This window comes from Mytilus californianus, unplaced genomic scaffold (genome assembly GCF_021869535.1).
Source record: "Mytilus californianus isolate M0D057914Y unplaced genomic scaffold, xbMytCali1.0.p SCAF_43, whole genome shotgun sequence".
Classification (NCBI taxonomy): Eukaryota; Metazoa; Mollusca; class Bivalvia; order Mytilida; family Mytilidae; genus Mytilus; species Mytilus californianus.
The window spans coordinates 1,570,863-1,642,951 of NW_026262694.1; the positions used below are offsets into that span (position 1 = coordinate 1,570,863).

The following is a 72,089-nucleotide window of genomic DNA, read 5'->3' on the forward strand; positions in this document are numbered from 1 at the left end:
TAAACCAGTATCAACCAAATGATAATGAGCCTATCAGAACAAAATGATGAAGAACACCATCCTTTATGGATCAATTGTCACAGATCGTATCTCAAAAAGACACCAAACTAATAATATCAGACAGTACATGTATTGAAGATGATACCAACAATCTAGCCAAAGAAAACGAATGTGTATATGTTGTTGAGACTATTGCTAATGTTATGATTGAAAAAAAGTATTACAGTGTAGACAATGCACCTGAGCCTGTATTACTATTGCACTGACAGATATAAATAATTCGTTCTGCAAAGCAGAAAAGACAAGCGAAAGAGAACAGAGGTACATTAAAACTAAAGAAAATAAACTGACAACGCCACGGCTAAAAAAAAACAAAAAAAAACCAACAGACAAACAGTACACAAAACACTACATAGAAAACTGAAGACAGAAACGCTCTAAGAATATTGTATATACATGTCTATAGTGGATGAAACTCACAGTATAAAAGCCCTACCATAAACGAACAACTTAAGTTTCCTCTTCAAACACAGATGAATCTCAGTCTCAGAATACACCGGTTTGAAAGAAGATGAAGCAGTTTTACCTGGAATAAACAGGAAACATTTAATAGTTTCTCAGACTTTCAGACATGGTATCTATCTAATTACAGATTCAACAGTGAACGATGATCGTCCAAAATTCCAAGAGTATAAGTTTTTTTTAACTTGAATCTGAACAATTTAAATAATATCAAATTTTGAAATAAGTTATACAAATCTGTTCAAAAATAAAAATCATGTCTCTGGTATAAGTAATAAGGTCGGACATGTATTTATTATTGGCAGGGATCTGACACATATGAAGTGAAACATGTAAGTTTAAATATATGAAACTGAATACGAGGTAATTGGGTTTGCAAAAATCTAAAAAATGTCATAATTAGTAAAAATCAAGTACCATTAGTATAGCAAACAATTGCATATCTTTTTTTTTTCATTTGAACTGAAATGTTTTAAGTGAGAGCAAATTCCGGAATTGGAGAACAATTCAACGTCGGTATGTTACGGAGAATTGAAAAACAACGCTAAGGAATGAAACACATGTCATATTCTGAAACGTTTGATATTCTTTAAACTGTCTAGAATTATGCAATTATTTGATTGATTATCTGTCTATGTGTATAATTCTAATAACATTATTTACCAGACAGTGCACAATACTTGACAATTGTTTATTTAACTTCATGAGATCAAGCTTTTCAAAATGATAATACTGGCAAATATAAGCGAAATAAATTTTTAGTTGACATTTCTATAATACAATGTGGCTGATAAAACACTGTGAGTTATGAATTATGAACGTGTTAAAGTATATTTAAGCGATTTGTTATGGTTTTGTTTGAAAGGTAAGTTGAAATTGGCAAAGCAAAATGTGTACTACTACGAGTGACTAAAAAAATAAGTAGGAACAAATGAGCACTTAGGTAATCCCACATACAAAAACATCTTTTTACAATGAGAAAATATTGACGAATCATAAGTTTTTCGTTGCTTCAATGAACATTGAATTATACAGCATATCTGAATCCTTACCTTGTTTGTATTGTATACATAAGCTTCACTTTATGTCAAACTTTATACAAACAACAGTACATTACCGGCTCATCTGCATGTTCTATAAAGGTATTGTCCGTAAGATTGACAAAAAATCTGTCCGCAATGAAAGAAGGTCTTCAGAAATACTGTGAAAGTGTTAACTCGCGTAGTAGGGGCCTCGGTCGGCTAGTAGTCTAATTAGTCCAACTACTGTATCACTAGCCAGTCAACACTGATGTTGTGAGCTCGAATCCCGCACAGGGCAGGTGCACTCGACTCAAATCTTAATTGGCTAGAATTGTCAGTTTTCCTACCAAAGGTTGGTGGTTCTCTCCGGGCACTCCGGCTCCCTCCACCAATAAAATACTGACCGCCACGATATAGCACAATAGTGTTGAAAGTGGCGTTCAACACAAATCAATCAATCAATCAATTTACTCGCATAGTGGCCTGCAGACTTTATAAAACGTCCCCAGTGTTTGCGCAAAAAGTTCTCCCTGTATATTCGGCACATAATGGAAAATTGCATTTCAATTCTTCGAGAATAAATTAAGAACTGTCCAACAAATGCTTTTTAAATTCAAATAGGTTGTTACCAATGACAACATTAAATTTGATATGCGGTATACTACTGTTGCCTTTATATATGAAGACCTTTGTCATGCAGGATTTCTGTACCTTCATTGCTTCAACAATGCCATTTACAAATGTAAATACTTCCGGTTTTTCTGTCGTGTTAAAAGAGTACTGTTTCCCTGCAATTGAAGAACCAATATTACCAAGTATTTAAAAGTATAACATCTAAAATCTTTTGGAAAGGTGACGAATATACCATGTAGTTTAGAAATATAACCGAGAAACTGCAAAAATCAAGTAACCGAAATCTCTTTAATTTAAATAGTCTATTTACTGGAATAATGTAAATAATTATTGTCAAGTAGGTCTTTTCAAATACCCATAAACCTAATATAGATGAACGACGCGTGGTAGACTATCATTAACTTATAAGTAACTTATAATGCATATTTACAATAAATGCAGTTTTAACAGAATTTCACTGGCTAAGCCGCTGTAGATATAAGAACTTTAAGGTGGGCCAGTGTTTGAAGTTTAGACTGTCCCTTTTGAACAGTTAATTTAAGATCAGACTTTAAAGTAATGCATTAAGAGGGCCAGGTTTATTTCAACAATGGAAAATACTCGTTTCAACTGGCACTATTAGCCAGCCTGTTGTCAGTTATTATGTAAATGATAAAAGCCTCTAACAGTCCATTCTGTAAAATATTAGACAGGTCTTCGGCTTGCGGCCTCAGACCTGTCCAATATTTTACAGAATGGACTGTTAGAGGCTTTTATCTTACTTTAAACATTGTTAAACATGTCAAAAAGGTGAAAAAAGGAAACAAATACAAACTTTTGTTACAATTTGTTTTCATCAAGTGTGTAAATTGTTTTGTGGATAAAATTTACATTATCCTACATGTTGGCCCCTTTAAACAGTAGCTCAACTTAAACAATAGACAAAAATCAAGTACAGTTGAAGGTAAACATAATGTATTGCTACATGTTGATGAAGACAAAGTGTATGCGTATCATGCGTTTCGCGTGAGCTGGAACTACTTTATATATTTTTCGTGAAAACTTCACATGTGTTTGGTGTCTCAAAATAGATAAAGACGATGAAAGTATATTCTTAATTAAAAAAAAAACGAAGAAAGTGATGTCGTAATTAGGGATTATGTTGTTTCAAACTTTGGATTAAAATCAAATGTGTATTCAGATGTATTCGATTTCAGTGCGGACAACGAAAAGGATATAGGTATCGCTATAGCAGCTAATAATGGCAAGTTTTATATAAATATTTTAAAATGTAATCCTCTCCTATTATTTCCTTTTTTTCTGTGGTTTAATTTAATATTAGGTAAATGAGAAAAAAAAAAAAACATGTGAAGACAGGTTCACGTTGAAGAAAAAGGTTCAACCATATCGAGTGCACCGCAGTCGATTTTATTTCAAATATAACACTATAAGATATAATGAATGAGCACAAATGAAGCGATAGCCAGCGTGCAATCAATTTAAATTCGTTTTTTGTTTATCGGAAATTCCCCATCTTATATTATTTCAATGATTTGTATCCAAATATTAAATCTTTTATTTGAAGAAAAGAATTAAAATAGTAATAATATCTAAATTCATCTCCATGAAATGTCCGGCGATCAATACATCAATCAGACCTATTCACCTTTTTTTTAAATTTGTTATTGATCTTTTTGGTGTTCAAACTACAGTGCATACATACATTGTTACAAGACATTAGTCAATTAAATTTTTGGCATTGTTATAATTGTATTTATGCGACTAAGAAATAATAAAAATTTAAAAGTCTACGATGTGAATACACAGTATATGATACATCTTAAGAATACTTTGGAGTTCATTAAATATATAATCATAGTCAACATAAATTAAATAAATTCCATTAATCCCCCAATCTGTCGACAAATGACTCGTGCTTGTCTTTAGAAGGATATAAATATTCTAAAATTTCAAAACGTCTTTTCAAAAATTTATGGAAAGTTTCCAAAGATATTAACAGTCTTTCTAATTGTGTGATCTTTACGTAATTGATGTGATACTTTGCCTGTAGAATACAATAATTTAAAACAAAGTTATCAAAATGCAAAACACCAAAAATGACACTGTCTTTATTCAAAAATATTCTTACTCCAAAAATAAAATACCAGCAATTAAAAAATTCTCTACAAAATTGTTTTATTTCTGTACATTCACAAAATGTATCCTCTATAGCTTCTATCTCTTTACAACTGGCACATTCATTAGTTTCAGAAAAAGTTTATATTTTTCAAGAAGATAATTATTGAGACTATTCTATGAAGAATTTTATATTGAAAAGCTTGTAGTTTGCTTTCTATAGTACATTTAAAAGCCAGTGAATAAATATTTTTCCATTTTTCATCACTAATTTCTGTATTAAAACTTTCTTTCCACCTTTGTGGTGAAATAGGAGAAACATTTCCCTGATCGATAAAAAGTGAATAAACATCTTTAGCAAATAATTTACTGATAGGCATTTTTGTATTCTCATGCTCAAAAACGAATCCATATGAGTTGCTGTTAGGTGACGTGTGTTGCTCTATTAACAATTTTTTTCAGTCACGCGGTTTAGCAAATTTAATGGATAGAATATCTACAAAAGTAACATTTAGGTTATTTTTTTGGTTAATAGCGTCATGAGACAAAAATTCGCCATTGCCATTTACAATATCATTGATGAACCTTATGCCTTTCATGTACCAAGATCTGTAAAACATACTCGTTCTGTCAACTTTGATATAAGAATTGAACCAAATATATTCTTTTCTCATATGAAATGCACCTAATGGATTGAATCCCCTTGAAACGTTTCCATGCAGATAACACTTCTTTATAAAAAAGAGATGCTTTTAGATTTAAAAAATTCGAATTCACATCTGCTCATAAATAAATCCTGTAAATAAAAAAAAAGGGAAGAATGCTTTGGAAACTTGTTTCCATTTGGAGTCATGTTCTTACAAAAACCTTTTTACCCACATAATACGAAAGGATAACAGCTGTAATTCAAAATTTGGAGCTTTCAGTCCCCCCTCGCTAGCAGACGTTTGAATTATTTCCGATTTGACTTTTTGAGTACCACCATTCCATAGAAAACTGTTAATATCACGTTGTATTTTAGTTACCTAAGATTTTGGTACATGAGTAGATGAAATAACATAAATAAGCTTCGATATTGCAAGTGATTTAAGAATAACAATTTTACCGATCAAGGGTTCTGATCTTCCACATTTTAATTATTGATTCCATTTTTTCTATGCATGTAACTAAGTTAGAACTAACCATTTCTTCAAAAGCATTACATTTTAAACCTAAAGTTTTTAAAACCACCTGTCCATTAAATGGGAAGGGAACCTTCTTTGTTAAATGTATTTCTTCCGATCCATGTTGCTTCGGTTTTAGACAAATTAATATTAAACCCTGAACACTTCTAAAAATCGTAAAAGGAATCCAATAAAATTTGCGCAGAAAAAACATCTTTTAGAAAACAAGTGGTGTCATCAGCCAGCTGTACAATTTTTATTTCAGTGTCTCCAATTTGTATACCAGATATCTGATTATTCTTTCGAATACTTTTTGCCATCAGTTCCACGGCCAAAATAGATTTAAAAAAAAGGAGACAAAGACACCCTTGTCGAAGACCTCTCTCAATTTTGAATGGAATAGAACTAAATCCATTATTAACGACAAGACTAGATATATTTGAGTATAAAGTTAAGATCCATTTCCGGAACTTGTTATCAAAATTAAAACAAACCAATGCTCTTTGGATAAATTTCCATTCTAGCGTATCAAACGCCTTTTCAAAATCGACTGGATAATTCGTTAATGTGGTAAACAATATAAAATCAGCAATGAGTCGTAGATTTTCACCAATGTATCTACCACCCACATATCCCGTCTGATCTGGATCTATTAGTTTTGGAAGAAGTAATTTCATTCTTTCCGCAATAACTTTGGCTAATAATTTGTAATCAAAATTTAAGAGAGAAAAGGACACCAGTTCGACAAGAGTGTCCTTACTTTATCTTTCTTTGGGATAAGAGTCAGAATACCCCGTCTTTGATCTATTGAGAAGGTTCAGGTCTCAAAGGAATATTCATAGCTTTCTAAAACATATTTTTTTTTATGTCAATCCAGAAAAATTTGTAAAACTCAGCAGTTAGCCCGTCTGTTCCAGGGCTTATATTATTTTCAAATGTTTGCAAAGCTTTAACGCACTCAGATTCTGAAATATCTGCATCGCATATATCTTTTTCAACATCTGTAAGCTTAGAAATAAAATTCAAATTAAAAAAATTAGAATCACCCGAATATTTATCAGGGTCTTCTTTTAATGAGTATAGTTTTTCATAGACATTTCTCTCTTCTTTTAGAATTTTGTCTTGTGACATAATTTCAATGTTGTGTTGATATATTTATTTTTATAATTGCGTTTTTCTAATGACAATAAAAGAAATATATGTTGAATTTCTTTCATTGCCTTTGCAGTGCTCGGCATGTGATCTTATAATAGCCCCCCCTTGTTTGATTGTTTACTATTTGCTCTAAATCCTCTTTAACAATATCTAATTCAATCACCAGTGTATTCATATCTTTATCTAAATATGTACGAGAAAGGATTTTCTGAATTTCGTCTTGTCGTTTTTTTTTAAATTGGACTCACGTTCCCGTAATTTCATGTTTTTATACTTGGAATATTTGACGGTTGCGCCTCTTATTTCACTTCTATGGTATTCCATTTCAATTTTTTATTTTCTAAATTTTGATATTTATTACCACATTCTGATAAAGTATTTTTAACTATTTCCACATAATCTTTATCTGTCAGTAAACCCGTTAAATTTCCAGAAACTGGGACCTCTCTCACTACAGTGTTCGCTAACAGTGTCAATTTAATGAGACTATGATCAGTTTTTATAGATGGGGTAATTGAAGTTTTGTTTACACTGCTTGACAAGAAATTCGATATCAACCAAAAATCTAAGCGACATTGTATAAGAGGGTTTCTTTGACGCCAAGTGTATAATCTAGAATCAACATTTTTTTTGTCCTCCAAATATCACATAACTCAAGTTCTTTTATAAAATCTTCTAATTTACTCGTATATTTGGCAGGTGTATTATATTTTGAACCACCCATTTTATCTTACGATGGCTTTAGTATCGTATTAAAATCTCCGTCCAAAACAAGATTTTGATCTAACTTTTCATTTTAATAAAATCTTGATTTTTTCAATATAATAAATTTGTTCATTTTCAAACTTTTTGGTGGGCGCATAATAATTTACAAAAACAAAACCTGTGTTATCAATTTCAACAGTTAGAATGAGATACCTTCCGTTTTTGTATCTGCTATTTTTTTCCTTTAATTTATAGTCTGTTAAGCTGTTAAACAAAATAGCAACACCTCTAGAATTAGTTTCCCCGTGCAAAAAATAAATATCTCCAACCCATTCCTTTTTCCATATAGTTTCATAGGATTCAATGCTGTGTGTTTCTTGTAAGAAAATAATGTCGCTTTGAAATTTTTTCAACCAAAGAAACATGGATTTACGTTTAAAATCGTTCCAAAAGCCATTTACATTAAGAAAAGTTAATTTGATACAATAATAAGCCATTATCTAGTTTTGGCGTTACAGTCTTATTAATTCCATATGCAATACACTTAACGTAGTTGAACATTATATAACTAAGTAGAAAAAAAAAACACAGAAAAAACATATACACAAATGAAAAAATACAAAAAGAGAGGATTCTCGCTTTTCGGTCTGCCTGACCAAAACCATATATTTAATGTTACTGTTTAATCTTCATTGTACATTCTCAATAAAACACATGTAACTTTGATTTATCAATAACAACAATACAATTTACAACCTTTACTATAAATGACCCAATTACGGGTTAAACTACGCGTGTACAGGTACGCAGACATTCTTTTTGTAAATTTTGTTTACCATTTCTTGTGGACGTACGAATATGGGACACAGTTATGTAATGGCAAATATGTATCGATGTTTAATAGAAGAATGGATTACATTTGTTATCACTGGATTTATAAATAGATAGTTTTTTTTGCATATACGGTTGGATTTTTATAGATGTGCAATGTGTGCAAAACGTACAAAATTGCACTGATTATTGTCAAAGAATTGATATATACATTTTTGATCACCAACATTTGCTGGGAACAAGTAGTTGTACTTTCCAAAAAAGAAAATGAGGAGGATTCATTTTATAGAATACCAGATGTATACATGTTTATTCTCAAGTGTGTATGTGCAATTTATGTACATATAGTGTCAACAAAGAAAACTGGGGGATTATAGTAATACACAAGGAAGTTGGTTACACTCATGAGGTCTGCGCACCGGTACCATAAGTAAATTATGTTATACAAAAGTAAACTCACAATATACCATGCATGTATTTTATAGACTTCTTTTTTAATTCATGGTGACATTATCCAAAATATAGTATCGGATATAGTTCTATGTAAATTTGGAATTCATATAATGTAGTTTTATCTACAAATTACCGAAATAATTTTTATTTGAAGTTTGTGAATTTATAAATCGCTAGCACTTTATAGTTAGTAGTGAAATTAATAAATAATATTTAAACTCTTTGAAAATAGTTAATAGACTTTGAAAAGTGAATACATGAAACTAAATATATATTATCTAACAAATTGTAAACATGAAAGAAAAAAAATAGCATTCAGCATGACTTACTACATGTTTATTACCTAACAAAATGAGTTCAGACAACAGTTAATTGGTATAAAGTTTTATTTTCTACATTTTGCGGAGAACCGACTTCCTCCCTCCAAGATAATATTCACCTATTATACCTGAAAAAAAATGTATTCACAATTTTCCGTATGACAGTATGATGCAGGCCCCATTTCCTTCGTCGCTACTTGCATTATATTCCTATACAGGCAAATATCAGATTAAAAAAAAACCTAGTAAATCAACACCGACACCTCAAAATTATAAAATCTAGTTTACATGTAGTCCCCTTTTTCATGAAGCAAGTTCTCAATTTGCACTGTGTATACAGTGTGAGGTTTGGGTTGCTAATCAAATTCTTGATAGGCTATTTTGTCCAAGGAACAATATGTGGCTTGCGCATCAACACTTGGTAAAACATTTACTTCAGTAGAACGATTTTCTCTTGATAGTGATAATACAATTAATTTATTTATGGTCCTTGTATTGCGGCATAATCAAGCGTTAGAAGCATTATTTTATTTATTTTCCTTTTAATTGTAGCTGAAAATGATGTAAGGGAGAATGAGAGCAACACCAGAGTTCGTTGTGTATATCCAAAGACGGACGAGGATAAATCTTTAGCAAAACGAAATGCCAAAAGCAAAAACAACAAAACATACAACGAGCATTATCAACCAAATATGTGTTAAAGGAGAAAATCCAAAACATGATAAAAATGGCTGTGAAAAAAGTATTGGCAGTGTTAAGAGCTTGTCTCACAGAAAACCATGCAAAATTTGAAAAATCGTCCAGGAGGGTGGTTAAAACTTTTCCAGCTAATGAAGTTTTTTTATATCTTAGGTTCAATGGAAAACAGAAAATATATTTAAGACTTCTCTGAATTGTGTCTATTTTTAGTAACAAGCTAATTTGCATAATTGAATAAAATTAGCTAAAAAATCCTTCAAATATATGTTTAGTTGAAAGTACTTTAAAAGTCACCAAATTAGTTCTATTGGGTTTCTAGTCATTTATATTGTGGAAATATATATAAAGATCATAAATTATGCATTTATAAAGCATTTTCTATTTTTTTACACACTTAAAGGGTGCTCCCTTTAATGCCTTATTTTGTATATGTCATTTACTAGCTAAGTTCAAGTCACTGGTTTTCGAAAAGGTGAGCACATAAATACATGAAATAAATTTCTTTACACACCTTTTTATTGGATTAAAAAATATAAAAAATCCAGCCATGGCAAATTAGTAGAAATAGCCTTATTTTTAACTCTAAAACCCCACCTCAAGCCTTTTCCCACATTTTTTACTCAACCAATTTTGGGTATATATCAAACAAAATATGATGTTATTATCATTTTAAATGTTCAATTTTGAACATTTCAAAGATCTTTATTCAGATAAGATACTTTGCAAATGTATAACATCTGAATAAATAAGATATTGTAACTTTAACTAAATAATTGTTATCAAGAGTTATCTCCCTTTAAATTGTTCTCCATAAGACTATAACGAAGGTAACTGCTTAGATGCAGACTTCCCTGACACTAGCAACTAAGCCTTCTTGTGTTAGTAGGACCTTACCTAAGCTCTTTAAGTGGCATGAAGATACATCACACTTTGTATTGATTTCAATGTTGCAATATGAAGAGAAAAGTCATGAGTTTTCTCACATTTTGTCAGCTTAGTGCTTCTGCACAAAAATGTCCTGTCACTGAGTGTCAGATATTACAGAAACGTAGAGCTGATACAGAGAGATTATGTTGAGGTTAAGTGAAGAAGGAATTTAGTTTACTGTTGCTATTATGACCACAACGAACGTCAAGTTTAAAGCAGGTCTTGGACTTCCGTACAGAAAACTGAACAGACACATACAGCATGTAATATAACAAATGAATCATTGTCTGCATATATAATATTAAGCACTAAAGAAGGGTCTGCCAATACACACCTATCATAGCCAGGGGGGTTCGAGGGATTAGTATGAAGCACCCCCTCCCCCCGTAAAACAAATAAGCACTGTGTAAGTCGATGTTCTATTATGATTGTATTGTGAGTCCCCCCCCCTTTGGAAATTCCTGGCTACAGGATGGGGCCTGTGATACAATATCTATAGTTTTAAGGAAATTTAACCGCAGCTGTTATCCTTTTACAGTTTAGGATTCCAAGTCCACAGTCTCTGACGAGCCCAATGAAGAAAATCTCTCCGGGGGTTGGGGTGGATTTCCCGGGTAACAGTCACCAGGGACAGTCTATACTTTGTTAGTATAGAAAGTCCCTGCAGTCACTTTTTTTGTGACAAATACATATATCCATCATGTATACATGTACATAAATATTAATGTCATGAATGTAATTTTGGCAATATATAATAATACATGTATTTACATATATTTCCAATAGGCAATACTTTTTTATATGCCCGTTTATGGGACTTATTATGGTATAACTTTGTCTGTAAATCCATCCGTCCATCTGATATGGCATTGAGAAGTTATTGAACTTTTATTTTTGTAACAGCAACAGGCGCTCATGGCGAAGCTGTTCATTTGTCTCTTACATTGCAAACATACATGACATATGTACCAAAACCCAATATTTGGCATTACATTTCAGTATAATTTTCGATCAATAATGTTGCAAGATTTTTTGTGAAAAGAGCCCAAGTTGTTTACAATTATCAAATGATTAAATACATAAAATAAATGAAAGGGTTAATAAAGTTAGCAATCTAATGACAAAAGTTTCCGAAATCAAAATCATTGGTGATATATATATCCTTCGTATGTATTATCTATCAACATGCAGATTACAATAACAGGTGTAGTACATGTTTCATCAATGTCAAGCTCTAAATTGTTCGTTATCTTTCATATGAACTGGGAATTAATTTAACAGAAACAGTGGTTGTCGTTGGTTCTTGTCTGTCATATATATATGGGTTTTTCGTATATTGTTTTGATATGAAAACATGCTGTTAGTTTTTTCAGTTGACATCCTTCCATGTCGAGGACTTATAACCAGCGATTCTGTATGAGTATGGGTTTTTCTCATTGTTGAAGGCCAAATGGTTGCCTCTTATTGCTTACATGCATGCACTTCATTTGAACTTTGGTGGATAGTTGTCTCATTGGCAATCATACCACGTCTCCTTATTATTTTTATAACAATCTGCTAATAATCCCTCGTTTTCAATTGTCAAAATTTACACTTTTTGTTTAAAACAATTCTCCATCATTATACAACATAAATGTGGATTGTGTCCACATGTGGACACAGATGATGCCCCCGCTTGCATATCATATAGTTATAAAGGGACATAACTGAAGAACGGTAAAAGTGACGCTACCCAAATTTGAACGTGATCTGAGATTTGTGGTAATAAGCATTGTGTAAGTCTCATAACATTTGGTTGAGGCTAACTTAAGTAGAGAACGGAAATGAAAAATTCAGCACTTTTTCTATTTGTAAACATGCATAACTCTAGAACGGTTGTGTATAAGTTTTATAACATTTGGTTGAGACAAACTAAAGTTAGAGAACGGAAACGAAAAATTCAGCAATTTTTATGTTTATAAAGTGACATGACTCAAGAATGGTAAAAGTGACGCCACTGAATTTCGTACTTAATCTGTTTTATGTAGTAATAAGCATTGTGTATAAGTTTCATAACATTTGGTTGAGGCAAACTAAAGTTAGAGAACGGAAACAATATTTGTACTTGATCTTAGTTTTGTGGTAATGAGTATTGTGTATAGGTTTCATAATGTTTGGTTGGGGCAAACTTAAGTTACAGAATGGAAACTAAAAATTTTGCAATTTTTCGATTTATAAAGGGGCATAACTCAATAATGATTGAAGTGACACTACCCAAATTCAACTTGATCTGTGTTTTATCAGTGGAAGGCAAAATTAAACATTGCATTGTATAAAGCATTGATTGTAGTTAATTTAACTATAATCATGGACAAAGGAAGATAACTCCAATTTTAAAAATTACTTGAATAATGACATTGATATTTTTCCATTTGTAAAGGGGCATAACTCTAGAACAGTAAAAGTGAAGCCCCCAAAATTCAAACTTGATCTGTGTATTGTGTTATTAAGCATTGTGTATAAGTTTCATAACATTTGGATGAAGCAAACTTAAGTTAGAGAACGGAAATGAAAAATTTTGCAATTTTTCAATTTATAAAGGGACATAACTCTAGAACGGTTTAAGTGACGCAACCAAAATTCAAACTTGATCTGTGTTTTGTGGTAATAAGCATTGTGTATAAGTTTGATAACATTTGGTTGAGGAAAACCTAAGTTAGAGAACGAAAATCAATTTTGGTACGTACATATGTACGTACGGACGGACAAGGGTAAAACTAAATGCCCCCTCCGCTTCGGCGGTTATAGATTGAGTATAGCATTTTGCTCCAGTATAATGAAATTTTAACCGGTAGGGGACTATGTATTGCCATGCATAATACTATACTCTCTCACTCTCATAATTATTGTCATGATTGAAATTCGTCATTTTAAAAATGAGTAAAAGTAAGTCAAAATTTAAATTAACCAATTCTGTTTACATTAAATGTTAACCATGCAGGCGAAATCGAAATTGTTCTCAGGGCCGGAATACATGTATTTTTAAGGTCGGGATTTAGAAATCGAATTTAAAGTTATCATATTAGTATGTACATACATGTACATGTATAGTTACATCAGTTTTTTGCACAAATCATGCACATGAGTAAAAGGAGATGTGGATTATATGTCAATGGGACAGCAACCCAACATCATTGTCGATTGTATTAAAATTGTTTTTTATTATATATAAGATGTTGTTTCTTTCTGTCATAATTTGGTTTCTGTTCAAAAGGGTTATATTTGTATATCTAACAATGAAATTTTCATGTTTCAGGTCGTCCAGGCTATTCAGTGAGCACATACTTCCGAAGCTATTCATTGCTAGAGCAGTATAACTTATATGTACAATGTACAAGAAAACAAGCCTATGAATAAAATTTCAACAGTCAAAGCTACTTTCTGTTTAGCATGATGCACATGTTAATTTTTTTCTGTTCATGTCCTGATCTGCATAAATCATGAAAGAAGTTGTGGAGAAATGTCATACTTGAAAAAACATGTACAAAATGTTCCAAAGGGGTAGAAATTATAGTACATGTTCAATAGGATAGGACAAGACTGAATTTCCAGGCTTCAAAATGCAAGTATTCATGTGTGGATATGGTCGATATATTGAACTTAGCATTTACGTAAGATACTGAATAAAATGTCAGCAGATATTCAGAAAATGGAGTTGGAAAGGCTACATCGCAGTAAGAGAAAAGTATTAAGATTCACACTGCAAGTCCAAAACTACTGATACATGTATCTGTGAAGCTGGTGTAGAACTGGAAAAATTCCATATTTTATGTAATCATGCATGGTATTTAGTCATAATCATGATAATGAAGCTCCAAATTACATAAACTACAACAGTTGCCTAAGTTGGATAATTTGTTAAAAAGGAAACCGATTAACAACTTAACAAACTAAAAGAATCAATGCATACTTTCTGTACGAATAATCAGAGACCTCAACCACCAAACAGTTAGTTTCTGAAAATGAAAGAGAATAAGTGACGATAGAGAGAACCTACCCAAAATAAGAATTATGCTATTCATGGTAGATATTAAATGTGTTGATCTTGTTTTTGTGAATATACAATGAGAATTATAAGCCAGAATGGAAGTGACAATTCATGGAATAGTACAAAGACAATGATATGGCTACTTTTGCTGTAAACTGAAAGTTGATCAGTTTTTGCCAAGTCAGCTGGCATCAATGATTTGATGAACTATAAATTCTATAATCATGATAATGATTAATCATTTGAATGTCATTATGGGCTATTAAAAAGAAATGTAAAGGATTCAGTATCTTATTGTATAAAAACAAACAAAAAAAGCTAAAATTGTGTGTTATTTACAAAAAATATTCTGTCATCACCTTTCAAACCTGACCTACATGTTACCAAGCTCTTTTCATTTTGACTAATGTTAGGATTTGAGTTTTTCTAATTTTACAGCCTCCATATCAGGTACTATTGGACCAAAATATTGAATAACGGGCATAATTACACACAAATTAATGTTCATGAGTAGGATGGAAAATTTCCAACATTACATTTGAATAAATATGCGGATCAAGCACATTTCTGTGCTTATATTTCATTATAATTATTAAAGTACATATAAAAGCAGGTGCCAGATATACTCAAGGAAACAGGCTAAAGACAAAACATGCAATTAGCAGTTTCAAATTGGAGAAACTGTATTTTGAATCTAACCGTCTTTTTTTTTCATTTGTAAAAAAGAGCTTTCCATGAGAGCATTTAGTACTTTGATTATCGTTTTCACTATGATTTTGCTTTGAATTAATACGAAACAGCAGTTGAAGTATAAAATCACTCATTTTGATAAGAATTGCACCCTAATTTGTGACTTTGTGTTAAGAAAAATATTTTGTTACATGAAATTTTTTATAAAAATACTATAAAAAATAGCCGTACAGTGATATATTATAAATATATATCTAAATATTTGCCGTTGGTGGATTTTTTATATTTCTTTCAGCTATCATATTAGTTCATTTTGATATATTCATCTTTTAATTATAGCTTCACCTTTTCTATATTTGAGCATTTCTTCAGGTCCTAAATTTGGTAAAATAGCCAAATCCTCAAACACCTGTTTAATAAATATAGAGGCCCTACTAAAAAAAATCAAATATATATTTATTACTTACATAATTTTATTTCCTTAATAATGCTTTATCACATGCATTGGGCAAAAGAGATATTTATCATGGCTAGAACTGATTATTTGTTGGATTAAAATCATTAAAAAAACCTGGAATTGGGAAATTTTCCCGTAAAAAAAGGGTGAAAATAGATGGCGCTGTAAAACTCTGCTATCCGATAAAATTTAAGCAAAAAATTTTGCAAGTGATATTGGCATGGCCTAAGTGTTGTGTGTACCAAATTTCAAGAGATTCCGCAAAATTCACACCTGGACATTTTTGCATGGTTTTCTGTGAGACAAGCTCTTAAAATACATTTGATTTTTCTCTCTCAAGAAACCGTCTTGATGAGTGACAACACTACTGTATTATAAGGTGTCTTTATTAAAATGTCTTTGTGTAATTGTCATTTGTTTTTTCGTTGTATTTTTTTTACATGAGGAAAACGATTGTTGGAATTGTTTTTTTTTTCAGTTCTTGAACTATCATTTACCTATTAATGTTGATATCATGCTAACTTCAGCTGTCCAATATTTTGAAGTAAGAGGAGGGTTATTCTTAAAATTATTGGACAGTTAAAGGTAACATAATGGTTTTTTTTTTAAAGGGAAATGATAGTCCAATCACTGATATAAAGAAAGGATACAACAATAGAATGACGTCACAACAATGTTTTAAGGGATATGTAGCTATGCGTTTACTTTTACCTTAGAATAGGGACAGCGGCTATTATGTAGAGAATATGAAACTCTAAATAGTGATTGCGTATGATGTAGGGACAATGTGGGATTCTGACATTAACGGCGTTATTTATGTCACAGTGCAATGTTAACACATTGTTTTATCCCGATGCTAAAAGATCAGATCACACTTAAGACCATTTCTTTATTTTCTTTGCACAGATCTGAACATAAGACAAAATAAGGTATTTAGCATTGTATACCCAAATTCCTTTACGATAGCTATATATTAAAAAAACAATTGTGGTGTAAAGCAGCAACACCACGAATTTATTTTAGATTTATTTAAAAAAACACTAGGCTTTTGTGTCCCATTCAATTCTACAGAAACACAAATTTTAAGTTTGGACTATCTTTTACATATATTGTTCTTATGAAAATAAGAAGATGTGGTATGATTGCCAATAAGACAACTCTCCACATTTTTACATGGTATACAACAAGCTCTTCCATTTAAAGATTGGTCTTTCACTATACAATATACCAGACTTGTTCTTCTGAAACTTTTTACTTGAAAGATTAACTTATACATCATTACGTTAAATGAATGTAGGATGTGTACCGCCGTGACAGCAACCAACCGACACACATCACTAGAAGGCATCAAAACTGCAGCATACTATTTCGACAATAGCCATTTGTAAATGTATATGCAATAAGTTCTGCATCGCACCGTTTCAAACAATATGAAACTGATAACAGTTCATTTCAACTTGTGCGGAAATATTTGTTAACATAATTTAGTTATTGGACAGTGTACTTTCATATAATCACATGACAGAAATACAATTGAAATCACGAGATAGTACTTATAGACGGATATATTATAAGTACATTACTTATTGAATGACAAATATATAATTCAATTTTGATATATAAAGGTCAAGTAGTGAGTACAGATGTATTAAATTAAACTAATAATAAAGCAAAAATAATTCAAAAAATGTATGCGTTATCTGAAAAAATAGAGAACTTATTATTGGTGTAACATTTATTTTCCTAAGCGCCAACGATAGAAGGGCGCTTCACGGTTTCTATAGTGTGTGTCTGTCCGTAGGTCTGTCTCATAAAGGTTAAGGTTTGATTTAGGTAGTGTATTATGAAAGTGTGGTAACATCAATGTTAAACTAGTTTATTATAGCGTGGACTTTTAATGTTGTATAGCATATTACGGTTTTGACTCTGTATACAACGTTCACTGAACATAGAAATGAGATAGTTAGAACTTAGTAAATTAGTAAATTCGCAGGTTGAAATTGACTGATATTGTTCAAAAAGACTTTGTTCAGAATTTGGTTTAAATTTCAGTATTTAAGTGTTGTTTTGCAAAAGAGTGAGATCAATTTCTTTTCAAATAGATAAAATGCAACAAGAAACAAATTAAAACAATTCAAAGGAGTGAATTAGTGCTATGTAACGAGCAGTTTACAAGCCATCGTTAATTCTCAAAAAAAGTACCAAGCTGTATATGTTATATGTCTGTATGTGGCTGTTAAAATCGTGGATAATACTTTGCGTGCTATCTTTAAAACACGATAATCTACTTTAAAACAAAATTCGATTCCAAGTTGATCACATTCTAATACATATCACAAATATATAAAGAAACCATATTCTTAATTCTTTGTGTTCAAGGAAATTTCACTCCTGTTCAAGGAAATTTCACTCCACCCCTTTATCCAATCAATACATTCCTATACATAAAGTATTTTGATATCGAAAAGTTGAATTGATACGAGTACAAATTCCTGCCATAGATTCGTTAGACTTTTCCAATTTTTTATGCTTTTTAACAATCAATGCAATTAGAATTGTCATCATCAGAGGACATGGTTTTCCATCTATAACACAAATATATTTTTTTTTTAGTTTTGCTTCAACTAATTTTCTAAAATTATATATATATAAGTATACTTCAATTAGGTCAAACAAATCCTACAGAGTCCCTATATGATGCAATTTGAATGCATTTTCTAAAAAAAAGTGAGACATCAGCATTTAAGTGTGGAACTATCATTCTCCATGAAGAAAGCTAAATATTTTATATCATGTATATTACACATGTATATCACTAAGTTTTCTAATTTAGGAAAATTAAACCAGAAATCTGACGCCAATGTATGGTGAGCTAATAATTCATTGGATCTTGCATGATTTGAGTTAAACATATTCCGCTACATTGCAAATTCTCGACATTTGATTAGTTTGTACCTACAAAAACTTAACACAACATTTCTAATTGTGTTTTATGTATTTAACATACATTTCGTTTATCTCCATCGTTTTGAAATAGTATATCGACTGGACAGTGCCTTTGTCCGTCACAATGCTCAAAATGTCTCTAAGATGTAAGAACCACTCTCTCTCTCTCAAAGTACGATCTAGTATTAAAATCAATTAAAACTGATACATAATACTTACACAGAAATCTTAAAGATTTTCCAGAAAATATGTTAGATACATTGTATTATGCAGGCGCTGAAACATAAATCTTCTGCTTTAAATAGCTTAAAAACAGCTATTGCAGCATATGTACATCTTGACAATAAATGTCTCTTTAGTGTTGCCCAAGGCCAAAATATTAACAATCCAAAACGTATTAAAAAATGGAAGAGCTGTTAAAACAAAAAAGCCACGATCATTATATATAGGCAAGAAATTATAAGTCTTGTCCACGACACCCCTTGGCCGGACATTTAGGTATAAGGAAGACTTGCCTTAAAATTTTGCAACATTTCTACTGGCCCAGACTTAGAAATGATGTCACAGAATACTGCAAATCATGCCATATATGCCAGGTTGTTGGTAAGCCTAACCAGAAAATACTACCAGCACCATTTCTGCCAATTTTAGCCTTTGAAGAACCTTTCAGTCGAGTTCTTATTGATTACATAAGGTATTTAGCATTTTATACCCTAATTCGTTTACGATAGCTGTATAATCAAAATATTGGTGTTTAGTGCCAGTCTGCCTAAGGATAAGGCAGTGACCAAAACATGATAGTCTCAGATTTTGATGAAAACTTGCACAAATCATCTGAATATCAAGTTATAAAGAAAAAAATACGTTTCTAACCAATTATATATGGTTGCTATGGAAACAGAGCCATTTGATTTTTCCAAAGAACGAGTTATTGAGATTAGCATAAAACTCACAGTTTTTCACTATTTCAGTCTCATGAAAACTGCTGTTCATATAAAATGTAGTATTCAATCATTGTACTGCAACTTTTTCAACTATCAAATATTCTTGAAGAACAACTGTTTTGATGAAATTCTATTTTATTCTAGCAATTTTGGGGCACGGATGGTCTCCATGGACCATAATGTCCAAAAAAGCCAAAAAAGGCCAGAAATCAAGTTCGAATATTTTCTATTACCAGAACAGCACATACATGGTGTTACTTGATATGGAACAAGTAGTGGTCATACTTTCATTATTTCATAAAAGCTCGGTGGGTTTTTTCCAAATATTGAGTAACCATAGCAACAAAGTTAACCCTATAGCAACAAAGCTAAAAAACAAATTGTAACAAATGTATTCAATATTAAGTCTAAATGCATATACATGGACTCAATATGATTTATTTAAGTTAGTCACATTCGAGTGTTGTCAATTGTTCCCATTTTTTCCCAGAAAGTATTACATAGCAACCGAAAAATGTCCTTAGCAACCAAAATGAACAAACTTAAAATTTTTGGGTTTTTTAAAACAAAAATATTCTCCAGTGCAATAAGTGACAATTAAGTGGTCAGATATCAATCATTTCTATATAAAATAAGTAAATTGAACAATATCTACATTTCATTAGCAACAACTTAAACCTCCTAGTAACAAAATATATTCTTTCCATGCCAATAATTAAAATCTAAAAAGATAATAAAAAAATACTATCAACATGTATTTTTTTTATCTAAAGACCTATTTTTTAATAAAAATCTAGGAAAAAGCCATTATAAATAGTGTGGTGGGTTCTCATTACCCCCTAACTAATAACTGGTTCACAGTTGTATGCATACATGTATACCTATAAAGGAGGATATTTTCAAAAGTTTCCCATTTTTGGTGTGAGCATACTTCTTATACATGATTCATATTGGTATGAGACCTATCATTATAGTCACTGACACTGTCATGCTTTAAAATTTGTATTACAACCTGGTGTTGTTTTTTTTTTTTTTAAACAAGGTATCTGCATAACAACCATAAATACTCCTTAGCAACAGTAAAGTATGCATATTCCACCTTCTTTCTATCAAAATTATAGGCTATTATCAAAATTATACATTTTTTTATGTTAAATGCTTCAATATTGAATTGCTATTGATAATTGAAAACTGACCTGAACTACAAAACCTTAACGTTGACCTTTGAATCATGAAAATCAGGTCAAGGTCAGATAATACCAACTTCATAGACATATACACCTTGTAATCCTTCTATATACCAAATATAGTTTAATCTATTGCTTACAGTACTCAAACAACAGACCAAAACACACAAAAAAAAAATATAATGAACCCTGAAAATGAGGTCAATGTCATATGAAACCTGCCAGACTGACATGCATTATAATTATTCCATAAACCAAATAAAGTATAACCTATTGCTTAAAGTACTTGTTAGAAGGACCAAAACATAAAATCTTATTGACTAATGAACCATGAAAATGGGGTCAAGGATAGATGGAACCTGTCAGATCTAGACTGACATCTATTCCTTACAATCATTCTATACACCACACATAGTTGACCTACTGCTTACATGTATAGTATAAGAGAAATTAACCTATTCATGCATGCAACTTTAACCTTGATCACTGATTCAAGAAATGAGGTTGAGGTCAGGTGAACCCTGTCTGAACAAAATGGAGACGTAGCAAGTAGCCCATTTACCAAATATAGTTATCCTAATATTATTCATAATAAGTGAGAAATGCACATGACCAAAAAACTAAAAAAAAATTCAAGCAGTCACTGAACCATGAAAATGAGGACCAGGACATTGGACATATGACCGATGACAGACAGAAACTTTGTAACATTAGGTATCTGCAAACAAGCTCTTCTTATTTATATGAAGAATCCAGGTCTTCTACCTTCTAAAATGTAATAGTTGACCCTGTCACCTTCGGATAGTAATGCCTTTGTTTGGCATACTGCGACACTGTGAGACAAAAATGTATGTCATAATAAACATGCAACATTTTTCAAAAAGAAAATAATAAATTGCACAAATTATTGCATTCATTTATTATAAATTAATATTTTTAAAAATAACTGACCAAATTAGAGATTGATTTACGCTCATACAGGAAAAGATCATCCAAATTCTGATTTCAGAATGAAAGTTCTTATCATTGAGATACTCAACCAATCTCAACATTCCAATGTTTTTAAAAACTTCTGTCACATACATCATGAACATGGAATTCCTGAATTGATAGTTTTCAGGTTGTTTAGAGTCTTCTTATAGTTATCATGTCTTATTATTCTATCTGTCATTCATATTTGGTATATCTGTTCTTTAGGTTCAAACATGGCTATGCAATTTCTCCATGAGTAGAGACTAAGTTGTCATCCTTTACTTCAGAAATGTTGGTCAATTTGAAGAGAAGCTAATTCCTTATGTCCATTCACTACAAACATTTTGATCTTCCTACTCAAGTGCGCAATATTGGCATCACAATATGAAGAGCCTCATTGAACTTTGCTGTAGTCGAATCTTTTAATCATCAATCCTGCAATTATATGAAATTTCAGTAAAAATCAAAATAAATATAATCATGATAATAGCAATTTATTTACAGTTCATGTTGATAATTTCAAGTTCAATGAATCATTTTGGTTGAATGAAATGTAAATGATTGAAGTTTAAATAAAATGCTTCGCTGAGCGCAGCCTGATACGACCGCAGTGGTCCAACCCTGAACAGTTGGGGCAAATTTGGATACAATATTCAAGCTTGATACTGTCTGAATTTTGATTGTGATCAAATTTTTGACATAATAAAGGTTTCCGACACAAAATAAATGTGGTCAAAGATCTTACAAATCTATTGCCCAATACTGCGCAATTGAAGATTTCTTCTTTAAACTTTTCAAAAATTTGAAATTTGAAAATTTTTGAAAAAAATATGAAATCCTTAAAAAAATTGGAAAAAAAATCCCCCCCCCCAAAAAAAACCTTTGGAAACCCCCCTTGGAGCAATTACCCCAAGATTCAATCCCATCCTTCCCTTTTAGTATGGAACCTTGTAGTACAATTTCAGAGAGATCCATATACTTAAACAATTATTGTCTGGAAACTAGAAAAATGCTTGTTTTTTGCCTTTTTTTGGCCCCTAATTCCTACAAGTTTGAGGCAATTATCCCCAAACTCAATCCCAGCTATCCCTTTGTGATATAGAACCTTGTGGTACAATGTCAGAGAGATCCATACACTTAAACATAAGTTATTGTCCGGAAACTACAAAAATTTTTGTTTTTGGTCACTTGTTGGCCCTTAATTCCTAAACTGTTGACCCCATAACCCCTTAAATGAATCCCAACCTTCTACTTGTGGTATTAAACATTGTGGTACAATTTCAGAGCAATCAAAATACTTATACACAAGTTAATATCCTGAAACTAGAAAAATGCTTGTTTTGGCCCCTTTTGGGCCCCTAATTTCTAAATGGTTGGGACCATTATCCCCAAATCAATCCCAACCTTCCTTTTGTGGTATTGAACCTTCTTAAAAACTTTCATAGAGATCCATTCACTTAAACTAAAGATATTGTCCGGAAACCAATGTGTCTTCGGACGACGACGCAGACGACGACATCATACCATTATACGATCCCAAAAATTTTTTTGCAGTCATATAAAAACGAATGCTAAGTAAACAACCATTAATTTCAGTACATGTATGTGGGCAGTGGGACCAATATGTAAATTTATGTGCAAGTCCCAGGTGGAAGATTGTTTTTTTTTTTGGCTTACCAGTGATTTAGCAATCACTCGTCTTTTTTCTCTTTAGAAATATCAAAAGTATTTCTTCATTTTTTGTCGCTAAAATATGTAAAAGTTAAAAACTCTACTTGACAGTCTGTAAGTTAATTTGGTAGAAAAAATTCAGATGATGAAATCAAACAGTTATACTCTGAAATGTTAAAATATGCCAAATATTCAAAGTGAATGAACCATTACTAAAAATGTCAGTAGAAATAAGAAATGCCATTAATGCTAAATACAACTGCATACCAAATAAGAGGGTGTTAATGGGGGTACCATCATGACGAATAAGGGAAAAAATTCTTGCCAAATGACGTTAACGGTAATGTTTGGTCCATTACGATAAAATGTACACTTTCTTTTAGATGATAAAAAAATCGACTGATTTTGACGAATCACGTTAATTTTTTCTTCAAAATTAACATTAACGATAATTTTTTTAGGCCTCTGACGAATCACAATAAAGATATTTTGACGAATCACGGTAAAATTTTAACCAATTTGACACTAACCATGCTAACGATAGCCTCAAATGACCGTTTGACGCCTGACGGTAAACGGCATTCCTACCCTCAAATAAAACTAACTTATCATAAGTGGTTCTTTGTTAACTGATCATGATCTACATGAAATCACAAACTTTAAAATGTGACTAGTTGCTCAAATGACAAGATCAATTGACCATGACTAAGGGCCGCAGTAAGGGGACAGGGCCAAATAATCTCCATGGATATAAGATGCATCAAATTGAATGCTTATACAACTTTATATCAAATATTATTTATTTACCATTAGTAGTCTCACTCAAACTGACCTAATCAAACTTTTTTAAACACCAATATGTTTTTGAGTAGGGAAAGCAAAAAGACTCTAGATGTTGTTGACAATACATGTGTAGGTGATCTCTGCATAACTTGTGTTGAGCAGTCAACATTTTACCCAAGTAGCTCCAGCAGAAAATGTAGGTCATATTGACCTATTTCTAATTGTAACATACATGTATATATATACACTGTATTTAAACCCCTCTACAACGAAATTTGTTACATGCACACGTATACAAATTGCGGTTTTTATCCAACGCAATCATAGGTTTGAACGTTGTTTTCAATTTAGACTTGTTGCATGTATCATACATGTATATACATTTGTATATACATGTATATCCTATATCATAAGATGAAGTCACCACTTGCTCAAAACTGAACCAATATACACAAATCATTTTGTAAATTAGCATTTGCATTCCGACGGGGAAATCTGTCACGTTGTGGATGGGTATGAAACTAGAGGCTCTCAAGAGCCTGTATCGCTCACCTGTATTTACTGATGCTTTGGAAATCATGTAAAACTAGGTTAAATTCATAATTAATAGTATTAGATATTAGATATTATAAAGATATCTAAGATAATAACAAAAAACTGCAAAATTTCTGTAAAATTACTAACTCAGGGGCAGCAACCCAAAAACGGGTTGTCGGATTCGTCTGAAAATTTCAGGGCAGATAAACTAAATCTGATGAACATGTTTGCCACCTTGTCAGATTTGCTGTAAATGCTTTAGTTTCAGAGATAAAAACCAAAAACTGCATTTTACCCCTATGTTCTATTTTTAACGAAGTCGGCCATGATGGTTGGAAAGCGGGGTCATCGGAAATTTTTTTTAAACTAGATACCCTAATAATGATTATGGCCAAGTATGGTTAAATTTGTCTCAGTAGTTTCAGAGAAGAAGATTTTTGTAAAAGATTACAAAAATTTACGAAAAATTGTTAAAAATTGATTATTAAGGGCAATAACTCCTAAAGGGGTCGACTGACAATTTTGGTCATGACAACTTATTTGTAGATCTTACTTTGCTGAACATTATTGCTGTTTACAGTTTATCTCTATCTATAATAATATTCAAGATAATTACCAAAAACTGCAAAATTTCCTTAAAATTACCAATTCAGGGGCAGCAACTCAACAACAGGTTGTCAGATTTGTCTGAAAATTTCAGGGCAGATATATCTTGACCTGATAATTAGTTTTAGCCATGTCAGATTTACTCTAAATACTTTGGTTTCAGAGATATAAGCCAAAATTTACATTTTACACCCTATGTTCTATTTTTAGCCATGGCGGCCATCTTGGTTGGTTGGCGGCGTCATCGGACACATTTTTTAAACTAAATACCCTTATGATGATTGTGGCCAAGTTTGGTTAAATTTGGCCCAGTGGTTTCAGAGCAGAAGATTTTTGTAAAAAGCTTACGACGACGGACGACGGACGACGGACGCCAAGTGATAAGAAAAGCTCACTTGGCCCTTCGGGCCAGGTGAGCTAAAAACTGGAAAATTTCCTTAAAATTACCAATTCAGGGGCAGCAACCCAACAACAGGTTGTCAGATTTGTCTGACAATTTCAGGGCAGATAGATCTTGACCTGATAATCAGTTTTACCCTATGTCAGATTTACTCTAAATGCTTTGGTTTCAGAGATATAAGCCAAAATCTACATGTTACCCTTATGTTCTATTTTTAGCCACAGCGGCCATCATGGTTAGTTGGCGGGGTCATCGGACACACTTTTTAAACTAGATACCCTAATGATGATTGTGGCCAAGTTTGGTTAAATTTGGCCCAGTGGTTTCAGAGGAGAAGATTTTTGTAAAAAGCTAACGACGACGACGGACACCAAGTGATGAGAAAAGCTCACTTGGCCCTTCGGGCCAGGAGAGCTTAAAAAACATGTTGTAGCTGAAGTAATTCTTATCTATTTCTAAAATCCATAATCATGTATAAAAAGATAGTTTAACTAAAAATATGGACCCACTAGTGGGAGTGGGTTGAAGTAAACATTCAATTAATGGAATTTACTGGTATACATATAAAATATCTCAATTCAAATAATTTGTACGGTACTACCTCTGCAATGCAAGTCTTCTGTAAACAGTTCTTTCAAATATCAAAGGTATGTGTCTTTACAAATCACCTCTGCAGGTCAGCAAATCCCTGAAGAAAAAGTTCAAATTTGTTTAGTCTGATAAAAATATAAATACATGTAGATATAAGAAGATGTGGTATGAGTGCCAATGAGACACTTCTACATCCAAGTCACAATTTATAAAAGTAAACCATTTTACCTGTAGGTCAAAGTACAGTCTTAAACATGTAGCCTTGGCTCACACCGAACAGCAAGCTATATAAAGGGCCCTACAAATTACTAGTGTAAAACCATTCAAACGGGAAAACCCACAGTCTAATCTATATAAAAAATGAGAAACATTTATGAACTACATCAACAAACGACAACAAACGACATGTATATGAATGAAAGAATAGATTTATTTATACAATACAAATTTCTGTGTAGCTCTTACTTCAGACCAATTTAATAAGTTGCAAATAACATTAACATATAAAAATGTCCCTAAGTACAAGTTATGCAGAATATGTTTTAACCCCTGAGAGCTAAGAGTTTTTAAAGGGCTTTGGGTTAAAAAAAATTTGGTAGATTCAAAAAATATAAATAAGGTAATTGGCCTATGGCAACCCAAAAATGTATGTGTGTTTAAAGTACTAAAAATACTGACCCTATATTTTATGATTAAAAACGCCTACAGTACACCGGAAAGTTTTCTTGTCATTTTTTAATAGCACTGATAAAAACAACATATTTCTCCCATTAAGCCAATAAGGTACGGTTTAATCATCAAATAAAAAATATTTCCGTAATTTGTTGAACGCCTATTTGAAAACAAATTTAGTTGTTCCTTGGATATATATATAACCTTACCGAATACCGATGCATAAAATTTTTGTAAGTTTTGAACGAGCCCTATTTATATTGTGTCAAATCATTTCCCCTTTTTAAACCAGTCAAAAACTTTAAAAAAATACCTATCTAACCTAATTCTTTTCAGCTGTAAGTCAAAACACTGGTGCTATCTTTTTAGGCCTAAATGCATCATAATGTATGAAACTTATACATTTGCTAAAGAAATTCATGTGAACCTTCCTATGGAAGGGCAATAGTCCATTTTTTCAGGACCAGGTGTCTCCTTCAGTTTAGTACACACTAATATTTTTGGTATTATCACCATTTTTTTCTAAAATCCTTTATAAAATATGATAAAAAAAACTGTTCACTTCTTTTCAATCTATTAAACAGAAAAAAATCTGCCAAAAAAACAAAATGAGTCTGATAATGACCCCCCCCCCCCCACCCCCACCCCCACCCCCCCTTTTTTATATTCATGTTGAACCTAAACCATTTTAAATTTTACAGTAAAAAATATAATGGGGAAGGAGAATGGTGTGTGACCAAAATTATCTTTTGAATATATAATAATATGTAGATAGTGTACCTTGTGTTTAGAACCTAGTAAAAGGCCCTGCTCATCTGGATGGGCAATGCTGTCTGGCTTTGATCCTTCCTTTGTGAGACGGTTGTGCACAACACACATTCCTTCTTTTAATCTCATGCATATTTTTAGGGTTTGTTGGTGGTTTTGGACAAACAAAGTGTGAATGTACGTGTAGTTGGGAAAAGATCCCAATATTGGATTCATATTGCAAAAAATCAATTTTCCCTCCGATTTGATTTTTGCATATTTTAATCCTAGGGAAGTGGTTCAACAATTCTAGTACATTGTCCAATAAGCGTGTTGTCTTTTCATCCTTAGAATACTGTGAATTCCCACATTCATCGTCAGATAAGATTGAAAAACTACAGTTCAACATTGTCTGAATGTCTGCCACATGCATGACATCAGTATTGTTTACATCAAAAGAGTTCTGCTAGGGGAAGTAACTCTGTAAATTGTGTTCTTTCATAAACAAAGCAACAAAATCTTTGGAATGGAATTTTGACTAGCAGACGAAAAAACCCACGAGACGAAGGCTTAAACCTGAAATTTCTATTTGCTTAGTATTTATATTTGCAATCATTGTGATTGTGCGGTTCTGGTAATAGAAATTATTTTGAATTGAAATTGCCTGAATTTACATAGGATAATAGTAAAACATATAAAACTTCGAAGTGCTAATACATAATAATGCAATTGATTTTCTAAAATTTGATCATACAGTTCTATTTGGATTAACTAAAGGTAACATATTTTGTGGATGAGATGAATATTTGAAATATGTCATGTTTTGAAATTTTTAGAATTTGCCTGATTCTTAGACAGACTGGCACTTAAGCAGCAAGCAAGCGATTTTTTTGTTTGAAATATTCAAAAAGCACTAGGCTTTTGTTGAACATTTCGTAGTTAATACCAGTCCAATTCAATTCTACAAAAACAAATAATTTAAGTTTGGACTTCCTTTTACATAGATTCTTTTTAAGCATGCTATACAACAAGCGCTTCCCCGTAAATAATGGTCTTATTCTATACAATATATCAGACTACCTCTTCTGAGACTTATTACTTTAAAGATTAATTAATAAATCATTACGTTTAAAGGATGTGGGTCGGGACAGCAACCAAACGATTCAGATACCTAGCCAGAGGTACAGGTGTATGCAATATATTAAGCTCTACATCACACCGAGTCAAACAATATGAAACTGACACCAACTGGTTCGGAAATAGTTTCTGGTATAATTTATTTATCTGAACGTTTACGTTCCCAATTTGATAATTGTTACATTCAAATAAGAATGAAAATCACATGATAGTACTTATAGACAGAGATATTAAAAGTATATCACTTTGCAACCTATTGCAAAAAATAGAATTACATTATGATACACAAAGGTCGAGTATTGAGTTCAGATGCATTAAAATAAACTATTGATACAGCCTAATCCAAAGCGTATGTTTGTTAACTGATCAAATAGAGGACTTATTATTGTAATACTATTTGTTTTCCTACACTGCAACGATAGAAGAATTCCTTATGTTTTCTGGTGTGTGTGTCTGTCACAAGGTTAAGATTTGGTTTAGGTAGTTTATCATTGTGGTCACATCAATTTTAAATTTGTTCATCATAGCGTCGATTTTTCATGTTGTACGGCAGATTACGGTTTTGCCTTCGTATACGACCTTTACTGAACATAGAAATGTGATAGTTTGAAATTAGTAGATTTTCAGGTGAAAGTTGACTGATATTGTTCGACAAAAATTTGTTTAATGTGAATACAAATTTGACAAGAAAAGAAAAGAGAACATTATCACCCGTAACAAAAATGCTCCTATCGTCTCTGCATTAGTTCCATTTAGCAAAGCTTCCAGCGCTGTAAAATGTTCTATGAGGAAAACCAGAAAACAGCGTAAAGTTGAAATTAGAGTTCAGTGATGAAAAAGGATAAATCAGAGATTGATCAGGATTTTATCTTAAATTTCAGCATTTACGTGTTATTTTGAAAAAGAGTGAGATCAGTTTATTTTCAAATAAATGAAATGCAACAAGATTGAAATATATTACAAAATTCAAAGGAGTGGATTATTGATATGTAACGAGTAGTTTACAAGCCACCGTCAAGTCTCAAAAAGAAAAACCAAACTGTATATGTTATATATCTGTATGTGGCTGTAACTCGTTGATAATACTTTGCTATCTTTAAAAAAAACATAACCTACTTTAAAACAAAATTCGATTCATAGTTGATCATATTCAGAAACATATCACAAATATACAAGGAAAGCGTATTCCTAATTCTGAGTGTTCAAGGAAATTTAACTCAACCCCTTTTCCGATCAAAACATTCCTGTACATAGAGTATTTTAATATCGATCAGTTAAAATGATACGAGTACAAATTCCTCTCATAGTTTCGTTAGAATTTCCAAAACCCTTATTCTTTTCAACAATCAAGTCAAATTAGCAATTTTTCGCCAAAAATCTTATATCTAATTGAAGTTGCCAGTCATCATCAGTGGACATGGTTTTCCATTTCTAACAAAACATCTGTTGCTTTAATGATAAATACTTAAAGTATACTATAACTACGCCAAACACATCCTACAGAGTACCTACATGATGCAACTTTAATGCATTTTCTTATAAAAAGTGAGACAGCAGCATTTATGTGTGGAACTATTATTCTCCATGAAGAAATGTTAATATGTTATATCGTGTATATGATATCTGACCATAAATTGTCTGTGTAAAACACCAAGTTTTGACACTTCTTTTTCGAACTTAGGAAAATTAAACCAGAATTCTGACTGCAATGTATATGTGTATGTAGAGCTAATAATTCATTGAATCTTTCCTGATTTGAGTTCAACACATTCCACATAAATTTTATGAAGCATCGCTTACGTTTCAAAAGCCTGGCCTTAACCGATCAAAATATGTTTCAACAAAAATAACTCACAGCCCAATAACTTGTATCCGTTCTCATTTTGCGACAAGCATTTTCACCAGAAATCCATTCCCCAGGAAAAAAAAATAACAAACAGCGTCGTTTGCTGTCAAATCCAGTCGTCTTAGATGTCCATCAAAATTTCAAGAGTACGTCGATTGCGATTGGATATAAATTATGCATAACGTCATGAATATAGATAACAGGCGTGTAGTGACACAACATGTATTCAAGAATATTTAACAAGATCAATACTGTCGTAGCGTTGACTGCTTCTGTTGATTGTTCTATGTTGTAGCATGTTTTAGATTTAATAAGAAATAATACAGAACTTAACGCCAATTATACAAATTCATTCCCTAGATAATGTTGTTCATACTTGTAGTATAAGACCAATTAATCTGATTGCACATTTTGATTTAGATATAGCTGTTGGTCCTAATGTTAAGATAAAAGGTTCCGATATTTTTCCACACACACATTATATTATCTGCCTTATGACAAATAGTATGAAGGATATTTGACACAATGATGAATATAACAACTGAAGCTCTGTCCACCCTTATTGCATATGTTTTGATAGGAACATATTCACTTCCGGTTTGTAATGTCAATTCTGGTGACAGATAATAGCTTAATTAATGCCGATTCTAAAATGTATGGTTTCTCAATACTTTTGCTTCAAATAAGGGAGATAATTAGGTACTTCCGAATTACAAAATTTCACTTCTGGTTTCATTTAATTGAACCTTACTTCACACTGATTCCAAAAATATAATGTTCTAGTAATTTTCACAATGGCTACTTCCGGTTTACAAAAGGTCACTGAAACTCAATGTAAAAGACCCAATGACATTCTCATGTACAAAGAAGAAGTTACACAAAAGGCCAAAATCTAGAGTGTCAAATTCACATTTGACCTTAACATCAATGTCAAGGTCATAAAGCATTGACCTCAAATCAAAAGAGCCTAGGTCACTTCTATATATGGTTAATGAGTCATATCACCATACAGCTTATTTAAATCATAAGAGGGGAGAAAAATCTCATTAAATGTCAACGTACTCTTTCAAACCAAAATATGACCTTGACCTTTGATCTTGACCTCCTTTCCATTTTGGAGGAACAAGGACCTCAAATCAAAAGACCCTAGGTCACTTCTATATATGGTTAATGAGTCATATCAGCATACAGTTTATTCAAAATATAAGAGTGGAGAAAACTCTCATTAAATGTCAATGTACCCTTTGAACAAAAATGTCAGTGTAACGACATGTCGTAACTAACAAATAGTAAAAATATGCTGTCGCTGTTTTATACGGTTTCTGATGATAAGTGAAATTTTGCCAAAATAAAAAAAAAAATATGACCATGACGTTTGACCTTGACCTCATATTCATTTTGGAGGGACAAGGACCTCAAATCAAAAGATCCTAGGTCTCTGTGACTTATGGTTTATGAGTTACTATAACTTTTCACTTAGTTTAAATAAAGAAGGGAAAATAACTCTCATATGGAGTCTCTCAAAATTAAACGTAACATTCTGAGGATATAACGAGCAATTTGGAAAAATACATTTGTCGCTTTCTTTTACGGTTGTGAAGGAGAAGTCATAACATCAAAAACAGAGTTCGGGGAGAAAAGTCTTAAACAGGTCAGTTTCAATAGCGTATAAACTGTACAATATCATATACAAAATATTTTTGAAATATAAATACAGCGCAAGAAAAAATTAGGTGGAAAAAAAATCAGAACAAAATTAAAAGTGGAAAGACCTAATTAATACAATATTTGTGAAAGTCTTTATTTTGTTAAAAAAATTGTAACAGAACAGTCATTTATTTACGATGACAAATATGACAGACAAAGACAAACAGTAAACAACAAGTACATTATAATACAAGAATTGAATAGGCGGACCACTTAACACATTACTATGAAGTTCTAGAAAGAAGTAAAATAACAAAAACACCGATCTCCGAGGAAAATTCTAAACGGAAAGTCCCTAAGCAAATTGCAAAATCAAAAGCTCAAACACATCAAACGAAGGAATATAACAACTGTCATATCCCTAATTGTTATTGCCGATCGTTCTCCTTATCTATATTTCGCCAATTTTCTCTTCCTTGTACTACTGTTATACAAGTGAGAGGTATAGCTAGCTATAAAACCAGACATCAGACATTGTTTCGGCAATAACAATTAGGGATATATAATAATGGAGATGATAAAATGTTAAGAACATATAATAAGGGGCAATCATATATAACAATAGAGAAAAATGGCCATATAAAAATATATCCCCTTACATGGCCTTTATTACATTGTCAAACTGATACTTATAACAAGTGTTATACAGAGATATTTATCTGTAATGTAAGGTTTTAATACGTCAGTTGAATGTTTAAATATAAATATTTTAACAATGAACATGGAAAGAAGCAACTCAACCTGAAATCGCCATAGCAAATTACACATCAAGTTTTTTTTGGATATGTCAGAAAATTGTGTTGTAAGGATAGCATTAAGATCTTAAAGGATAAACTATTATAATCATAAGAAATCTTTATAAAACTAAGGTTCCAACTCACCAGGCACAGTTGCTCATATAATATAAAAATAAGAAGATGTGTTAGGATTGTGATGAGACAACTTTCCACAAGAGACCAAATGACACAGAAATTAAAAAATATAGGTCATTGTAAGGCCTTCAACATTTAGAAAAGCCCATACCGCATAGTCAGCTATAAAAGGCACCGAAATGAAAAATGTAAAACAATTCAAACTAGAAAACTAACGGCATAATTCATGTAAAAAATAATGAACGAAAACAAATATATAACACAGCAACAAACGACAACCACTGAATTACAAGCTCCTGACTTGGGACAGGCACATCCAGAATGTGGCGGTTTTTTTTTGAAAGAACATATCGCATAGTTGTTGGTCTTGTATTTAAAAGGAACGATTGTGTATTGTTTAACCTCCTAAATGATTTTGAGCAATATTCACGATATTTTAGTGAATTGTTTATATATATTTAAATAAGTTCCCATTCTATTGTATACAATTCTGATTTTACGTTTTGGAGAATTGGCACTTTATTCATAAAAAAGGGGGATTTTTCTAGTTTTGACCCAATAACTCAAAAATGCTTTGAGTAGTTTTGATGAAACATTGGTGACTTGTTTATATCTATTGACAGTCGAAAATGAACTGAAAACGCCATGGCTCAAAAATAAAAAGACCATCATACAAACAGCAGTACTCAAAACACAACATACAAAACTGAAAAATTTGGTGATTACAGGTGCTCCGTAAGGGTAAACATATCCAGCTAAATATGTGGAACCCCTTGTGTTGCTCATGTTAGTACAAACCTGGTATTACGTCAAATTCGGAAGGTCACATTCGGAGAAAAGGGGACAGGATTGTAGTTTCTACAATTGGAAAATATCTATTGTCATCTGTGAAACGGATATTCCATAATGGTCAACCAACTCGTGATCTATTTTGTCGTATAGTTTGTTTTCAACCGATGTGTGAACAAAACAAACATACATAATAGGCAAAAATGTAAAAAATAATACAGCAGTCAACATTGTGTTATAATCTTAATCACTATAAAAAAATCAAATATGTAACAAAGAAACACAAAAAGGCATAAAAAAGGGCATATAGACAAAGCACATTAGCAAAAATGAAAGACAAGAATATAAAAATTTATCATAGCACAATAACACAATGACGGGATGTACAAAGCCACGTCAAATGGATATCAACAAAAATAGACTGAACAGTAAAAGTAATATCCATAAAGACAAAGAAAATAATACTTTAACACGTTATTAAGATAAAAAAACAACGTCAGTACCAGGAATATATACTTCAAGACCATCGTGTATTATTTGTGAAGTTGATACGGAATATTTATCAACAAGGTCTTAGTATCTCCCGATGAACTTTTTTAGAAAAAGGACGAGACGATCTTTGACATACCCCTGGTTCATCAACTTTCTAATCAGACACTGGTGACGTTTTACAAAGTCTGAGTAGCAGCTGCAAGCTCTTAATTGCCGAATCAGTTGCGAAATATATATCCCATATGCAGGTAAAGTTGGTATATTGCTACTAAGGTGGGGGGAAATTGATAATTTCAAAATTGAAATAGTCTCGTGTGTCATAGATCCTGGTACTGAGATGACCGCGTATGTCAAATTCGAGGTATAAGTCTCAAAATGAGGCAGAGGAAGCCGTGTCTGTTGTTTCTTCAATTGTTAGTTCTGGAGGATATATTAATGGAATCCAACCGGAAAAGTAAGGATTGTTAATGAAAAGAATATCATCAATCTATCTGAATGTGAAATTAAATGATCTGGCTTCTTTGTTCTTCTTGTTTTGACAAGTGTCTGAAGGAACTCCGACTCATATGAAAATGAGAAGAGGTCGGCACGGAGAGGCGCACAGTTCTTTCCCATAGGAATGCCTCCAAATTCAACAAATGTGTTGTCAATAAGAAACTCCAGCATACTGATCACTTGTTCTTCTGTGTAGCATGTTTTATCTGTTTGTCCACTATTAACAAAATATGCCGTATGGTATCCCAAAGTAACAAATTTAAAGCGTATGCTACGATTTCTATGTTGAAAAGCATTGTGGATTATTTCTTTTAGACGATTTTTCAATTTTACATGTGGAATGGTGGTATACAGGGTTGAAAAATCAAAAGTTTTGGAAGTCATTGAAGCAAGTTTTTTAAAGATAAAATTAAAGTAATCCCTCAAAAAGTCTTTAAAGTGACATTAACAATAAATTATTGTGTTTTGTTTTAACAGAAACACATGTGAACCGCCTAATAAGATATATTTTGAAATAATACACCGACTAACATTCAAAAACAATTTAAACCTTAAAAAAATTTAATTAATATCAAACACATATTAGATAGCACACATATTTATTTTAATTCCATCAAATGTTTAACCACGCATTTTATAGTACGGGAATTGACCACTTTACACACTTTTATGATGGCCTTTATCGGGGTTACAGAAAAAAAAATAGTGGACACAAAATAGATAACAAATTGACAAAAAAAATAATGAAGAATGGGGTGCTTTAAATAAAATATTGATAATAATAGTTATACATATTTAAGGATAGAAAAATAACGGCAGTAAACATAATAAATACAAACATAACGACCCTTTCCTGGCCCTCTACAAGGATGTTTTTTTCCTAAAATTCTATATACAAATTGTTCCAACTTCATATAAATTCGTCAACAATGGCACTGGAATTTAACAGCACATAGCACAGTACACATCAAGTTTCTCAGGATGGGTTAGACAATCATTGTTAGAAGGTAAGGTTTAGTTTATGTCTTGTTTATATCATCTTACGAATTTAAATTAATTTAGAAGAAAATAAGCTACCAAGTTTTGTTGACAATGTTGAACTTCATCGACAACTATTACAAGGAAATACATTTTGTAATTAACTCGTCTTGACGAAGTCAAAAACCAAAACTAAGGTATGCTGTAACTGGCGGTGAATGCATCGGTGGCGGCGTCAACTATTTGTAAAAGTGTTTGATTAGTTCAGTATAAAGTGAACAACTACCGATAAACCAATGATATGTGATGTACAGTTGTATGAAAAAGAGAAAAGATCTTTTCTTAAACTTTCCTTTGTCAACAAAGGTCTCGATGGCGTCAACTTAGGCAATATCCTTCATCATAAATTAGTTCAGTCAAAAATACCTCCTTATTTTAAAGATCAGTCTGTACCAATAATTTCTAATACCTATACCAAACCAATTGCAACTAAAATTTTCAATCACAAACACGTTTTGCAGGATCTCATCATTGACGACTTCAAGACTTCAAGTCTAAACCTCCTGATTGCACCTGTGCTAGTTCCCAATTTACATATAATCCGGCTGGCCACGTTATTACCGGAGACCTCAACATTGTCAATAACACTTCCCTGCGAAATTTGTTATCCAAAGGTCCGAAATATCGTGAGCCTAAATCCATCAATTGGAAATACAACTTCAAAATACTGAAGGATACAGTCGAGGATTATGCCAGGCAATGGACTAAACGCGAGAAAGAAGACGTAGATACTCTTTCCAAATGGATTAAGGCTGTGAGGTCGTTGATACAAATCCGAATTAAGAAACTAAATGGGCATATCAATACCCACGCTACATCAATTTTTAAGGACCCAAATGTTGCAAAACACTTGTCCTACCTCGATGACAAATATGTTGTTGTCCCCGCAGATAAAGCCCCAAACAACATCGTTTTTGTGTGTAAATACCATTACATAAACTGCTTGATACATGAATTAGGTATTGACAATTCACTTGGGAACTCAACATAGACCCTCACGACACTTACCAAAGAGGAAATCCTGGATAATCATAGGTCTGTTCTATGTTCCTTTGGAATTTCAACCAAAGATGAAGAACTGGATATTCCATCACTGTATTGGATACCTAAACTACATAAGTGTCCTTACAAACAACGGTATATTGCTGGGTCTTCCAAGTGCTCCAAGAAACCTCTTTCTAAATTATTAACATATATTTTATCAGCAATCAAAGCCGGGCTCCAACGTTATTGTGAAACTGCCTATTCTAGAGGTGGCCTGAATCAGATGTGGATACTATAAAAAATCCAAAGATCTTTTAGAGAACATACAATCTAAGCCTCTCTCATCTTGCAATAGTATTAAAACATTTGACTTTTCTACACTTTACACAAGTATTCCCCAGTCCAAACTAATAAACAAATTGAAAGAGTTGGTATTACTTTGTTTCATTAAAAAGAATGGCGAACGTAGATACAAGTATTTTGTCTTGGGGAGGGATAAATCCTACTTTGTAAAGAATCACTCTGATTGAAACAAAAAATTCTCTGAAACTGACATTATCAAGATGCTTGATTTCTTGGTTGACAACATATTTGTTACGTTTGGAGGACGTGTTTTTCAACAGATTGTCGGAATTCCAATGGGAACCAATTGTGCCCCTCTTCTTGCCGACTTGTTTCTTTATTATTATGAGGCTGACTTCATACAGGAACTTCTTAGGAAGGAAGATAAGAAGTTAGCAATATCTCTACGTTCCGCTATATAGATGATGTTCTCTCACTAAATAATACAAAATTTGGTGACTATGTTGAACGAATCTATCCCATCGAACTAGAGATAAAGGATACTACAGATACAGTTAAGTCTGCTTCATATCTTGACTTACATCTAGAAATTGACAATGAGGGTCGGTTGAACACAAAACTTTACGACAAAAGAGATGATTGGAGCTTCCCAATTGTGAACTTTCTATTTCTATGTAGCAACATTCCAGCAGCGCCTGCATACGGAGTATATATCTCCCAATTGATACGATATTCCCGGGCTTGTGTTTCCTATCATGATTTCCTTGATAGAGGATTGCTGCTCACAATGGAGCTATTAAGCCAAGAGTTCCAAATGGTGAAGTTGAAATCATCCCTTCGTACATTTTACGGACGCCATCACGAGTTGGTTGACCGTTATGGAATAACCGTTTCACAGATGATATCGGATATGTTCCTTATGTCGTAACTACAATACCCTTCCCTTTTCACTAATGTGACTTACCGAATTAGACTATTTACCGGATTTGTAATAACATAAGCAACACGACGGGTGCCACATGTGGAGCAGGATCTGCTTACCCTTCCAGAGCACCTGAGATCACCCCCAGTTTTTGGTGGGGTTCGTGTTGCTTAGTCTTTAGTTTTCTATGTTGTGTCATCTGTACTATTATTTGTCTGTTTGTCTTTTTATTTTTGGCCATGGCGTTGTCAGTTTGTTTTCGATCTATGAGTTTGACTGTCCCTCTGGTATCTTTCGTGCCTCTTTTGTATGAGCATCCGCGCAAATCATTTACATGGAGATTATTTGGCCCTGTCTTCTATACCATGGTCTACTGACTTTGCAACTTTTCCTTAGTTTGCATCTTAAAGTTTGTGATAATGTCAGAGTAAGGGGAATCACTTATGGCAAGTAAATGATATTTAGTATGCATTTTTTATCGGTAATTTGTGCATGTTCCCTTTTATATTTTCATTTCACTGCCTAATATTTTCTACGATCCTGTACAGGACCTGATACACGAAAATATTAAGCAATGACGTCACGCCATGTAATAATGAAATGCATTCATTCACACAACCGCTTGCTATCATGCTGATCAAGTAGGTATCAAAAACAAAAACTCCATTCTTCTATATGTATTAGCATTGGCACATCTTATCTCAATGGAATTATTTAGCCCTTTACCTTCAGTCAATTGAATGTGAAGTATTGCTATTCCAATTTCAACAGTTGTAAAATTATATCAAAATTTCATACAGACGAGACATTTATCTGTGCAAACAGTTTATGTAAATCAGAGACTTGTGGGTTTTAATTACAACTATGTTATTATCAGCCCTTTAAATGATTGCAAAGCTGCTTCTTCGATAAGTGTTTCATGGAAACATATCATATCCTTAACATGCATATTATTGTCCTTATCATCTCTTCATGAATAATTAAGAATTTCTGAACACTATCTCTATCAACTCTATTTTTTTTCACTTGGTTCATGGATATAAGTGTTGCTATTACGTAATTTAACATAAATCGAGCATATGGTGCGCAACTGTATCACGAGGAAAACGATTAAAAGGTAAAAAGAAAGAATTGAATCGTTTCATTGTCAACTCGGACCACTGAATTTCGTATACATGCATTCTCGAACGTGGTCAACTCGTACTGAATATATACAATTGTACAGCATTGAATGTCCATAAAGGGAAATATTGATAATGACTTCCGTTTTATAAATGTTCTAAAAATCAAAATTACTTTACTGATATCATTTGTTGGATTAGTTTTCTAATTGTGGTACGAGTTGACAATGTGACGAATTTACATTATGGTACGATAAAACTATAATTATCATAAAAGATAATAGGAATGGCAATATTTGAAGAATGATCAGTACATTTATAATTGAGCATCCTGTTTATTATTATACACATTTAACAATTAATACATGCGCTAATGTTTCATATCATATGGTAAAAAATTCTGCGTGCATTCTTGTTCATTTGTCGTTAGACCAATTGGTAAAAGTGTCTTAGTCGAGGTCCTCGTTTTTTCCGTGTATTTGTTTCAGTTAGCTACGTGTACGATTTGTATTTATATGTATATTCGTAAGATCAGTGCATATACAGAACGGATTGTTTGATTTCACGCACATAGGATTAAGCATTTACGCCTTAAGTTGCAGGTACTTCATATATGAATGTTTGTACATCTTCACTGAAAATCACACATGTTTTGCCTATTATTTCACGGGTTAGTACATTATATACCAGTAATTAATTATAATATAATAGTATAGAGTAAACGTCCTGTTATAAGGAAATTTAAATTCATTTTTCGAAAAATAACTTCCTCCTTTTCTTCAACGTGAAACTCACAGATATAAAAGTAAAATAAACAGAGCGACAATTTCAAAAGCCATCTTCCTCCTTGTGTTCGTATCAAACCGAAGAAGTGGACTGTTACTGATAAAAAGTGTAGATACTTGTTAATAATGTATGAGACAGAGACCACAACAATAATAAAACCCAACTTTCTGTTTGGATTTGTAAGCACATATTTCTGTTTTCAAGTTTTGGCAAACCATATAAATTTTCAAACATTATTTTATTTTAAAGAATATGATGTGGAAATGGGAATCAATGGCTCCTGTTTGAAAAAAAAAAAAAAACACCAATGTAAAGCAATTTAATTCGAAAATAATATTTGTGTAATCTAATTTATGGAATATGCACATGTATCATTCAAAATCTAATCAATGCTTAAACTTATAGTGAATATCTAAAATTTTCAAAATGGATTATCAAAATACAAAACAAAGGAAACGTAGCTGCAACAGGAATATAATCTCTTACGAGACAATACAATTACTTATTTTTTACACCTTAAAGAACACAAAAATGTATATCATACCATGAATACCTTAAACATTCTGTTAAATGATAGAAAGTTTTATGTATCATGTTCAGTTTATGATGCAGTGGCAAAATGTTGGAGAAAAGTTTTCAAATGAGAAAAACATATTCCTTTAACATGTTAAACATGTTATTTACATTCAATTTGCTTATCTTTCCCCCTAACTTTAAAAATAAGTTCATCAAATATATGTGAACATGATAGACGTTGGAACACAATTTTATTCTGGCCGTTACACAAAATATTAAAAAAGTAACACTTCGTTAACAAAATCCGTATCGTGAGAATATGCAAAAGCGTAACGTTTTACCTCAGACATGAAAACGCACGAGCGTAACGTATTACATCAGACATAGAATTGCACGAGTGTAACGTATTACCTCAGGCATGGAAATTCCAATATTTTAGTTTCGGTCATCACTCAAAAAACGTTAATCATCGAAATTTGCATATAGTGCATTAACATTGGTACTGTTTATATTATTATACAATATTAAAAAAGCTACCCAAAACGGGGTGCATTTTATTGAAAATTGAACTAATTTGTTTTTCACTTGTTCCGTTATTGATATCGTTCGTTTTCGTCAGTCTTTATGGACGTTCCTTTTTTTAATTTGCATTGGAGTTCAGTACGTTTTTTTAAACATTTTTTTTTGCATCAAATTGAATGCTAAATTATGTGCGAAAACGTTTAACATGTTTAACATTCTCTAGAAGTGCAACAGTTTTAACTGTGTCACCACCTGGAATGTGTCTAATGTCCAGATTTCACTCTAGTAAAATTAAACACTATCTTACCAAAAGGAGAGAGGAAATATTAAGAGAAAATCAACATCAATGAGTCGAAGACAACACCATGAACACAAATAAATAGAGGCTCTAACATGTCTAAAGAGCCTGTGTCGCTCACCTTGGTATATGTGCATATTCAACAAAGGACACTCTCTAACATTATAGACGAGAATAAAATTCATGACAAAAATCTCTGTTTTGTTGATCTTGTATTGCTGCCCATTTAGTCTTTTATTTTCTCTCTATGTTCTTTAGTTTTTGCTCAAAACACAAAAGAGTGCACAAAAAAATCCTCATTTAAGTGCAATCACTCCTTTTTAAGAGTGACAGTCTACTAACTATAACAGCAAAATTGTACTTGTTAGTAGAAGTTGATTTGCTGATCATTTTTGTGATTTAAAGTGTCTATTTATCAATTAAAATTTGAATCATTTAAGGCAAAATACAAAAAAAAATGGTGAAAATCGTCCTTAATGGTCAATAACTACAATAAGGATTCGTCGGACAATTTCCTCTACTTTGCCTTAATTTTCGTTATTGCCTTGCTGGTCATTTTTACTTATTTAAGTTTATATATATATCTATTATAATTGTAAAGATATCAGGCAAAAACGCAAATAAATTGGTAAAAGTAATCACCAAAGGGCAACAGCTCTAATAAGGAGTCGACTGACGGTTTCGACCATCAGACATATTTGCAGAACTTGTCTTGCTGATCATTTCTGCAATTTCAAGTTTCTCTCTATCTATTATAATTTTCAAAATAATAGGCAAAATTGAAAAAAAAAGTTAAATGTGTCATTTAAGGGCAATAACTCCTATAAGATGTCGTCTGACAGTTTTGACGTATAATAGACAATTGACAGATCTCAACATTCTGAACATTTCTACCTTGTCAGATTTTCTCTATTTATAACGGTTTTCAAAATAGTAGACAACGCAGGCAGGTTAATGCACTTTAAAAACATTAGGCATTGATTTTCGATGATTACATCGAAATCTAAATCTGACGTCATTTTCTAAACTATGCGACACGTGATTGGCTAGAAAATTACATCGACGTCAAGTTTGAGCTTGTCACGAACAGCTGATCGGGCACCTTGTTATGATAGAAGTCAGTGTCAACCGTCCAACAAAAACACGTTAATATAGAAGGATGTTGCTTATATTTTGAGGTAAGTTTGTTTTAAATCATTTTAGCCTTTTTACTGGCATGGTTCGTCGACATTCATTTCATTGATGATTGAGTATGAATGTAGATAAAGCTGCATTGTTTACTTAAAAAGGGGGCTATTTTGTTAAACGTTTCGCTGTCAACATGACTACGGCAGTCTGTATAGACAAACTTTCTTTGAATAATTTATGCAAGTCAACACTATTGTATTCGCTTATAAACAATCCTATCTTCATTGACCATTGCCTAAGTCACTTTATGTCGACATTTTGCAGACTGACCTGCCATGCACAGATGCGGGTCCATGATGGCCATCAGAAATAAAACATAAGGAGTGCAATTTGTTAAAAGTCCGCGCAGCATGCCGGCCAGCTACCCCATTTTATTCGCCTCATATGCATGTCATGATTCTAATTTTATGTTGTAGGCAAACACTTGACCTATTGAAATCTATTACGTATATTTTGAGCATGAATCTTCAGATTGCTCTCATTCAACATGCAAAATTATTACCTTACTAGATGTTTGTTCCAATGTATAACATATTACACAACCAAATTAAAAAAAATGCATGCATACATGGCATCAGATATATATGTCTCTCATCATACTAATGGCTTGCCTCCTTTTGGTAAAATTGCTTAAGGCAGGCACATGAGATGCTAAAATATGTAAGAACTATTATTTATTATCATGGTCATAATTAAAACACATTTTTTCATTGATGGTTTTAAATCTGATAATCATCATACTTTCATTTTTAATCATCCCTTCTTGTGTACATTTAATTTTTTTCTTTATTCGTTTATTCTGTTTTTAGTCATTAGCTTGGTGTTTATTTGTTATATTGATTAACTATACACATAAGCACCTATATGTTTCTTTGTATAGATCTTTTCACATTTTGACAAGCATAACTTAAAACAATTTACATAAATCTTATTTTCTTTATTTACAATCTGGTGTGTATAAAATTTAGTTTGAAACCTTTCAGTAATTGTCGTAACTTCTTTTGCAGATTGATTTACCCCATGCACACATTAAAATGGCATTTTAATGCCTAAAGACATGTAGATTTTATAAAATCAAACATGAGGTCTACACAAGGTAAGCATTTATATTATAATGTATGAGTCTTGATTGGGGACTTTCATTTCTTTATTCTTTGTTTTATACCATTTTCTCTATTCTTTATCTATTTTGCCCATTATTCTCCATTCTCTATATTTTAACATCCCGTTATTCTCTTTTCCTATTAGTCCTTGTTTATTCTTTATCTATTTTGCCCATTGTTCTCCATTCTCTATATTTTAACATCCCGTTATTCTCTTTTCCTATTAGTCCTTGTTTATTCTTTATCTATTTTGCCCATTATTCTCCATTCTCTATATTTTAACATCCCATTATTCTCTTTTCCTATTAGTCTTTTTCTATTGTTTAATTTTTTAGCCCATCATTCTGCACGTTTTGCCAATTAATTGTTATTATCTATTCTGTAAACACAATCCAGACCCTCATGTGTTAGGTGTATATGAGGGTCTGGATAATGTTCATGATGTATTGCGATACATTCAGTCAATATTGATAAAGTCATAATTAATAATAAAAAATTGGTAGTGCATTGTGATGGGTAAATATCAGATAAAGTAAGATGTATTTGAACTTTTATTGTAGTTACCAAAAAATCATAAATTGAAAGTTCATTTTAAATCAATGCAGAACTTTTTTCAAGTTTACTTTAATTTCATAATGATTTAGGAACACAACATTTAAAATTGAAGTTTTCTATTTGTATCATAACATGAGTACCTATAACTTTTAGATTGTCACTTACTGTTTTCATTATTTTTTTCAGTATTAAGATGACTTGGAGGCAGTTGTGTTATAATAGTTTTTACAAACTGAAATTGAGAAAGTAATCAGAGAAAAAGAGTAAGCACTTATTCCATTTGAAGATCAACATACACAAGGAAATTGTCAGAACATTTATAACTGAGGACATATATAACAAAACTATAACAGTGCTGAATATGACATTATCTATGCCATGTCACATGTGAACTTTGGAATGAAGCAAGTTTAATTATGACAACAAAATGAAGAATTACATGTTCAAACTGACCCTGGAACATTGAAAACAAAGAAATGAAAGTATTTAATCAGAGAAAAGGACTGTGCACTTCTTTCTTGTAATGTCAACACACAAAAGGAAATGTTCACATCATTATTCATCATATGCTAGTTATTGAGATAATTTTGGATCTATACATAAACAATGAAATGGGTAAGAATTATAATTATATCATCATATTTTGGTAGACTGATAAATGTGATGTGATAACATGTATACATATAAGATTGTTCTTGGCATATTACATGTGCATTTAAAGAATATTAAGGAATAAAGAATTTTCCAGTAAAACAATAACATAAGAAAATCAACAGGATGATACTTGTCTACATTTATTATGGATAATGGAAAACCACCAAAAAAGTATTGTAGGTATTGTGATAAGGATTGTCATATAAATGTGACCTATACAATATTTTTGATGTTAAGTGTGAGAACATTATTTTGAAAGAAATGAAAAATTATCATTAATTTTTTTATGAAACTTTTTAGATACACATTATGTATTTGATAATTGATTAATACTCATAATGAACTCAAGCAGTAAAGGATTTGTTTCACATGCATACCACTTTATTTAATAAAGAAATAGTTTCACCTCTTATTTTTTTTTTCTATATCATTAGAAAATACGTACTGATTTACCTAGTATTATATTTTTTCCTGGTTTTAATCCTGTACCAAATGACTTGTTTTCAAATTTATTGAAATAATGTTTTATATTGAAGAGACCACAATGAATGAATGATGCATGTTCAACAAATGAACATAGAGAAATTCTAACTTAAAGCAGATATTGTCTTTAGAAAGATGCATTTACACATGTGACATTTATCTGATCCATACTAATTTAAGTGAACTATTTAAAAATGTTTAAAAAAAAAAAAAAATTCAAAAACTTTATCAGGTCTGATCAGATTATTATTTCTCATGAAACACGCATAAATTAATAAAATATGGGCTTCATACGTTATTTTCGTAACAAGAGAAACAGTTTGTTTCAGAAAGAGTTTATTGCTGTGTGTCATCTTAAAGTCATACAAACCCTATGAGAATTGAAGTTAAGTAAGAAAACAAGTTAATTTGATTTACAGTCGTCACATATGTGGAGTTAGAAATGAACATGAGGTTACGAAAGCTCTTACAAAGTATATGGTGGCTAACTTTAGAGAGCTCAAACACATCTAACAAATGGAAAACAACTGTCATATTCCTGAATTGGTACAGGCATTTTCATATGCAGAAAATGGTGGAATGACGAGACGTTTGTGATTTCGAAATAGTAAATTTCCTTCACCTTAGCAGCAATATATATGTGATATACATTATCCAATATATTCGGTATTCAAGAGCTTGCAGCTTCTACTCAGACTTGATAAAATGTCACCCGTGCCGAATCAGATAGTTGATAAAGCAAGGTTATGCCAAAGAACGTCTCATCATTTACAGTGATTTTACGGTCATATCGTGTACACAGTACCAAACAGTCTTCAGCAGGTCTAAAATATTTCGTTCTCTATGAAACCTATAGTGAAATATAAATTAATATGCATCAAAATATTCGCAAGAAAAATATGCATATGATGAGGTGGGTCCTATGTGTGAACACGATGATATGTAAATACTTACGTTTAAAGTTTACATCCACGCGAACTATAATACTTTGACGGGCGGCATTTTTCCGTGAAACTGATCACGACGAAGTCACGTGTTTCGCGACTGTGAAGATGACAACCTGTTTGTATGCGCTTAATCTCAATCCTATCCTTGGTCAGTGGTGTAAAAATTCAAAATACTGTTCAATTTGGTGCATTTCTCCCATTTATTTAGACTTATGCTTATTTAAACTGCTTTTGATTTATATAATTAATGTTCAAAACAATTATATTGCATCTTTCTACTTATCAATGAAATTAAACATTGTTGAATTTTATGTTTTACTGTACACTTATCTATTCAACATAATTGCATTTAATATATCTACAAATTGGGTCCCATGTATAGTATTTGACTGAACCGTTCATAATTTAACAAATGAGCATAAGCGCAACTGTTTAGTAAGCTTAAATGGCATCGAAATGAAAAAGTCACAATACTTATAAGGGAAAGAATCAACCTGATTGGTGCAAAGTATTATAAACAAAAAACAGCAACCAAAATACTATAACAACTTAAAATATACACATAGCAAATGAATCATATAACATCGCAATGCTACCTTTATTCTTCACCAAACTTACGGATTATCACGTAAAAACCACAGTGTATACAACAATACACTCTTGTGATTTCACTATTTGTAATTATATGTTTCATTACCTGTCAGGGGTAATACTTATACAAGTCATATTTTTTATTACATGAGGATTTAAATACGGTAAACTTGTATGAGTAAATTATTTTAAAGATTGGACATATCTCCCCTTTACCTTCTCTAGAATGTACTTATGCAAGTAAAATGCTGGGGCTAAACATGTTTTTGAGCGCTTTACCCTCCCCTTAACCTGGTACATTGTTGTTACAACACAACATACGAATAAACTGCAAACATTAGTTGTAAAATAACACAGTCACATCCAGTCAGAATGGGGACGTTAAATCCGATCCTTCTGTAGAACAATGATTGTGCATTGATACTCAACTTCCAATTAAATAAAATGGTCGATGTTTTTGGATATTTTGGATTAAATGGCATTGTATTTCATTTCAACATGCACCTCTCTATTACTTTCTAAATAAAGGCAACAGTAGTTTACCGCTGTTCAAATGTCATAAATCGATTGCGAGAAAACAAATCCGGGTTACAAACTAAAACCGAGGGAAACATATCGACTATAAGAGTTATGAATCAGTATGAATCTGGCGGGGTATCGATATGAAAATCGTGATTGAACCGATAATTAATAGGTCTCGAAAATTGTATATTTTTCTGTGTGTTGAAATTTATTGATGTCAGATATTTGAAACATTTTTTGAAAACATGATATTTTCTTGCAATTATGTATGTTGAAAAAACATCGCCACCGGAACGAGACTTAACATAATTCTTCATATGATCAGACTGTTTATTAAATATCTTATCAGTTCAGAAACTGCAGCAGAGAGTGCGGAAAATCTATATTGGCAAGTAAATTTCGATCGCATTTGTCCACAACTTCTTTTGAATCAGTTGGGTCGATATGCGCAATTGATTTACCATAGGCGGTAATGTTAACGTTTTCGTCTGTAGCTCAGTCCATATCGTAACCAAGATATGTATGATGGCTCGTTTCGAAGCTGAGACATTTTCACATATGTGGTTAAATTTTCGGGGTACGAAGTAAGATTATTGTTTCCGTAAATTAGCATACTCCGAAAATCCTTTCGTAATGCGGCCCCTCGTGGTAAACGATCCCTTTGTTCACACAATAAGTTCTTTGAAATTTTAATACTTTTGTTGTGATATTGTAATTATTATGTTTATTTATCTTGGCCTAATTTGTTTTGTGTGGCTTTATAACATGTATAATATGTTTACATAATACTTATAGTTGTTAACAAAATAATGTTATAACTGTGCAGTTTAGAAATCACTGGAACAATCATAGATACTGATGGAATGATTCGAACTTTCTATTTGACTTACATAATTCTGGAATGATCATAATATACGATGCGTAATTTAGGTTTAAATCGTATTCTAGAAGTTTCTGTTCTACACTTTTCTAGGAGTTTTCTTCTACAGTTTTCTAGAAGTTTGCGTGACAACTATATATATACATATACCGGAATTAGAATTTTTTAGACATTAATTAACTTGGATTCACAGAAGTTGTCTGGAGTTGTTGGAGTGACACTGTATTTACGTTAACTACATCATACTAGATTGGACATATTCCGTACAGTTAAGAGAAAAATTCTGGATAAAGAAAAAACAAAGGATCGGACATATAATTTAACAGTTAAGTTAGCATTTCAAGTTGTATAATATTTCTTGTAAACTTGTGTATAATAAATCTTGTTAAATTTTATTATTGATTTGTGTCTTTTGTTGGCTATAAGTTAAAGGTGATTTCTGCCGTAACACTGAATACATTTAATAACTCCATAGTTTTTACACATTTATTCTATGGTCCTCTACTTTCCAAATCAATACAAATAGTTAAGCTCAGTCACTTGTTAAAAATAGAAACATGTCCAATATCACTACCCAGAGATTTTTTGTTTACGCACAACTTTTGAGTTATTCAATTTGAGGCAAATTAGGGATATTGACCCAGTTATCAAGCACTAAAATCTAACTATAACAGAGATTATTTCAGTTTCCCTATTGTTAACCTTCAATTTCTATGTAGCAACAGATGAAACGCGCGCTAAATTAAAAGCCTGGTTTCTCTGATGAGTTGTTTTTGCTACAATGGAATGATAACAATGTGGTGACTGAAACTGTCAAATCTACCATAGATACTAGTTTGAAGTCGTCTATCTAGCTATTTGAGAAACAAAACTGCATGATACATGTATGAGGTGGGGCCTCTTGTTTTGGAATTGACCTGTATTTCAAGTTACTAAGATATATGTAAAACTAAAGATCTTACCAAGATGCATATGTTTAGGGATAGTTTTGTATGAATTTTATTCAAATAAATGCATTAACAAGTACACAATTAATGCCATTTGACTCTTCTTGATATTTACAATATTGATTCACGACATTCGACAAAAATATTATGTGTTGATAAGAAAGTTCACCATTTAGACAATATGATCGTTGATGTATCTGTTGTGGTTCTCCGCAAAGACAGAATTTTCTTGACAGTTTGAAACAGAAACTTGTGCCTACGAATCTAAATTTTGTATAAAACAGCACTGTTTAATGAAACGATAAAATCGATATTTCAATTGGACATGAAGATAAGATGAAATCATATCTGATTGAATCCGCTGGGTTAGTCTACATTCTCATTTTTTTATTAGCGCCATTTATACGTCAAGATAATCATATCGATCTTGGTAAAGAGAAAGGATACCAAGTGAGAATTGGAATTCACATGCCTATAGAAACGACAGTGGCAGAAAAAAAGTTTAAACAAAATACTAGACAGAAAACGCAAGATAGAGCAACATGTACCTGCAAACAAAATGCAGGGTCTGCAGTTGCTGCTCTACTGGTCAATATCTTTTTGAAAATTCATATTAGGTGATTAAGCATATTCTGTTCACAAATGTTTGAAAGACAGTTATTAATTGATGGTAGATAAATAACGGAACTAAAAAAGCAGAAGAAAAATGAAAGGTCCATTTCCTTGTTTTTGAGGTATGAGCCATTGAAAATTTGGCGGGAAATAAGTAGCTCTTATTTTCCCATATATTGAACATAAGCACCCTTTTTCTTTCAAAATCTATGAAAATATGACTAGGAGTTCATTAAATTTTCAAAAGTGGCTTTTTGATCTCTGTCTTATAATATTTGAAAAGAAAAGTAGGTGTTAGCGGGTAAAATTTTTGATAGCTCTACATAGATAATTCTAGAGGATTCCGAATATACCTTATACAAAGTCCAAAACAAGATTAGCGAACATCCTTAAGCAAGATATATGCATATAAAAAGTAAAATATCAAAAACGACGAACTCAAAGGAAAATTCAAAACGAAAAATCCTTTTATCAACGGCAAAATCAAAAGCTCAAATGCATTAAACGAATGGAAAACCACTGTCATATTCCTGACTTGTTATAGGCATTTCCTTAGTTAGAAAATTTTGGATTAACCCTTGATTTACAGCAAGCTAAACCTCTCTTTTGTATGACAGTTGCATAAACATCCATTATATTGAAGTTGGCTATTCTTTTATGAGAAACACAGTTGGACTAATTGGTTTACAATCATGGTATCTTTAGTGAGTTTTTATCAGAACTTGGCCATGGCAAATGCTGGTTGACATTTCGTTCCCTGGTACATCAGCCCAGTAATAAGTAGCACTCTTGTGCTGACAAGAGAAACCAGTTAGTTGTCTCGTTTGAATTGTTTTACATTTGTCATTTTGGGGCCTTTAATATCTGACTATGCGGTTAGGGTTTTCTCATTGTTGAAGGTCGTACGGTGAACTATAGTTGTTCATTTTTGTGTCATTTGGTCTCTTGTTGATTTTTTTTTTGTCTGATTGGCAATCATACCACATCTTCTTATTTTTATATCTATGTTAAAATACGTCTCAGCTCAACTGGAGTATACGAATATGTAGTTCCGGTAAATCAATATGTATTCATACGCTTATAAAATGTATACGCATCATTCTTTCTAATGTTTATATTGAGATTACAGTTAGAAAATTTAATTAGTTTTAATTTATATTGTTGATAAGTTGACAAGTTGATAGGTCGATAAGTTGACATTATAACTATTAAAATGAAATTGTAACAAACAGTTGACTAGTCGACAGGTTGATATTTTTTATTATAGAAATGAAAATACAATTATGGTTGACTAGTTGACAGGTCGACAGGTCGACAGGTTGACGATTTGACAAACTAGATATCATTATCGTTGACAGGTCGACAGTTGACAATTTGATATACATTAAAATACAATTATAATACACAAGTTGACAAGTCAATAGGTCTACAGATTGACAATTTTATAAATTGGAAAAACCAGTTACCAGGTTGACAGGTTGACAGGTTGACAGAACGGTTTTTCTGAAGAAAAAAAAATAATGCAGATAGTAATGTTGTATTTTCTTTTACAGATAGGATATGGACAGATATTTGCTAAATAAGGTAATTCTTATAACTGAAATGATAAAATAATAGTATCTGTATATAGTATGACACGATATCATTGTTGCATTAAAAAAAACATTTATATAGTATTCCGAATTTAAATGTGACTTAACATTTGTTTTATTACAATATAACTTTTATATATCCTTTTTTGATATGTCTCTTCTTTGATTGGTTGTTTTTTATTTTATTTTACGGTAAAATACGAATATTTGTCGTATTTAAACAAAAATTTGTCCCATAAAATCAAAATTGGTTTGACCTACCACTTACTTAAATGTTTTGCCTTGAAATATTCATACCAGTACCGGTCTTTAGAATGTAAACAAATTATTTAAATGTACGGCTAACCATATGAATTGGTACCTTGTCAAATATGTTAGAGTAAATAATTTCATGACTAAGTTGATGGTGAACATGAATGAGTTGTAGAAATATTTTGTATATGTGTATGTGTTTCGCTACTTATACATCCTTGGCTATAAAATATTTGAATTTGATCGTTCCTGGTGAAGGTGAAAAAAGATTTTTACAAAATACCGAATTCCAAGGAAAATTCAAAAAGAGGAAGTCCATCAAACCTGATAAAATGAAACTCTCGACTACATTAAACAACATAACCTATGAAAAACAACTGTCATTTTCCTGACTTTGTACAGGCATTACAGAAAAGCACTTCGGACCAGAAGAATTTATAAGTATTTATTTTCATTTATTTGAAACATTATACGGACCATCATAAAAAAACAGAGCAATTTTAAATTGGTTAGTTTTTTGGAATATTTTAATTTTATTTCAAACAGCCATGCCAAGAACACCGCGATAGGAATCGTTCCTCGGGTGAAATAACCTTTGAAATTTGAACAGAAATCTATTCAATGCAACCTTTTAGTGTTGGGTTAAACTGTTATAGAGCCAATAATGTAAATCATTAAATTAAAGTTATGATTTAAACCGAATGTGACTTATCATCAGACTATAACTTTTCATTAGCAACACACTTTTGGAATATACACTCCTTTCATACCACATGATGTACCTTAACGTTTTTAATGGGTTTCAGGTTGATTTTACCTAATTTTTCTGTCCAGTATTATGTTATATTTTATTTATCAGTGAATGGGTTGTATCTTTTTGATAACGTGTTTGTCTACCATTTTGCCTCAGTACACCTGTTCTAATTACCTATACAACTTTAAAACTCGGTTTCGTTAACATGTCCTGATCATTTATGACTTGGTAATGACTGATGGTTAAGCAAGTGATAGTAAACGAATAGATATAAAGCATTATAACTGACTCTGATATCAACTAAAGTAAAAAGGAAAGTGTATGAAGACAGCAATGCAGCAGTTAATGTGTACCATTTCCGATATCAAGACTTTATTCCGATTTTCGGTGGAGTTCATGTTGTTCAAACTTTAGTTTTCGGTCCAGTGATTTGAAAGCGGATGATTTTGTTTTTAGTGTTTTGTTTTGTATTTTGGCATAATGATGTCTGTCTTGTTGGTTACGATTCGTGCTCCTGTGATGAGTCGTATGTAGAGGATGAACGTCTGACATACTCTATATCATGCCTGGTATCTTTGATGAGATTTTAAAACCACTGACTGTCATTAGTGGTTGACGTTTTGTACCCGAGGGAATAACCAGCCAAGTTGTTAGCTCTTTAGTTTTGAAATATAATATCTGGTACTAATACGTTCATTTTTTGTGAATCAACTTTTTATAAAATGTTGAATTATTCAAAACACAGATGCTAGTTTACCCCTAAGCATAGATTGCTCTAGAAAATAATAAAACAACATGTTATAAATTTCATGCGTCCGAAGCGCTTTTCTTGATTTACCTTAATAAGGAACGCTCAAAGCCAAGAATGTATAATAACCTAAACAGTGAAGAGCTATATGAACAAAAGGACCTAACAACATAGCCACATTTTTCTAATGTAAACTTTGCCTAAGGGAGTCGAAACAATAGTTTTTATAATTTCAAAATTTGTAAATGGACAATTTTAGAAAGGTTTGTTATAAATGATGCCAGTGATTTGACCTTCAATTTGTTTTGATTCATGGGAACTGATGAATCATATATGAACAAAGCACGTGTCTGGGGTACCCCATTATTAGCCTGGTATCTTAGGTTTTGTGTTAAATATTGACGATCAATATGAATACGCCAAGATAGATAGAAACTTAAAGGAAACATATGTAAATAGTACTGATTGTATATTCATCATCAGTGCTACAGAAATTTCTTTAAAAATGAATTGTGTGAGTCATTGTTCGTTTCTGATGTTTTTCGCCAAATACAAATAAGATAATGTTTTCCTTAGGTAGAATATCCTTAATATTTCGAAACGTTTAAAATTAACTAAGCAACATATTTCTAATTATGACTTATCAATGAAAATTCATGTCAAATAAGAAGTGCTGATTGCTGGGCTGGTGATACACTCGGGTGAATGTATGTATGTAGAGATTTTAACCGATATTCTCAAATTTTATTCTGACATGGAATTTATCTGTTAGACATTCCATTAAAAAAAAAACAAAATGACATTATTTCATACAAAATATTTATTGTTAAACCAAACAATACAAACCTAAAATGATTTCATCCATTGAAAATCGAAACAAATTTTCTAGAAAGGAAATATAACTCTAATACTTGATCACGCAGATCTTATTGTCATGATAGCCATTTCCAGCTGTCTTTTGCAATATGTGTCGAATATTAAGCCAAAATAAAAATGTCCGTTCTAGCTGTAATCGTTAGATGGAAAAAGTAAAATTACAAAAATACCGAACTCCGAGGAAATTCTAAACGGAAAGTTCCTAAGCAAATGGCAAAATCTAAAGCTCAAAAACATCAAACGAATTGATAACAAATGTAATATTACTGAATTGGTACAGGCATTTTCTTATGTAGAAAATGGTGGATTAAACTTGGTTTAATAGCTAGCTAAACCTCTCACTTGTATGACAGTCGCAAAAAATTTCATTATATTGACAACGATGTGTGAACAAAACAAACAGACATAAAAGGTAAAAATGTCAAAAATGTAGTTTATAAAAGAGTTGAATATATCAACAGGAAATTCAACACTAATAAGTCATAGAGAAACTGACAACGCCATGGCAAAACAACGACAAAACTACGAAATGAAAAACAAGTCTATAAAAGACTATAAAAGAAAACTAAAGGCTTAGCAACACATACCCCAAGGGAAACCGAGGGGTACATCAGTCAACATTGTGCTATAATCCTAATCACTACAAAAACAAGCAAATATGTCAACAAAGACAAACAAAAAGACATATAGACAAAGCACATTAGCAAAAACGAAAGACAAGAATACAAAAATTTACCATAGCACAACAACACAATGACGGGATGTACAAGTACCGAGCCAAATCAAATAGATACTGCCAAAAATAGGCTAAACAGTAAAAGTAATACATTACAAACACAAATAAAGAATAGCATAACACGTTAGTAAGATGATAAACAACGTCAGTACCTAGAATCTATACTTCAAGACCATCGTGTATTATTTGTGAAGTTGATACGGAATATTTATCAACAAGGTCTTGGTATCTTCCGATGAACTTTGTTAGAAAAAGGACGAGACGTTCTTTGACATACCCACGGTTCATCAACTTTCTGCTCAGACACTGGTGACGTTGTACAACGTCTGAATAGCAGCTGCAAGCTCTTGAATACCGAATGAGTTGGGAAATGCATATCCCATATGCAGGTGAAGTTTGTATATTGCTACTAAGGTGGGGGAAATTGATAATTTCAAAATTAAAATCGTCTCGTTTGTCATAGATTCTGGTACTGAGATGACCGTTTATGTGAAATTCGAGGTTTAAGTCTATAAACGAGGTAGCGGAAGCCGTGTCTGTTGTTTCTTTAATTTCTAGTTTTGGGGGATATTTAATGGAACCCAATCAGAATAGTTTGGATTGTTAATGGAAATACATCATCAATATATCTGAATGTAAAATTAAATGATCTGGCATCTTTGATCTTCTTGTTTTTGACAAGTGTCTGAAGGAACTCCGACTCATATGAAAATAATAATTGAGAATGGAAACGGGGGATGTGTCAAAGAGACAACAACCCGATGAAAGAACACACATTAGCCCAAGGCTACCAATGGGTTTTTAAAGCAGCGAAAAAATTCCCGCACTCGGAGGCGGGCTTCAGTTGGTACATTATCAATAATGCTCACTAGTTCATCGAAATGGACTACACCCTAAACTTCGAAACAAATAAAGATACATACATGTCCACAAGTGTCGTGTTTTAGCTATGCCATTCCTGAGTGATTATTTCTTTTTAACACATATTTGAATGTTTTATAACGAATACGAATTGACCTCTTACTTATTCAGTTAAAAGAGTATTATTTTCTAACTGTCCATTACGTAATGGCCGATTGAACCTGTAATATTCCTACAATGCGCATTATTTCTCTTAATACGTTTATTTGGCTTTATCTGACATGATATCTAATTGTACCTGTTATCAGATGTTAATAAATTAAAACATTGGTCTGCAGATTATTGGTAAGTAGGTAAATTATATCGGCAATTGGTTAATCACCGATATTTATCAGACTAGTCAAAAGAAGGACTTTAAATTGTTTTGACAAGAATTTCTAAGATGATTGTTTTATGTTCACAAATGACTTGACCTATAATGGTTTACTTTTATAAATTGTAACTTGGATGGAGAGTTGTATCATTGGCACTCATACCACATCTTCCTATATCTATTTTTTTAATTTTTCAATGTATTACACATTTGCAACAAGAATTGTGCTACTGTCTTTTGATTCCAATAGTTAATACATGTATCCCAAACGTTCCGTTTTTTGGAAATATACATAATCCATTCTGCCTTGAAGTAAACTATAGTTTTGTCCTTTAAAAAACAATATATGGATAAAAAAGAGGCGAACGATACCAATGGGACATTCAAACTCATAAGTCGAAAACAATCTTACAACGCCATGGCTAAAAAAGAAAAAAAGACTAATAGACAAACAATAGTACACAACACAAACATGGAAAACAAAAGACTGTGCAACACGAACCCCACAAAAACTGGGGTGATCTCAGTTGTTACGGAACAGTAAGCAGATCCTGCTCCACACTTTTCAACCATCGTGTTGCTCATGTTAGTACAAACACTCAAAATAACGAGTTTCCCCAAATATGAAAACTGTAATAATACTGATAATGTCTTAGTGATCAATTAAAAAAAATCAAAGGTTTTATGTGACTCCGACAAATCACTTGATTTTATGAAGATCAACAGCATTACATATCTGATATTCTTAAAAAAAATAATGGAGCGTTCAAACAAAACGTTTAGAGTCTTTCGTTGTTTTTTGTTTATCGCAAATAATACGAAGAATGATTAAATATAACACTTTTTATTTGGATCTTTTTATTTGTATTTAATCCCGTCTTTTTTTATTTCTCTTATACGTCCGTTTCACAAGAAGATAACGGTTTGCTTATTTATCCCAAGTACCTCAAGTCACTATTGGTTTCTGTCGGGGTATGTGTTGCTAAGCCTTTATTTTTCTTTTATAGTGTTTTCTAAACTTGTTTTTCATTTCGTAGTTTTGTCGTTGTTTTGCCATGGCGTTGTCAGTTTCTCTATGACTTATTAGTGTTGAATGTCCTGTTGATATTGTCAACTCTTTTATAAACTACATTTCAGATGCTCAGCCGCCTTTCCATATTATGAACATCGTTAAACTACTGTTGCCTTTATTTGTCAGAGTATACATGAGTTAAACATTAATTACACGCGTTGATATCAGCTTGAATGGAGATTGTGTTTTAAATCATATCGTAGCACTATTGTTGGACGCTGTGTATACTTTAACCATTGGCTTCGGTGCATATGATACAAACTTAAGACTTCTCTTAAACAAATAAAGGTGTATTGATGATGTACGGAGATTGTTAATTAGAAACAAGTTGATTTACAGGCGAATTGATCGTCTTGTTTGAAATGTATGAAATTTGATAGTTATTGCGTGCACATACCTTCTTACTTTTAATCTCTCTAGTGTAGTGAGTAGCAAACTTTTAGGATAAAGTATAGAGATCTATCGAGATGAAAATAAATGCTTTACACTAAGGTTGTCTATCGTTCTAACAAGGTAGACCAGAAAACATACCGGACAATATTGCATTTGTAATTGATACTTTAGTAAAAATACATTATTCCGATTTGATTATACTGGGTAATGGAACATTTAAAATAATTCCGCTGAAACCGGTGCTAGGGGGCCGTCTCAAACTTGCAGTGATGTGAAAACTTTCTTTTGCTCCGTATTGAAGGCATCAGAGTGATTTTGAGATGAAGAACAGCAATAAAAGCGCTATTTCTTTGTTTTTGGTTTGTCGCTTTTTTGTGCTTGTGATGATATTTTATCATGGATGAATACCCCATGTCCCTTGTTTTTCTATTATATATGGGTTTATTCTCTTACAGGATCTCTTTTACGCAGCTGAAGCCGGAGATTTAGAAAAGGTCAGATATTGTCTTGCCGAAGGTGCAAATATAAACAGCCGACACGGCTTGGTGAGGATAATTTCATAGACAGCTTAGTTAATTAAAGAAATTGTATTGCGCGATAACAATATAACAAGCAATAGGCAGAGAACAATGCATGCAAAGAGTATTACCCTTCATTGCTCCCTACAATTCATCTACAATTATAATTCTTTTTAGATTTCGTTGTTCTTTGGATGAAGTGTTGATTGAATATACTAATGGTTATGACTTGCAACAGTCGCTTGTAAGTGTAAATGGTGTATAGATTTTATTAAATTAGGAATAGTCAGATACTTGTTCTTAATGTTTCTCCATTTTTCATGAATCAATATCGACTTAGTTTATCTTTAACATACTAAATTTTCACCTTTCAAAAACGAATATTTAGATTATTCTACTCAATTACCATACGTATTGGTCACCGACAATTGTTTTTTTATATACATATCTTAGTCAATTCCATTATCAAGTACAGCAAACTTTTTGTTGGAGTCTTTCAGATATATTTGTAAGTTTGTTAGATTTTTTAGTCAGTTCTATTATGTGTATAAGTATCTGTGAAGTTTGTCTTACACAGTCTTACTGGATCCAAATTATTGTCACATTAACCTATTATGTATGTTTGGGTTGCTCACTCAATTTTGTCAATATAGTGGAAGTATTAACAGCTGTCATATAAATAGGATGTTTGGCTAGCAATAAAACTTGAGTTAACCCTTCCATTTTCTTAAGAAAATGCCTGTACCAAATCAGATATATGACAGTTGTTTTTTTCTTTGTATTCACTCGTTCCGTTTGGGTGATTGCGTTAGTTTTTTTTTGTTATGGACTTTACCGTTTTTTAGTTTACCTTTAGAGGTCGGTATTTTTTATATACTGTTTTCTATACATATACTGTGTTACATAAAAAAATCATATTTTCTGTAACCGATATTTTTAATGCCTATACATTCCGGGTGCGGGAATTTCTCGCTGCGTTGAAGACCTGTTGGTGACCTTCTGCTGTTGTCTGTTCTATGGTCGGGTTGTTGTCTCTTTGACACATTCCCCATTTCCATTCTCAATTTTATGCTTCTTTATTTTGTGATATTGAGGTATAAAATGTTTGTGTTTATTTAATTTTGAATACTTTGATGTAACACATTTTATGTGAGAGTTTTAGTCTTTTCATAGAATGTACTCTTATGATGGATATATTTTAGTTTAAGTACTTAATTTGAATTGCTACATAGTACATGGTAAAGACTCTTAAGATATGTGTTGTTAATTTGTTTACAATTCTAATCATGGATTGTAATTCTTGTTCTTTTTGGCAATATAAAGGACTTTTAACCATTTATAGCTACATTGTAAACATTAAAGATTATCGTTCCGAGCATACTCGACTTAGTGATCAGTGATATGTAAAACATTTCCACTGACCTGACGGTTTGATTCCTATAACTCTAGAACGACAAACCCAACAATTTCATAATGTACCAAAACCAATGTTAAAGAAAGACAAACAAGAGTGCACCTGCTGATACGTCTAGCTGCTGTATTCATTACGATTAAATTAATAAGTCTAGGCAAAGTTTTACTTCAGGTACCATAAGCAATGATCATTGGTAATGAGGTCAAGGTCTGATCAACACTACCACACTGACTTTTACACCATTTAATGTTCCCATACAAGAAATATAGTTGGCCTACAGCTTATAGTATCAGAGCGGAACAGACGTTTAAAACCAGGAACATTTAGTATTGACCCATGCACCATGAAAATGAGGTCAAGGTGAGATGGACATGCAGCTTTACAATCATAAACAACATATAGCGTACGAACTGTTGCTAGTAATTTCTGAAATAGGCATACACAATTAAAACTAGATATTAACCACTGAACCATGACAAGAAGGTCAAGGTAAGAGGGAACACATAAAGTGATCTATTGCTTACAGTGTATGAGAAACAGAGTTAGCATGCAAACTTAACATAGCACACTCCTGTATATGAAGTCAGTATAGTGTGAACATGCACGAGCATTACGTATCAATTGAGATATGTAAACACCATACGACAGAGCAGAGGGTATGTTACTGCTGAGAAATGGGAAATTGATAATTGGGCCGTTTGTCATAGATTTTAGTGTGAAGTCGTCCATCTGTGTCAATATTGAGGAAAAGATCAAGGTATGAAGCAGTCCTCCTTGTATCAGTAGTATCCTTAATTTCATGTTCACAGGGATATATGAGAAGCAAGTACTGACTGAAATATGGGTTTTTCAGTGATACAACATCATCAATATATCTGAAAGAAAAACTAAAAGAATTTCGAAAGGTGCCTTTTCTTTTTGTCTTTTAGAAGGTTCTGGATGAATCCTGCTTCATACGAGTACAAAAACAAGTCGGCCAGAAGGGGTGCACAATAAGTACCCACTAGAATACCGACTGTCTGTTGAAATATCAATCCTCCAAACTCAACAAATATATTGTCGATTAAAAAGTCCAGCATTTTGATAACATCATCTTCACTGTATTTTCTGATAGAATCAGTGTTGTTCTTCATAAAAAATAAAAATAATTATAACCCAAAACAAGAAATTTATACCTACGATTCCCAATTTTATAGAAAAAGCTCTGTTTAATGAGATGGTGAAGTCGATCTTACAATTGGGCATGGGGAAAAGTGTAAAGCGTAGAAAAATCAAAGATCTTAATGTTGCTGCAAAATTGCAGAGATTGTGATCTAAGATATAGCAGAAGAGCTTTAGAATTTTTGAGAATCCACATCTGATTGACACCGCTGGTTGAATATATCTCATCACAATATTGTTGAAGGTTATCTTTTACTGTAGAAAGAATAGTAGTCAACACTTTAGAAAGATGTTTAGTCGAACATCTTGATGATCCAGCTATGTATCGTACATTATACGGAGTTTTGTGAAGTTTTGGTATCCCGTATGATGATGGCAGATTTTCTTCGTTTTCTTTGATGTTAATACCAGATGAAAGAAGGACAGATTTGTAATTTTGTAACATTTCATCCTTTGTAATGATGATAAAGAATATGTAGGATTACCAGTTGTGCTGTTTATTCCAGGCTCTTTTGTGAGACATTGCAAATAATAATTTTTACATATGAAGACAATTTTATTGGAGGCTTTATCTGCTGGAACAACGACATATTTGTCATGCAAAGAGGATAAAGCATCCACAACCTCCGTTACATAGGACTGTCACAGTAAATTGTCTCGGATCTATTGCGGGTGAAAGAAAATTGTTCAGTTTTTATGCTTACATCGTTTGACCTAAGCTGGGTGCATTATAAGACATTTAAGCAAGTGTCATGGCAATATGATTAAATTCTGACGTTTAATCCACCATTTTTACATAAGGAAATGTCTGTTCAAAGTCAGGAATATGACAGTAGTATTCCATTCGTTTGATGTGTTTGTGATGTTTATTTTGTCATTTGATAAGGGACTGTCCGCTTTGAATTTTCCTTGGAGTTCGGTATTTTTGTTATTTTACATTTTATATATTTTTCCAACAATCAAGTTGGACTTACATTTGAAACAACAATTCCTTAAATTAAGTATAATGAGTTCATTGAAACAGATTCCTCTGTTGATGCATTAGATCTGTAACAATTGTTCATGTCTAATTGTAACAAGCCTGCGTATGCAAAAAAGAGAAGTGAAAGAATCGAAGCGTAGACTCTAATGGAGACTTAATTAACATAAATTATCATTATTCGTACTTTAATATTCGTACATAGTAGTTTACTATACATGGAATGCAACATGACAAATAGCATAACATATGTATATAAAATCATAATTGGAAAAAAAGACGTTTGGTAACTTTAGCCTCATACACGTATGTATATATAAAATGCATACAGAACTTATTTTATATGTTGCAAAGATCAGTGTGTTATTTCTATATGCCATACTAGAATAACACACGCGTATCTTCTAAAAAATGAAGTTAAATATTACTCTGAATGCAAAAAAAAAGGCAACAGTAGTATACCGCTGTTCAATAGTCATAAATCGATTACGCTTAAACAAATCCGGGTTACAAACTTAAACCGAGGGAAACACATCAACTATATTAGGAAACAACGGTACAACAGAAACACTGAACTGCAACAAAAACAAACGCTAACATACATAGATGGTTCATTTTTGAAAGAATATGGAATATATTACAAATAATGCAAATATGTTGTTTCAGTTTAAAATGATTAAATTTTTTATCACGTTGTCTTTTTGTTGAATTTTATTTGCAAATACGTAATTTTGCTTTAAACTTGAGTTATAGTATATGAAGGGTCTTATGTCTAATTTAAAAAAAACTACCTCGGCTAAAATATTTGAATTTGCTGAGGTTGAGTTAAGCAAACTACAGTCAACCAATCAATTTGTCATGTTCTTCCAAGGAGTTATCCGTTTAATAGAACAACAGCAGTGAAGACAGATCTCACCACATGATAATTGTAAAGAATTTGAAGATGGAATAAATGCTAAGATCTCCTAGGAGGTAGTCGGCATTCCTATGGGCACCAACTGTGCGCCTCTCCTTCTTAATTTTTCTAAAATTCATATGAGTCGGAGTTTCTTCAGACTCTTGTAAACAAAAGTAGATCAGACCAGCTATATGTTCTAATTTTAACTACATGTATATTGATGATGTTCTCTCAATTAACAACTCAATTTTGAATCTAATTGGATCACATTATACAAAAGAAGATGTGGTATGATTGCCAATGAGACAACTCTCCACAAGAGACCAAATGACACAGAAATTAACAACTATAGGTCACCGTACGGCCTTCAACAATGAGCAAAGCCCATACCGCACAGTCAGGTATAAAAGGCCCCGAAAAGACAATGTAAAACAATTCAAACAAGAAAACTAACGGCCTATTTTATCTACAGAAAATGAACAAAAAACAAATATGTAACACATAAACAAACTACAACCACTGAATTACAGGCTCCTGACTTTGGACATACAGAATAAGGCGGGGTTAAACATGTTAGCGGGATCCCAACCCTCCCCTAACCTGGGACAGTAGTGTAACAGTACAACATAAGAACGAACTATAAAATCAGTTGAAAGAGGCTTAACTCATCAGATGGATAAAAATAGAAATACTACAAATACAAGTGGACGTGGCTGGGTACTTGTACATCCAAACAACAAAAAAAAAAATAAGTACAGATCTGAGAGTACTCGCAGTTACTGACTGCTAGTTCAAAGCTACTAACAACTAATACAAAAAATCATGCATCTAAGACTAAATTATCAATCCGTACACATCCAACATCCAATGAATTTAGTGTAAAGACGTCATAAACAGTCAGAGAAAAACATGACCTTGTGCAATGCCAAGATACAGGTATCGACAGATTGTAGATCCATGAATGTGTATATGTATATAACAATAATATTTAGTTTGCTTTTAATTTACTGATAACAAAATCAATATTAGTACCAATAAAAACACTATTTAATGATCTAATTACAGTGTTGAATTGGTAACTTTTTAGAATAAGTTTATTTAAAGGATCGATAAGTTTACCAGGATCGTTTCTAAATTTCCGGGCACGGTAAACAATATTGGCGTAAAAATGAGGATGTGCAATCCCGTTTGAAATAAGTTATCTACAGGTGCAACCAAACTTCAAAACCAAATCTTTATATCTGTGGAAGAATTTAGTAAAGGTTTTAAGTAATTTGTGGTAACGAAATCCCTGGCTTAATAATTCACCAGTAATACATAGATTACCTTCGTTAAAATCAAAAAAATTAAATCATAACAGACACGGGCATAGCGAACGAGTTGTGAAATATAAACACCGTAAGATGGTGCCAAAGGAACATCACCATCCAAAAAAGGAAAATTAACAATAGGGAACGAAAAATCGTCCCTTTTGTCGTAAATTTTAGTGTGGAGTTTCCCGTGTAAAACCGAAATATCTAAATCTAGGAAAGGACAGTTGTTACCGTTTAAATTTGATTTATTTAAAGTAAGTTCCTTTGGGTAAATGTCGGCAGTATATTGAGAAAATTCTTGATTATTTAACGACAAAATATTATCAAGATAACGGTAAGTGTTGTTGAATTTTGTATACATTTCTGAATTAGAGATTTCAAAAACCACAGAGACAGTTTCCTGTATCTCATATTTTGATATATACCTCGAATGTGACTACGCTGGTCATCTCAGTACCAGAGTCAATGACATACAAGAAGATTTCGATTTTGAAATTATATATCTTCTTCATTGTAGAATGCTTAGCAGCATTGTATCACATTTACCCGCGTATGGTGTATACATTTCTCAACTTATACGATTTTCAAGAGTTGCAGCTGCTATTCAGACTTTGTAAAACGTCATTGGTGTCTTAGCGAAACATTTATGAGCCATGATCTCAAAAGGTTCCTCGAAACGTACCACGATCTTAAACACAAATATTCAGTGTCAACCTCACAAATAATACAGGATGGTCTTGAGTTATTGATTTCAATGTGTTGACGTTGTGTATCATGTCATTACTTTTGCAGTTTTCTGTTTATTTGTATTCTTACTATTATGTCCCTTATGGTCGTATAACTCCTGACGTGACTATGCATATGTTGATACGGCTTCGTTTTTTTTTACTTTGTGGCTTTCCTGATTGTGCTGGATCTGGAAGGGTGACACGGACGCATGACATTTGAATAGCGTGATTTCATTTTGTTTAACCATGTATTTCTATTTTACTTAAACCATACTGTATCGGGAACGTGTGTATATGTCGCGTTTTTTTATGTTTGATTATAATGTAATACATTTTATAAACTATCATCTACAAACGCTTGTTGTTTGTTGACGTCTTTGATAGATGTATCTGTTTGTTTGTCTGGATTTAACAAAAAATTAGTTATACTGTATATATTTGATGTATGTATACAATATGTGCTGCTGGATCCCAATTATTGTCACGTTAACTAAGTTTGCCTGTTAGGATTGCTCACGCAATATTGTCAATATAATGGAACTATATACAATTGTCATATAAGTGGGAGGTTAAGCGAGCTATAAAACCACATTAACGCCACTGTTTTCTTCGGAAAATGCCTATACCAAGTCAAGATTATGTCAGTTGCTGTCAGTTAATAACGTCGAGAATTTGGTTTGCCAGGTTTTACGGACATTACCTTTTTGATTTTACCGTGGAGTTCGATATTTGGATTAGTAAAATCTCAGTTATCTGTATTGGTATTTGCAAAATACTGCCTTTGTCAGTACTCCATGGAACAATGTGTGCAAGCATAGGTCTGTATTTGTTTGTTAATGCCTGTTAATGGTATAGGTTGGTGGATGTATTGTGCCTATGTTTACGTGCTTGGTTTAATCAATATTTTACACATTTGCAGTCATTAACGGTTTCTATCGTCATATTGTTTTACAATAAGAAAAGGCTGTATAAACGAGTGATCTTGATCACTTCGTCTTTGTATACCTACAGCAGACACGTTTGGTTTCCGGATTCTTTAAAAAACGAATAAATGTAAACATGTAACCTTCATATTTAAGTTGTTTATATTTAAGTAGTATTCAATTAATCATATATGGGATGTACCATTACCTTACAATATATAGTTTAGGTTCGTATATTCCAACGTATGTTTGTATTAGCTTTAGGCACGTTAACATTTCTATTCATTGTATGACTGCGACTTTGTTTTACACATACATATTGTAGCCGTTGAAAATAGAAAAGGAGAACTGACAATAGTCCAATTGTTACAAGGAAATACAAGTTCAATAATTGGCTTTCAAAAATCGGATTTGAGCGTTCTTGATGAAGGAAAATCAAGAAATTCGCTTCGGAAGCATGGAAATTTAGAAAGTATCGCTTACCTTTTTTTCTTACTGTACATAAGGTTTGAAACAAAATTCAAGTTGAAAAAAAAAATGATGTTAAAGTGAATACATAGTCTAATCTTTATGAATATAAGACATGGTAAGATTGTCAATGAGAGAACTTTCCGCTACGATACAAATGTCGTAAATGTTAGCAGATTGTTTGTTTTTGCAATATTATTTTGACAGTTTTAACTATATCTTATCTTATTTCGATTTCCTTGACTGAGACCTCTTTCTCGAAATCTGCCCGTAATGAGATCATTTGTTATACTATGAGTGTGATACAACTTACCATGATATTGTTCGTTTATTTGTTTGTCGGAGTATAAAGCTTCATTCAGTGATATTGATTATGCCATGGCGACCAGTCTTTGTTGGTGAAGGAAGTTGGAATTTAAAGACAGAACATCCGACTTTCTTGAAAACTGGCAATCTTTGTCAATTTAAAAGGAATTCGAATACACATCACCATGAGCATGTTTTATGTACAGAAGTTATTAACTTAATCCATATGAACAGTTTCATCAAAAATGCGATTTATAAAAATGGTTTTGAAATTCATTAATCTCAAATTGTTGGCCAATGCTTTCTTTTGTACTCTAATTATTTGTATGACATATTTTTTTATACCTCTGTAGGATAACACGAACATTGCCATGTTTTTTTTTTAGTATGATGGTACTCCCTTACACGCAGCTGCTGGAGGTGGATTCATCAACATTGTTAAATTGTTATTAGAAAGAGAAGATATAGATCCTAATAAACAAAATGAGGTACGGGATGACGTTTTTATACAGGATTGTCCAACTTTGTTAAATCTACCATGAAAATCAAAGAAGAGGAATACTACAAATAAAAAAAGATAGGGTAAAATAGATTGGTCGGATGGTATAATTGGTAAATCTTTTGAGACATAAAACAAGGAAGAAAAATGATGTTAAAATTACAAATATCCTGATATATATGAAAAAAAAGAAAATGTGATATTATTGCCAATGAGACAACTTTGAACTACGTAACAAATGACGTAGTTGTTAGCAGATTGTCTGTTTCTGCTATTTAATTTTGACAGCTTTTAACATCACATCTTATTTCGATTGCCTTGACTGAGACCTCTTTCTTGAAATCTGTGCGTAATGATACCAACTGTTATACTATAAGTGTGTTACACAAAGGCAACAGTAGTATACCGCTGTTCAATAGTCATAAATCGATTTAACTGAAACAAATCCGGGTCACAAACCAAAACCGAGGGAAACAACGGAACAACATAAACACTGAACTGCTACAAAAGCAAACGCCAACATACATAGAAACGGACTATTTGTCAATAACTGCCATATTCCTGACTTGGTACATGACATTTTAAGAAAATACAACGTACCGTGATATTGTTCGTGTATTTGTTTGTTAGAGTTTAAAGCTTCCTTCAGTGATATTTATTATACCATGGCGACCAGTCTTTGTTGGTGAAGGAAGTTGGAATAAAAAGACAGAACAACCGACTTTCTGGGAAACTGGCAATCTTTTTTAATTTAAAAGGAATTCGAATACATATCACCATGAGCATGTTTTATGTACAGAAGTTATTAACTTAATCCATATGAACAGTTTCATCAAAAATACGATTTATAAAAATGGTTTTAACATTCATTAATCTCGAATTGTTGGCCAATGCTTTCTTTTGTACTCTAATTATTTATATGACATAGTTTTTTTTTGTATACCTCTGTAGGATAACACGAACATTGCCATGTTTTTTTTATTTTAGTATGATGGTACTCCCTTACACGCAGCTGCTGAAGGTGGATTCATCAACATTGTTAAATTGTTATTAGAAAGAGAAGATATAGATCCTAATAAACAAAATGAGGTACGGGATGACGTTTTTATACAGGATTGTCCAACTTTGTTAAATCTACCATGAAAATCAAAGAAGAGGAATACTACAAATAAAAAAAGATAGGGTAAAATAGATTGGTCGGATGGTATAATTGGTAAATCGTTTGAGACATAAAACAAGGAAGAAAAATGATGTTAAAATTACACATATTCTGATATATATGAAAAAAAAGAAAATGTGATATTATTGCCAATGAGACAACTTTGAACTACGTAACAAATGACGTAGATGTTAGCAGATTGTCAATTTCTGCTATATAATTTTGACAGCTTTTAATATCATATCTTATTTCGATTGCCTTGACTGAGACCTCTTTCTTGAAATCTGTGCGTAATGATACCAACTGTTATACTATAAGTGTGATGCATAAAGGCATCAGAAGTATAGCGCTGTTCAATAGTCATAAATCGATTTAACTGAAACAAATCCGGGTCACAAACCAAACCCGAGGGAAACAACGGAACAACAAAAACACTGAACTGCTACAAAAGCAAACGCCAACATACATAGAAACGGACTATTTGATAATAACTGCCATATTCCTGACCAGGTACATGACATCTTAAGAAAATACAACGTGCCATGATGTTGTTCGTGTATTTGTTTGTTGGAGTATAAAGCTTCGTTCGGTGACATTGGTTATACCATGACGACCAGTTTTTGTTGGTGAAGGAAATTGGAATAAACACACAGAACATTTAATCTACATTTACAGTTACATCGTAATTGCAATGACAGTGCAACCTTTTTATTTTAGTATAGTGGTGATACTCCTTTACACTTAGCTGTTAATGGTGGAAATCCAGACATAGTGCAATTGTTATTAGAAAGAGCAGATATAGATCCAAATAAAGTAAATGGGGTACGATGACTGTTTGTACATAATCGTCCAACTTTGTTAAATCTTTCACCAACATCAATGTCAACATAATGCTGCTCTTTAAATCTATACAAATCACCGCAAAATACTTTAATCTTCAGAGTAAAAAAGTCGTTAAGTATCCAAAATATTCAATATGCCTAGACATGCTTACAACCAAATCATTGAGGTTGTATAGGAATCAAAGATAATCAATTAATTATGATTCGTTCTCTTAGCTTTAGTTTATAATGTATTCCAATTGCGCAGATAAATTAAAACAAGGCATGTATATACAGCCACTAATTAGTCTGAAAATGGGAATCCTCAAAGCCTGTACATGTAGTTTTATCATGATAATTGCAAAAAAAAAAAAAAACGATTTACACAGTTAATTAAATTCATCAACAAGATATGATTCCAATCATAATACATTCCATTTTTGTTCGTATCATATAAAACAGCATAGATTAATCTTCTGTGTTTTTATGATTGACCAAGTCTAATTAAAATCAAGCAATTTTGCTTAATATATTTTTAAATAAAAAGATTTAACCCATTAACCAATGATATATATATGTCAAAGTGTTCTATTTATCGAATGTTTGACCTTAATTGTTATTGCTTTCCAGAAAATGAAATATGTTAGTCTGATGAGGTGATTTATTGTTTTACATCTTGAAAATTTCATTTACATTACACAATTTTCCTTAATTCACATACTGAACTACTGCTAATTAATATCATAAAATCTAAATCTTATAAGGAAGGTTCTTTCTAAATGTCATTTTACATCCATCATTTTTAGTCATGTGATGTTGTCGTTTAAGTGTTGTGTTTGACGTTGCCATAAAAGCGAGTGTTTGTCATGCCACAAAACCAGGTTCAACCCACCATTGTTTTCTTAAAATGTCCTGTACCAAGTCAGGAAAATGGCCATTGTTATATTATAGTTCGTTTCTGTGTGTGTTACATTTTAATGTTGTGTTTTTGTTGTGTCGTTGTTCTCCTCTTATATTTGATGCGTTTCCTCAGTTTTAGTTTGTAACCCGGATTTGTTTTTTTTTTATCTCTATCGATTTATGAGTTTCGAACAGCGGTATACTACTGTTGCCTTTATTTAGAATAAAAATTAGAATTCATTCTATGATGTATAATCAAATGCTTTTTACATCTCATTAGATTAGATTTTATGATATTTTTAGACTGATACCTTAGACTTTATTTAACGTCAGCAGCAAGTTGATGAACTAGGGTTATGTTAAATAACGTCTCGTCTCTTTTAAAAAAAAAATCACCAGAAGATAACAAGACCTTGATGACAAATATTTCGTATCAACTTCACAAATGATACATGATGGTCTTGAAGTATAGAATTTAGGTACTGACGTTATCTATCATCTTAATTACGTGTTATATTGTTGAATGACTATTTTACTGCCTAGATATGTTTTTTTTGGGATAGAAATCCTTCAATTATTCTCTGAACAATTTGTTTTTAATGATTTTGTTCTTGCGCAGTATTGTTGTTTCAAAAGTTATGGCTTAGATATTTGGTATATAATATCGAACAGTTTATACGTTTTTAAATCTGACACTGTTTAACAGAACCCTTTACTTTGTAAGAGTTATTTCCCCGAACACTGTTTTTTTTTGTTCGGACTTCGCCTTCGCAACCGTAAAATATTATGACAAATTTATTTTACCATATTGCTCGTTATATCCTAAGGGTGTGGAGAATATTTGTGACCGTAGAAATCCGGAGACTCCATATGAGAGTTATTTCCCCTTATGCATTTGATATATATAAAGATAAGTAAGGAAGTGAGTAAGAAAGTAAGTAAATGTTATTTCAAGTCGGCATATATCATGTATATATAAATACTAACAGATAAAACAGGAGCTCTGGTGAGCTCTTTATCCGACTATCATATACAAATCTTAGAGCTTCATGCAAATACTAATAAATACAAAACAACTACAAATATAATGAAAGCAAATTAATTTTGATTTCTGAATCTCCTCGGTCAATTCTCATGCGTCAAACACTTCTATGTGCATTGAATGAGGGAACCAGAAATCAATTACATATCATTAAATACTATAAAAATAAAAACCATAAATAAATTAAGCACTGCCATTTAATAGCAGCTATATACTAGTGCATAAAAAAGCAAGGCAAAAGGCCAGAAAGGAAAAAAAAAAAAAGAAAAGAAAGAAATTTTAGCTATGAGGCAGCACTGGATGGAAACGGTATGAACTGCAGTTGCATTTTTGACCCCACACCAGCAATTTATATAATTCCTAAATAGGTAAAAAGAAAACATAGTTGTAGCCTCATTGGGAAGGCATTCCATACTTGTGCTGCCTCAAATCTAAAAGATATTTTACCATAACTTGAGATTCTAGATCTAGGTACCTTAGCAGTGTTCACATACCTGAAATTATTTGAATTGTTTTTTTTTACAACAACTAGATCTTGAAAAGACATTTTTTATTAATTATTTGAAAGATCTCCAAGGCATTAGAGCGTATTCTACTAGTGTTTAGTGATGGAAGGTTTGACATCTGCAGTAGTGTTTCGTACGAGTTCTGAGGGTCTTCATAAATAAAACAAAGCGATGGCTCTTTTATTTTTTCTATTTTTATTGTATTTTGTTCCCAAAAGAAATGCCAAGTCAAAGGGCAGTAACTAAAGTTTGACATAACGAATGAGTAATAAATTCTTATTTTACTCAGTTTGTTTAGGTGTTTCCAAATTCTTTTCAAAACGTTTAATTGCCTTGCAGCCTTTTTACAAATATTTGAAATATGTAAATAGAAGTTCAATTTTAAATCAATTGTAACTCCAAGTAGTTTTACCTCATCCTCACATGATATAGAAATACCATTCAAATCACACACAAGCGTGTTATCATGTGTGTTTTTGCCAATAGTGATAACTTGAAATGTCTCTAGGTTGGCCTGCATTTTATTTGAAGAAACCCACTGTATTAAATAATTGCTGTCTTCCTCAAGTGCAGAAATTATATCTTGTAAGGAATTTTCAAACTTTAAGAAAGTATTGTCATCAGCATAAGTATATAAAGAACATTTTTTTACAAAAAAGAACAAATCACTTATAAAAATATTTAATAGGATGGGTCCAAGGATGGAACCTTT

General features: G+C 32.1%; 2 long non-coding RNA genes across 2 annotated transcripts; one reads left to right on the top strand and one right to left on the bottom strand.

Moving 5' to 3' along the window:
* Window positions 1–21,706: 21,706 nt before the first annotated feature.
* LOC127699891 (uncharacterized) lies at window positions 21,707–28,205 on the bottom strand. Its single transcript, XR_007981275.1, has 3 exons — window positions 27,809–28,205; window positions 26,367–26,453; window positions 21,707–22,203 (listed from the first exon to the last, which is right to left on the bottom strand). It is a non-coding gene; the product is annotated as an uncharacterized LOC127699891 (long non-coding RNA).
* Window positions 28,206–51,636: 23,431 nt separating this feature from the next.
* On the top strand, window positions 51,637–66,932 carry LOC127699897 (uncharacterized). Its single transcript, XR_007981281.1, has 3 exons — window positions 51,637–51,669; window positions 58,198–58,287; window positions 66,837–66,932. It is a non-coding gene; the product is annotated as an uncharacterized LOC127699897 (long non-coding RNA).
* Window positions 66,933–72,089: the final 5,157 nt, after the last annotated feature.